The 72,089-nt window shown below is 42.7% G+C and overlaps 1 protein-coding gene across 5 annotated transcripts; it reads right to left on the bottom strand.

Annotated features, from left to right (window-relative positions):
- Nucleotides 1–271: 271 nt before the first annotated feature.
- MRAP2 (melanocortin 2 receptor accessory protein 2) lies at nucleotides 272–47,975 on the bottom strand. Of its 5 annotated transcripts, none has more exons than XM_059941721.1 (4): nucleotides 47,945–47,975; nucleotides 32,778–32,910; nucleotides 12,994–13,093; nucleotides 272–1,853 (listed from the first exon to the last, which is right to left on the bottom strand). In XM_059941721.1, the coding sequence occupies exons 2-4, from the start codon at nucleotides 32,902–32,904 to the stop codon at nucleotides 1,460–1,462; spliced, it is 621 nt and encodes a 206-aa protein (XP_059797704.1). In that variant the 5' UTR covers nucleotides 32,905–32,910; nucleotides 47,945–47,975; the 3' UTR covers nucleotides 272–1,459. The 5 variants fall into 5 exon arrangements, with proteins under 5 accessions (XP_059797704.1, XP_059797703.1, XP_059797706.1 ...); XM_059941720.1 differs by lacking the exon at nucleotides 47,945–47,975 and adding an exon at nucleotides 47,846–47,913; XM_059941723.1 differs by lacking the exon at nucleotides 47,945–47,975 and adding an exon at nucleotides 47,795–47,912.
- Nucleotides 47,976–72,089: the final 24,114 nt, after the last annotated feature.

The following is a 72,089-nucleotide window of genomic DNA, read 5'->3' on the forward strand; positions in this document are numbered from 1 at the left end:
AGTTTCTTTTTGCAAGACTGTGTGTTAACTACAAGAAATGTTCCATGCTTTGTCCTACTGTTTAGTGTTAGAGTCTTAAAGAATAATATTTTCCTCAAAAGACATTATGGGAAAGGGGTTTCTTTCGGTGGAATAATTCCTAAATGAAATCTGGTGCATGACTCAGACCACTGGGATCCTAGAGACGATAGAAACTGAGACACTATAAACATGGAATCATTTTAAAATGAAATGAAAAATTGGATGTGTGAAAACAAAGAAGCTGAGAAAATTCTGGTGCAATAAATGGATTTATTTTTCAGCTTAAGCAAGACAGGTGGTAAACAAATCCATAATGAAAATGCCACCCAGAGTTTAGCAGCTGGCCATGCATGCAACGTGACTGCAAAACCAAGTCGTTTCCAAAACAGTGTGCAGGTTTGATTCCTTCATGAAATTAACTCTGGGTTGCCCCAGGCCACCTTGAATATCTGTTGATGGGGTATTTATAACCCATTCACCATCCCAGCTCAAAGCCCACACACTAGCCGCATGACCATCACTTCCACATCTGCCAGGTAAACAGACAGCCTGGCAAATAGCACTCTCCTTGTTCACTAGCCAATGGCACAGTAGCGCGACCAGACACAGTTACACCAACACAGAGACACAGGAGGCACCTCCCCTCACCCAGCTGACAACCTTCCATACATTTCTGGGGACAGGATTGTCCTACAATGTACCATGAATTGGTACTCATCCCAGGAGAGGAGGGGCAGGGCTGTCTTCAGGTTTGAGCATGGGTGGCTGGAGGGTCTCAGAACTGCTGTTTCAGCACAAGCAATAGAAATGCTAGCCACAGTGACCATGAGAAACGAGTCTCCTGACGTCCCGGTAGATGCTCAGGCCCCTGACAAAAGCTGGGCTCGGTTAAGGGCTGAGTGGGAGTTACAGACCTGGGGGATGCTACAACAAGAGCTAAGAGGCAGCGCCCTGGTTTATTCTGCTTTGGGTATATCCAGCCTCATCCGAATGCAAAATCATAAATTCACAAAATATTAGAGCTGGAATGGATCATCTACCGCGGACTCCACACCTTACAGTTAAAGAGGCGGCAGCCCAGAGAGGCCAAGCAACTTGCTGAAGGTAGAGCGTGGTAGTGGCAGGTAGGAATGCAATATGCCAAACCCCATTCAAGAACGCTGACACTGAATACGTGGCCAAGTTTTTCAATGACAAGGAGGATGAGACAGTGTAAATACTCGGTTCCCCAAAAAGCCCCAAATGTGTTTAAAGGCATAAACACTCAGCTTAATCAGCATTCTTCTGAGGGGGCTCTCTTCTCTCTCTGTCTTTCTGTCTCTCTGTCTCTCTCTCTGTATCTCATACACAAACACACACAATCTTGGTGAATGAAGATTTCTTGCTATACAAAGACAGACCCAACATCTTCAGGAAGACACTTTACAAAACATGCCTCTCAATCCAAGTCTTTGTGTGAGGTCTGGGCAACTGGCTTATTTTCTAGAACAATAGGTGGTTCTGAAATCAGGAGATCATCTTCCCCAAAGGAGGAGTTCTGGTCCGTGTGGACGAAGTTGGGGATGTCAAATTTCATGAGCCTGTTCAGCTCTTCCTCTGGCCGTCCACTGCGTCTGATGGCTTCCTGGAGTTGAACTTCACTGTCGAGGGCTGTGGTCTGGAGACCACCTTTGGCCCTGTCCAAGTGGTCCACTTCATTGATGTAGCAGTGAAAGAGGGACCTGGATTCCTCATTGCCCTGTCGAGAAAAGACCTTATCTGGTTCCAGTGGCCTTCCAAAGTCTGACACAAAGCTGTTCATTCTGAATCTCTTCTCCGAAGACTCTGCATTGCTGTAAAGAAAAGCAAAATAAAAGACTGCTTACACTCCAGCTTAGTTACCTGCAGAAGCATGGTTTTCGGCATCTATGGAGTGCAAGTCCCTGTACACAGCATGCAGACAAACATCAGAACTGAGAGACGTCACTTCTGAACATGTACAAATAAACCCAAGGCAAAAGTCACAAGGTGAGGGCCCTTGGACCATCCTGAAAAGAGACCTTTCGCTGAGGGATCCTTGATATTCTGCATCACACACCAGTGTTTCTCAGTGGGACCCTTGGATCATCTGCATCAGAATTACTTGAAGTGCTTCTTAAAATGCAGGATTCTGGGTTACAGTCTCTCAGGATCTCCGGAGGTAGGGACGGGTAGTCTGTAGTTTCATAGAATCCCCAAGGATCTCTACTCGTGGTCAGGTTTAGAATCACTGGCCGACATCAGGCCGGCCTGAACAACAATACTATCTCACAAGGGTGAGTTTCATGTTTGTCAAAGCACTGTCATATCCATTTATCTCACCCCATTCTCAAAACTGACCCGTGCTGTCACTTAGGCCAAGAATTATTATACGTATTTCACAAAGGCATAAGCTAAGGTAAGGAGGGGTCAGATTTCCTGCTTGATTGACACAATCAGTGATAAGAGTGTGAAAAAACTCCAGTTCCTGATACCTTGTTTCATTCAGTGTGGAACAAATTAGCAATTCAATGGTAATAAATCGGTGAATGGATGAATAAAATAACTCTCAATGAGTCCCACGAGTGCCTGACAGAAAGAGCAGGGGCAAACTGAATAACTTGATAGCCCACCTACTTTAATCACCATCCTTTCCAGAGTTATAGAAAGGCGACTCCCACACAGGCAGTGACTCTGTAAGGTGAAGAATCATGTCTGAACACTTGCAAATCCAGGATAGAACCTGACAACAATTAGGCTCCGGACTGTGTAATCTCAGTGATTTCAGTTCTTAAATCTCTTCTTTCCCATCCCATCACTCAAGATACAGCACTTATGACCAAGTTCTCATGGGGCAGGGGACATGGAATCAAGTTATGGGTCTGAAAAGTCTGATCTTAAAAACTAACCTCCAAATTATCAAGAATCACCTGGATTTCAGGGCTCAGCAATTCTAGAAGCTTTGCAATCCAGGCAGCGGAGGGACTTTTATAGCAGATTTATCTCCTGCTGTGATGACCTGGGTGACATCAGATGAGGAATTCCTCTCAGAAGCCTGAGTTTTTCCTTGTAGTGATAAGCCTGATTAACCAGTCTCGCTGCCCACTCCGCAAGGTGATGTGAAGATCAATGATTGACACAGGAGTACAACATTCACTAGGTCATGTATTCAGAATTCAGAGAAAAATCATTTGAGAGAGACTGATGGAATTCTATTTTAATGCAAATTTAATAGGAATAGGTCTTATCTTATCTTTCAGTAAGTGATTTTCTTCCCCTTGTTGTCATTTCACCTAAGTTTAAAAGATGTTTGAGAACAGCGATGAGTGTGCCAGCAACCTGTGACCCAAGAAGCTAAAATGTCACCTAGGAAAAGAGGGGATTAACATGTTTGGAAAAAGCATGGTTAGGACTGCTGGGGTCACACCATCCCCCAATTCCAGGCTAAGGAGCTCTGAGTTCTAGCTTTCCAGCTTGCCTGGAGCATCAGCTGAATGTGAAGGCCGACCCAGAAACCCAGCTGTGTACAGCAGCTCTTCTATAACCCAGGCTACATGTTCTCAGGATTAAATTGAGTCCATTGACCACCATCCATGCCGCTTGCTGAAGAACGAAGGTACAGAAGACCAAGCGTGTTCTGCCCCTCCCCAGGGCAGAGCCCAGGGGATAGACACTAAGATGCCTTCCCTGTTTCACCCCCGCTCTTCTCTCTCCCCATGATCTCTGGGTGTGGTAACAGTGCAATCTGTCTGATTCTCCCTCCTTGAGAACAAGGGAAAAGCCCATCTTTGTTCTCTTAGAGTCTGGTAAACATTACTCAACAGACCATCCTGTTCTTCCTCTTTTGTTTCCCTGACTGATAAACTAAAAAACCTGTATGTGAAAAATTGTGATCACGGACACAGCTTGCTTCTATTCAGTTACTATTCATCTCATTGTTGGGCAATATTTACATACTGAAATCCATAGATCTTAAATGTAAAATTCAATGTGTTTTTATTGATATATACACCCATGTAACCACCCTCCCAATCAAGATATAGAATATTTCCTTTCTTCTGGAAAGTTTCCTTCTATTCAATTTCCAGCCCCTTCAGGTAACACTGCTCTGATTTCTATTTCCATTGATTAGCTTTGCCTGTTCTTGAACTTCCAGTCAATTTCCACCTCCCAGAGGCAATCTGTTTTGATTTTTATCACCGCAGATTAGTTTAGCCTGTTCTTGAAATTCATACAAATGGAAGCATGCAATATATAGTCTTTTGTGCCTGTATTCTTTTGCCCAGCATTATGCTTTTGATGTTCATCCATGATGTCGCATGCAGCAATAGTTTGTCCTTTTTCTTGCTCAGTAACATTCTGTTGTACAAATACACTACAATTTGTTTATGCATTCTACTGTTAAAGGGCAATTTGGGTTGTTTCCAGTTTGGGGCTGTTATGAACATTCTTGAAAAGTCTCTTTGTAGATACACGTTTTTACTGTTCTTGAGCAAATACTAAGAGTAGAATTACTGGGTCGTATAGTAGGTGTTTCTTAACTTTATAAGAAACTGCAGAGTTTTCCAGAGTGGTTGTATCATCTTACACTCTCTCCACAACGCATGAGAATTACAGCTGTTCCACATCCTTGTCAGCCCTGGGTGCTCTCCGTCTTTGTAATGTTGGTCATTCTCGTGGGAGTGACATGACACTCAGTGTGATTTTAATGAGCATTTCTCTGATGTCTAATAATACTGAGCATCTTTTCATGCCCTTATTGGCTATTGGTTTATCTTCTTTTGTGAAGAGCCTGTGTGTGAGACTTCTGCCCGTTTTAAAATTGAGGTTATCTTTTGTTATTGATCTGTAGAGGTTTTGTCATACATTCTGAATACAAGTCTTTTGGTAGATGTATGTGTTGCAAACATTTTCTCTTGACCTATGACTTGCATTTTCATTTTCTTAAAGATGTCTTTTGATAAGCAGAAGCTTTACATTTCAGTTAACTTCAAATTATTAACTCTTACCTTCTATGTTAGTGTTTTTTATATTCTCTCTAAGAAATAATTGTTGACCCCCAAATCACAAACCCTTTGCTTTCTTCTAGAACCAATACAATAGCCATGAACCACAGATGGCTATTTATTTAAATTTAAATTAAGTAAAATTTAAAATTTGGTTTCTCAGTCATATTACCCACATTTCAAGTGCTCAATGGCCACATGTGGCCAGTGGCCACCTAATTAGCAGTACAGAGAACATTTCTGTCATCATAGAAAGTTCGATTGGACAGAGCTGTTCTAGGAGCTTCTACTTTGGGTTTATGATCTATGTTGAGATAGGGGTCAAGGTTCATTTTTTCCCATATGTTTATCTTGTTGTTCCAGCACTGTTGTTTAAAAAAAAAAAAAAACAAGAAGAACTTTCTTTTCAATTGACCTTATACAAAAATCATTGTATTTCTACACACAGGTAATGAAGGATAAGAAAATGAAAAAAAAAATTCCATTCACAACAGCGTTCCTCCCTACCCAGTGGTTACCCAGACACTGAACCCGCCAGCACCTCAACCTTGGACTTCTCAGCCTCCAGAACTGTGAGAAATAAATTTCTGTTACTTACAAGCCATCTAGTAAATATCTATGGTATTTATAGGAGCCTGAACATACGAAGACAATTAGAAAATTCAGAATCACCAAGAATTTTAGTGCCTTTCATTATTTTTGTCACATTCCTACCTATTCTATATTTTGTCATCATGAAACTGAGATCTAGCTAGCGTGTTTGCGAGAAGTTCTCCTGTGTCATCCTAACTTTTGAAAAATGACAACTGTTTATTTTGATAGAACCGTAAAATCACTTGTTTTACTTATTTAAGAATCTCTATTCCTCATTTTCAGCTTGTTATAAGAAATGCAATTTGGACCTAACCTATTGATCGCGACATCCCCAAACTCCACCAGCCAGAGTAAAAAGACTGTTCAGACTGTTCCGATACTTGGTCTTTTCTTCTGCTCACTCTGCATTGTGTCATGTATTGTCTGAACCTGTGGGATTCTCTGTACCGGAACAGAGATCCTCCATCGTGAGCACCCATCCAGTCCTCTGGCATTTGCAGTGCATGTCACTTGCTTCCATGACACTCCCCTACTCACAAAACTTTCATTGATTCCCCAGACTCTTCTGCCTGATCTTTCAGACCATCCTCTCCCACATCACATGGCCTTTCCAGTGTCCGCTCCCCCCAGCCCCCTCGCCAGTCGTACCGTCCGGCCACATGGGACCTGACTGTCCCCCTCTGAGCCTTTGCTTGTGCTGTTCCTCCTACCCCTTCTCTGTCAAAATCAAATACATCCTTTTCTGTCCAACTCAAATGTCCCTGCCTCCATGGAGACTCTCTGATCTCCCAACAGGAACGAATCTGCCCCCCTCTGTGCTCCTTTCGATTTTACTGACCTCGCCTTACAGGATGCAGCCCTTCCTGTCTCATGTCAGAGCTATTTGGTATGATCTTTTCTCTCCCATATACTGCTGTGCTGTATGCTATTCATCTTTGCATCTCTCAAAGGGCCTTGCCATCATTCGACCCTCAATCAACGCACCGGACGGCTGTATCTGCAGGTGGTCCAGAGCCCTGATTCCTGTGAAAGGCACAGCCACCTCCAGTGTTTAGGGATGTGCTCCTTCCTCTGTGACCCTACGAGAAGTCAGGTCAGGAGGGCAGACTTCTCCCACCTTCGCTGGCAGAGGGAAAACACCCATAAGATTCTGGGTTATTCCCTTAGGAATTTTCCAGATTTATGATGAGTTTTTACAAATGGAGTGCCTGCTGCTGTACTGAGTCTTAGCATGCCTGACTATCCTCAGGTTCGCCCCAGTCATGAAAAGTGATGGGGAGTCCAGCCTGTGGGAACCTAGTGTTTCCAGCAGTCACTTTCAGTGGACTTTTAGAGATGCGTAAGCCAAACAAAAACCTGCTAAACTCTGTGATGAACCACCAGTGAGAAAATAATAATAACCTCTTCACAGGAGCCATAGCCTGTGCTGAGAGCCTTATCTCATGTAACAAGCCCTAACAGAGGCACCAACCAAACCCTTGTGTGTGTGTGAAAGTGCCTTTTGGTTGCTTTCATTGGTAGTTCCAACTTGCCAGGGAGATTTCAGTCTCTCTGAGGCAAGAAAGATTCTACTACCTTAGGATGACCCTCAGTACACCCATAGCTGTGTACTCAGGAAACACCTTGTAACTGATGGGGAATTAAAAAGTGACTCCTGAACAAAGGTGTATAACTTGAATCAGATACATAAAGCAGTTGGATTTTTTACCTGTTGATATATGGAGACCTTTCAGAATGGCGGGTCTTCCTTGGGAACCACTCTGCACTACATCTGCACTTAGCTGGCTTCTGTGATCTTGGTCATTATCAAAGACCTTGAGCACAGACATTCTCTCGCTATTAGCTTTTAGGTGCGTTGTACCCCTCCTTTGGTGAGGGTCATATTCAGATAAATTGCAACTCAAGGTAAAATGTAAGTTCCATTTTTACAAGGTCATGAGCAATCCTGTCCTCACCCCTAAAAGAAGACCATCCCCACCTGGACAAAGTGCACTTAGCAAAGGCTACAAAAGGAGGGTATTTGAGGTGTATGATGTCTGGGGTTTGATCGCTTTTTAAAAAAAAAGTCCAAAATATTCAACATAAAAATGTGGTCCAAGCGTTTCCCGTACTCTTTCTCTCTGGCAGATTTATGATAATGGGGTTATAATACTTTAACAAGACAGTAAAGAGAGTAAATAGCTCCTTAGCGGAAAAAGCACAGGAAAAATGGTTCTTTTATCTTCATTGTCTTTAAAGGATCCAGGTAAGAGGGTTTTTTTTCCCCACACACAACAGCAGATATTCCATGAGAAAAATAATCCCCATTAAAGCGGCTTCTTGGACCTAGAAGCTTTTACGGAAGGCGATGTCAGCTTTATAAGAGTCTTTCTCCCTCTTTGGTCTGCTTTATGAATGCTCACTCATATCTGGTTCTTCTCTCCTCCTGGGCACACAGATTACCCTGCCCAGCCTGGCGGTCAGGTGGGTGTGGCTAGTTCTGGCCAATGATCTGTGAGAGGAAGGCGTGTGTGCCACTTCCTGGCAGAAGAACAGAAGGGCAGGTGTGAGATCTCTTCATGCCCCCTTCCCTGTCCCAGGAACCCGGGAGGCTAAGCCTTTGAGATGCTGCAGCTACAGTGGAGAAGCTTCTGTCCACCCCTTGCCGACCCTCAGAAGACATGTAGCTTGAACACAATGTAAACCCATGTTGTGTTTTACTGAGATTTGGGGAGCTGTTTGATATTGTCTCATAGTCTGATTATGGCACATCCGCTCCTGAACAGAAGCCAATGAGTAGGCAGTGACTCTAGAATTGAAGTTCTTATGCTAATATGATCCCAAGTTGGAAACTTCAGGGAAGAAGCCTATCTGTCATCCTTGTATCTTACTCCTTTCAAGGGAATGCTTGTACTCTTCCCATGTGTCAGCAATGATGGATGAGCTCCTAGGGAGACGCTCAGCCTGCCCGGGGCACCTCCACGGAGGAAGAGATAGAACTGAGTGGTAGATTCAACACTAGTCCATTTTGAGCTTGCAGACCTGATTGGGGATCTTAACCAGAATGTCGGAGTCATATTCCAAAAAGATACTTACTGCCTGATATCCTACTTGAGGAAGTTCTTTGCGACCAACTGCCCAGAGAGCCTGTTATATAAAGCAGTCAGGATTCTGACATCCTTCCAAGCCATCACCAAGATTCTCTACTTAGTCTCCTTCCTAAAATCATCTTACTCTTTCACTGAGAGACACACCCAAGGTGAAGGTAGGGTAGAAGGAAGCCACACTTTGGCATGTGTAGCTCCAACGTGAATGCTTAGGGCCTGGCCTTCTCACGGGAGGATGGGTGTCCTCTCCTCCCTCCTGCTCCTTACCTGCACCCCTCAGCTCTCCCCAGGATTCCACCAGCCACGCAGGGGCGGACTGGCCTTCACTGAGAGCCGCCCGCTGTGAGCCCAGCATGTACCAGCAGCTCCACAGGCATCAGCTCACTTAACCTTTACAGTACTCCTAGGAAGCAGATACTATTTTATTTTTACAAATGAGGAATCTCAAGCAGAGAGAGGTTAAGAATCTAGTAAACTGTTCCAGTACATCTGGAAATGTTTGACTCCAGAGCCCATGCTTGATCCAATATGTGATAAAAGAAAACAAATCTGATTGCTTGCTAATATCTTTGTTGTAATAGAAGAAGGAGATTTAAAATTACTGACATGAGATAATATAATGTAGTGTTAATAACAGGAGCTTTAGAGTCAAAGAGACTTTAGTTTGAGGCCTGGCTCCAAAGGTTTTGTTTATTTTGTTTTGTTTTTTTAACCTGTGAATCGTCATATGAGTGGTTCAGCCTCATTTTTCTCATCTGTAAAGTGGGAAACTTTATAAATTGAACACTTATAGGATTTACTTCAGCTTTTTGTGAGGACTTAGTGAGATTATACATATAAAATGATCAGCAGACCCTGGCATGTGGCAAATGTTAAAAAACTGCTTTTATTATTAGTCTCTATGATTTATCATTCTTTCCTCCATGCCTAATTATCACAGGCACACTTAAAATTGATTGTTTTATATTAAAGTTGGCTGAATGGAAAAAATAATGTCTATTTTAGAAAAAATTCCTGCCAATATATGTCAATTTTACTAAGATCTAAAATCCTTTTTAATTGCTCCATTTAGGGATTTTTCCACATGTCTGTTTCTTTCAGTTTGCTTATGATATACTACAGCCAAATGCCATGTCTTACACTGCCTCAGACTCAAGAAAGCATTTAAAATGTGGTCCTGAGGGTTGATCCATTATTGTACTAAAAATAAAAAGGTTAGACTTTCTCCTTAACCTCATTAGAGGTTACATGTAGAGTTACAATGACCGCTGTTCTTTGAGATGACTCAGAATCACCATCAAGACAGAAACCATCTACTAGAAGGATGAACTGCCTATTGGAAGACTGGAAATTCAAGTCTCAGCTACCCAGGGTCAATGTGAAATGTTAAGGAAATGTATGTCAGTGTTCTCCAGAGAAACAGAACCGACAGGGTGTGTGTGTGTATGTATGTATTTCTGTATCTATCTATCTATCTATCTATCTATCTATCTATCTATCTATCCATCCATCCATCCATCCATCCGGGGTAGGGTAGGGGGACATATTTATTTTAATGAATTGGGCCATGTGATGGTGGAGGCTGGCAAGTCCAAAATCTGTACGGTAGGCTGGCAGGCTGGAGACCCAGGGAAGAGTTTGAAGGCAGGCCTCTGCCAGAATTCCTTTTTGCTCATGGGAGGTCCATCTGTTTCTAGGAGAGCCTTCCAGTGATTGGATGAGGCCCACCCACATTATGGAGGATGATCAGTTTTATTCAGAAATGGTATCTCATCTAAAAAAAACCTTCACAGAAACATCTAGAATAATGTTTGACTAAATACCTGGGTGCCATGGCCTAGACAAATTGACAAATAAAATTAATCATTACAGGAAGTCATGTTCCCTTTTGGGCTAGGGTGCTCCCATCTGTAAAATCACCTGCATCCTGCATCAAACAAATAGATCTCAATAGCCCTGCAAAAATCCATCTGTCCCTCTGAGGAGAAGGAAGATAAAGGGGGTTATTATTCCCTGGCCACTCTACAAGATGTACCCTAATCTGAGTTTGTCCTTGGCTTCTCTTAATACTGCTGTAATCCACACCATATTTTTAAATTTGCTGGACCAATAAAATGAGGCAAAGGCATGTTCAGATGTTTATGAGAACAAGGAGATAGAAAAGGGAAAGTTCATATTTTTTTAGTGGCTTTTTAGTGGCCATTATAGAGATTCTCAACCATGCATCTCCATAGGCTTCAATAAAATGATCTTTTCTTTTCACTTAACATGTGTTTACATTTTTTTCCAGACCTTAATGTCTGAAAATAGGTGCGTGATGGGCTGAACTGTTCCCTCTACCTATAACTAGTTGGTATAGTTCAAGTGCAGGCTGAAGACTGAACAGCAGACGCCGCAGACTGTGTGATGAGACACAACGATGAGAATGCCGCTGCCAGGCTGTGAGGATGAAGGGAGATACCAATGGAAATGTGAGGATTTGTGCTCCGTTTCTTCCACTTACTCTCTCAGGTCACTCTCTACCCATCCCCATCCTGCTCTGTGCCCCAGAAAACTGACCTTTGATGGAGGCTCTGGCCGCTGGTTGTGGTGGGGGCTTCACCAGTGGGGAGCAATGGTAAGAAAGGGGTAGGAGAGGGGAAGAAAGGTCTGGATATTTATTGGAGGCTCCCTCTCTGAGAGGTCACACTGGACTAACTGTGTCCCTCGACCTGGGTCACTGCTCCTCTCAGCCAGCCTCTCTGCAGGACTCCTGGTTGCCAATCAGGACCCCCTTCAGATCTAGTGCATCTACTCCTCAGTGTTCTGAGCCCTGGCATCCTGCACTATCCTGGGGGCCGCCCTCTTCCCGGGCCACAACTTGTGACTAGTCCCTTTATTAAAAGCTCTTCTATATATCCAGGCAAAACTCTAATTCAAAAAGATACATGCACCCCTATGTTCATAGCAACACTGTTCACAATAACCAAGACATGGAAACAACCTAAATGTCCACTGACAGATGAATGGATAAAGAAGATGTGGTACATATATACAATGGAATACTACTCGGCCATAAAAAGGAATGAATTAATGCCATTTGCAACAACATGGATGGACCTAAAGATTATCATATTAAGTGAAGTAAGCCAGACAGAGAAAGACAAATGCCATATGATATCACTTATATGTGGAATCTAAAGTATGACACAAATAAACCTATCTACAGAACAGAAACTGACTCACAGACATAGAGATCCGACTTGTGGTTGCCAAGAGTCGGGGAGGGATGGGCTGAGAGTTTTGGGTTAGTAGATGCAAACTATTACATATAGATTGGATAAACAACAAGGTCCACTGTATAGCACAGGGAACTATATTCAATATCCTGGGATAAACCATTACGGAAAAGAATATTAAAAAAATGGATATATGTGTATAGCTGAGTCACTTTGCTGTACAGCAGAAATTAACACAACATTGTAAATCAACTATACTTCAATAAAAAAATAAATTAAAAAAAAAGCTCTTCTAATTATCTAATTTGAGTGTGCTATCTGTTGCCTGCTGGGATTGACTGATAAGGTATCCAACATAAGTTATTATTTTTCCCTGTTTTGGAAGAGTTGGGATAAAAGAAAATCCTCTCAAACATTTCTGAGTGTTTTGCAAACCATAACTGACCAAATACATTGTGACATTACTCAGCGTTCTTTAAGCATCCATGTAATCATTTCCTCCATAAATTCAAAGCCCAACATGGATGTTCTTTACCATGCCATGAAGATTATATAATCCTTAATGTTTCCGTTTTATTTCGTTTCAAGGAAGCTTAATGCTGAATTCAGTGACTATTGTTAATAATTAATTCAGTCGTGTATCCAGTAACAACTATTTCTCTGCTCCTCAAAACGTTTTCTAAGCTAGTTTTCATCCTATTTTTGCTATTGTCTTTTTTCACTGTTTTCAGTCTGGCGAGTCATCTAAATTCTTTTGGGAACGAGGAGTAAATACATCCCAATTAATAATCCTTTCAAAATAAAAATTGAGGCTGGATCAGCAGTTAGACTACTGGAAAGGACCAAGAAACCCAGGTGCACAAGGGTTCACTTGAAAATGAGCCCCAGAGGCAAGAGGCAAAGTACCAGGAGGAAGGCAGGGCCCATGCAACAGGCACTGGGTCCAGACAGCACATCCATAACCAGGCCCATCTTTCCACCCACTGGAAGCAACCCCAGCCCCGGATCTCATTTCTGTTTCTTCTGGTCCCTGTGGAGTTTAACGGACATTTAGCAACAGCCCAAACTTACTCTTGGTGTGGGGCTCCTGTCTTGGTCAGCAGAGTCAGCACAAAAAACATGAAAATCACAAAGACCGCGAGACCAACCCAAAATCCAATCACAATGGAATCTGCAAGACAGTTAATACTGGGATTAGTATTTCATAGCAGCACAAAACTTAAATAATTGAGGAACCTTTGCTTTTTGATACATGAAATGAGAAAAGACGTCGACAATCTTCTGAGACAATCTTGACCCATCAGTCACCAGGGGACAGGAAAGATGTAGGGATGGGGGAAGAGTCTGTGCCTCCGGATTTCTGTCTCAGGTACCACTAAGATATGTCAGCCCTCCAGACTCTTGGTTTCCACATCCCACTGGAGGAATCTGAGACAGAAAATGGGCTGTCTAGGTCCTCAAGATTCCACTGAAGTGTTTTGAGTTAGAAAATCCAATTTTTAGCAGAAACTGCAATATGAAGTTTAAAATGACTTCTGATTCAAACCAACCCAATTTTGTATTTTCACACATGCTCCTGCTGGCATAACTCAGCTCTTCATTACATCTTGCAGAGAACATACAAATGGCCTCCTGAGAGCTCTTCCTGCCTTCGGCCTTTCCCTGTGCCTCATCTCTGTACAAATCTGCTTTATCATAGCTCTGATAATATTGCTCTTTTATGAAAAACCCTTCAACGAAAACAGACCTGACCTTTTTCAGATTAGAAGAGATTCTGTGTACAAAGAACTTGTACAATGTCTGGCATCTGAGAAAAAGGTAGCCCACGTTTGCAGGCTATTATTGTTCAGATGATCATATTCTCCCAGTTTACCCCTACTTTAAAACTCATGTTTCCAAGTGGACTAGGGGACATTGTATCCCTGTACTTATCTGAACTCTTAGGCACAGCTTCCTAATACCCACACCTTTTCAGGGGCCCGTACCTTCACCAGCTGGAACAACTGTCCCCAGGCTGGAGCTAATGAAAGTCTATCTATCCTTCAAAGCCCATTCCTTACACCATCTCCTTCACAAAGCCTAATCTCCCCAACTGATGTACTTGCTCCCTCCTCTGAACCCCATGACATTTTTGTCTGTGCTTCTCTACATGGGTCTCTCCTTGATCCTATCATGGGTAATAGTCACTAGCGTATGTCTCTCGGATGGGGATGAGCCCAGGCTGTCTACCAGAACCTGGTACATTCCTAATTGGGTCTTAAGTCTGGGAGAGGCAACAGAGTTGAATTATTATTATTATTATTTTTAATTATTTATTTATTTATGGCTGTGTTGGGTCTTCGTTTCTGTGCGAGGGCTTTCTCTAGTTGTGGCAAGCGGGGGCCACTCTTCATCGCGGTGCGCGGGCCTCTCACTATCGCGGCCTCTCTTGTTGTGGAGCACAGGCTCCAGACGCGCAGGCTCAGTAATTGTGGCTCACGGGCCCAGCTGCTCTGCGGCATGTGGGATCTTCCCAGACCAGGGCTCGAACCCGTGTCCCCTGCATTGGCAGGCAGACTCTCAACCACTGCACCACCAGGGAAGCCCCCAGAGTTGAATTATTTTACATTTTCTGATCTATTCTAAGAAGTTTACCTATGTGGCAATACAATGAGGATACTTAGCAATTAAAAAAAAAAAAAAGTGAACAGAACTTATACACTAAATGTGTTTAAATACAAAGCATTATTCTAACTAAATTATAAGTATATAGCACTCTAACATGAAGAAATCAGATTAGCAATTTACTTCACATAATTCATACTTTCATTCTACATATACTGTAGCCTAGAGGTTAACAACTTCTATTCAACAACATTTATTCAGCACTCTGGATGCAAAACTAATTTATCTTTCCCAGGGTTAAGAGTGCCAAAGAAACAGGAATTGTAGATTTTGCCTTACAATCTAATGGAAATGAGGCCTAAACAAGACATAAGGACAAGTACCAAAACAACGCATGTGCACAAGTGCAACATGTAACAATAGCATCTCAGTTATGGGGCCACAGACTGCGAAGCATCATTGTGCAGATAAACGACAGCTCAATACCCTACACTTCATCAACTGCCTGCATAGCAAAAGCAAATTCTACAATGACCCACCAGAATTATAAAATCCTCAGTTGAGAATTTAATCTAGTCGTGTTGATTCATTTTCAAGTCTGTTTACTAGGAAGGGGTTCTCATGAGGACAGCTTTCACACCGCCAGTGGTGGCTGGATCGCTATAAGTCCTCCAGTCCCCTATCCCAGAGTGGGCAGGGACGGAGGAGGGTGCCTTTGACCCAGCCTAGTCCCTTTTCCCCATCCTTCTAGTGACCCAGGGAGCGGATCAAAAAGCAACAGTAACGTGGGACCCGGGAGGGTCTCAGCCCTCAGCAAAGTCACGAGGGAACAGAGTGGGAATGAGGAGAGCTTTGGTTAGAATTTGAAAATCCCTGTGATCCAATGGCATTTTCAGATGTTTTCTTGATAATGTGGTATCCATGTTTCTCATCACAATATGCTTTAAGCAGCTTTGCTTATTCACATTCTTCTCCAAAGGAAATTCTGCTTCCTCAGATTATTTCCATTAATTCTCCTCCACCTCATCCTATGTCACATGGCCCAATCCCAGGGCACTTTCTCACCCTGAGCCCCCTTCAGAGAATATCAGAGATCTCCATCTCATCCCAGGAATAACCAAACTCTCTTGAAGTTTTATTTATATGCCAAGTTTCACGGACGTGAGTATTGCAGTAACAGGAGGAATGCACAGCCTCTGGTCTTCCCCAAAGCACCCTTTCTTGGAAGGAAGTCAGAAGAGAGGTTTACATAGAGTGAGTGAGGCTCCAAGGAGCCCGGTTCATTAAGGAAGCCAAGAAAGCCTTCCACAGGGGGTTCTAATAGAGCCGAACAGCTACTTCTGTCCTGTCTAGAGACTGAGCTACTTGGAGAACATTATAGTAAGAGGGTAGAGCAAATTGCCCAGAGGAATTCCAAATAGGATGTGTCATAATAAAATGACTTTCCCTTAGCCTGACCTCTAATGAATGGAATGAAACAGAGCTGAAAGCTGAAAGCTGCACGGTTTTCACTGGTATGATCTGTTTCTCCATGTTTTCCACTATAGGGGAGGACGAGAGCAACTATCCCATCCCTTTTCCCCTCCCCTCCACCCCTCACACCAGGCAGAATGGCCATCATCAAAAAGTCTACAAACAATACATACTGGAGAGGGTGTGGAGAAAAGGGAACCCTCCTACACTGTTGGTGGGAATGTAAATTAGTGCAGCCACTATGGAGAACAGTATGGAACCAAAAACAGAATCACCATATGATCCATTAATCCCACTCCCGGGCATATATCCAGAGAAAACCATGGTTCGAAAGGATACGTGCACCCCACTGTTCACTGCATCGCTTTTTACGATAGCCAAGACGTGGAAGCAACCTAAATGTCCATCGACAGAGGAATGGATAAAGAAGATGTGGTGTATATATATACAATGGACTACTACTCAGCCATAAAAAAAGAATGAAATAATGCCATTTGCAGCACCATGGATGGACCTAGAGAGAATCATATTAAGTGAAGTAAGTCAGAGAAAAACAAATATAATATGATATCACTTACATGTGGAATCTAAAGTAATGATACAAATGAACTTATTTACAAAACAGAAACAGACTCACAGACTTAGAAAACAAAATTATGGTTACCAAAGGGGAAAGGATGGGGGGAGGGATAAATTGGGAGTTTGGGATTAACATATACACACTACTATATATAAAATAGACAACCAACAAGGACCTACTGTATAGCACAGGGAACTCTGCTCAATATCTTGTAATAACCTAAATGGGACAAGATTTTGAAAAAGAACAGATATATGTATATGTATAACTGAATCAGTTTGCTGTACACCTGAAACTAACACAACATTGTAAATCAACTATAGTCCACTATAAAATAAATTTTTATTTAATTAATTATTTATTTATTATTTTTTCTAAATTTTTGGCTGCAGCATGCAGCATGTGGGATGTTAGCTCCCTGACCAGGGAATGAACCCACGTCCCCTGCATTGGAAGGTGGAGCCTTAACCACTGGACCATCAGGGAAGTCCCTAAAATAAAATTAAAAAAAAAAAAAAGAATAAATTGTGACCTTTCCATCTCGTGGTTGTATGAAAAATGAGGGTTAATGCTTAATTTGAAAGACAGGGTTCAGGACACCAGAGCCAGCACTGTCTTCACACCACTTCTGGTTCCTACAGTGTTAGGGTTAGTTCTGTGGTATGAATTCCTGGCAAGGAGCCGACAGTGGGGTTCTAGTATTTGTCTCTACTGTGCTCCCGATCACACGTCTTACTCCAAGCCTTCACTAGCTCTAGCTCTGTTTCCTATCTTGATGAGCCAGCTTCCTGCTGACTCATCCATGCATGTATGTGGCATTATCTGCAAGTTGGCACATGACAAAAGTACAGACTGTGGCCACCACTGACGACTCAGAATCAGAGGATGCTCCTTCAGTCTCATCTCCACACAGCTGCCAGAGCGGTCCTGCTAAAATGTAAACTCATCGACTCACAGGCTTTTGCTTCTGCTTTTCTAAAAAACCATGTCTCACCTAGCCAAGCCCTTCATAAATGCCCCATTTCTCTCCCTCCCTAAATTTATAACACAATTCTTGAGAGATCTGTCTGTACATACTGCCTCCAGTTCCTCTCCTCTCATTTTTTATTGAACCAATTCTAGCAGTTTTTACTCCTAACACTCCACTGAAACTGCTTTTAAGGTCATTGCCAGTAATTTCTACACTGTAAATCCAAGAGTCAAGTCTCAGCCCTCAACTTACTTGACCATAATAGCAGCATGTGACACATTCCGTGGTCTCATCTTTGAAACCCTTCCTTCACTTGGCCTCCAGGAAACCACAATCACACAATTTTCTTCTTACCTTTCTATAAATTCCATTCAGGCTCCTTTGCTGCTTTCTTCTGAACATCCCCCAATTTCTAAATGCTAGTGTGTCCCAGGGCTCAATTCTGGGATCTCTTTAGTTTTCTAATCAATATTCATTCAACCAGCCTCTTGGGTTTGAACATGTTGATGACTCTCAAATTTAAACCTTCACTGTACACCTACCTCTCCCCTCATGTCCTCTTGGAGGTCTGAAGGGGCTCAATTGAACAAGTCCAAAAGTGAGCTGATGGTGCTGTTTCTCCCAGTCTTCCCCATCTCAGTCAATGGCAATTCATCCTGCCGGTTACCCAGATCACAAGTTTCAAATCATCCTTGGCCCTTCTCTTTCTCTTGCACCCTACTGCCAATTGCTATACCCTACTGCCAATCCATTGACAAATCCTGTCAGATCTGTCTTCAAAAAGATCCAGAGTATATGTACTTCTTACCACTCCACTGCCCCCACCATGGTCCAAGTCACCTCAGCAGCTGCCTGGATTTCTGCAATAGCCCCCTGCCTGGTCTCTGCTTCCAATCTCATCCCCTTCCTTCCCCAGCTGCAGAGTGATCTTACTGAAACCCAAGCTAGGTACCACGTTTCTGCTCCAAACCCTCAAATGACTTCTCAGAGAAAATGTCATAAGTCATAAATCCTTAGCTTGACCTCTAAGGCCCCAGTGCCCTCTTCCCCATCACCTGACTTTGTCTCCTGATGTTCTGCCTCTTATTCACCCCTCTGGCACCGGGCTGACCTCCTCCTTGTTCCTTGTGTGTTCCATTTTGTTCTTGCCAAGGAGCACTTTCTGGAATGTTCTTCCCAAGGTATCTTATAGCTCAATCTCTCACTTTCTTTAGGTCTTTTATCATATTTCTCCTTCTCAGGAAGGTCTTCCAGGGCCATTCTAGCTATACTTCCACCTCGACTCTTCACATCTCCTTTCCCTACTTTATCTTTTATCACCATCTGGCATAGTTCGTCTATTTAACTTACTTATTATCTCTCTCTCCCAGTAAAATGCAAGATCCATAAGAGAAAGTGTTTTGTCTTTTCTATTCACTGTTGTATCTCCAGTGCTTAAAATAGTGCTGCACATAACAGGTACTCAACAAATACGTGCAGAATGAATGAATGAATGAATGTCCATTCTGCTGGTACCCAGTGTATGTCAGATATATGTCCACGTCTGATAGTTACAAGGTTTAATACCAGATCCAAAACTGAAGGCAAAAGGAGAATTTACAATGACCATCAGAGGTTGTTTCTCAGATGAAAGACCCTTTGGAGGTAGGAATCTTAATTTCAGCAGGCAGGAGAACTTAGTCTAACTAGAGATGTAGCTATTGCTGCTATGAAGATCCATTACAGGTAAAATAAATGAAGGTAATTGCTATGGTCATTCCTATCTTCATAAGTGCTTCCCATTGAAATGACTCGCTTTTATTCTTTTGAAACTGTACCTAACTGGCTTTGAATTTTGCTCAGCCAAACAAGGAGACACACTTGAAGGCCAGAATTACAGCATTTTAAAGTGGAAGAGACTATACCAAGGTACACAGTACACAGTTGACTTACTTTCCTGTATGTCTTGGGGTTTGTTCCTGAAGCTAAGGGCCTCTACTTTAATCAGATCTCTTAATCAAAACAGGAAGGACCCACCCAGGAATTTTTGTTTTTTCCTAATGGGAATGTTAAAACAAAAGCACTCCTTATTAATGATATAGTAAGTAAAGTAAGTATGTAGTGTATCATACTTCTCCCCACATTTTGCAGGAATTTTTTCCAGCTATAATCATTTCTAAATGTAATATGCCCCAAAGAGATTTTCAACTGTTTCTGGAAATGCACCAACCAAAACTACAGCAGCAAGCTGTTTTCTCTGCCCCTTAAACTAAGAAAAAGAGACAGGAGCAAAATGACACAAAAATAAAATCTGTGTCACCAAGCTGTAAAAGCTTAGATTACAGGGAAATATATGGCAATTTGCCCAGTCATTTTGATTTCCACTAAAATTCTTAACAGCAAGTATCCTTACCTACAGATTTCCCCAGAAAATAACAGATTAAAGAATCAAAGTAAGTTAAAGGGGGTGATTTCACACCCTGACGGCAACAGCCCTCCATCAGATAATTGATGACAGCACATCCTAATGGATTCCATGTACTTTTTAATTTTTTTTTTTTTACTTCCACAAAGAAGTACTGAGAAGACATCAATACAGGAATGAGCAAAAGCATTTAGTTATTACTATTCACTTCAGGGGTAAAGGATATGTGGTTTAGTTAATGATTTTTAAGGAACAAAAATAGAAAGCTCTTGATCCAGGAAATTAGTAACTCTGAAGCCCTTTACAGTCCCATCGCTGGAGACCAGAGGGCAGGAACTAGCCAGGGTATCACTGCTCCTGTCCCTCTAATTGTCCAGCCAGATGCTCTGCCACAGCCATCAGCAATCACTAGCATCCAGGCCCTCAGGACCTATACATGAAGCCCCGGCTCTTGTGGTCCTTCCTGCAATGAGGGAGTGGGAACAAAGGCTAAGCACTTAATTAGCTGGAATTGGGAGTTGACCACGATGGAGACTCAGGAGGCTCCTGAGCTCCTGTCCTCCCACAGACACACGGAATATACAGCTACATATGGAGCAATTCCCTCTGAAAGAGATCCAGAAACTAGCTGAGCAACTCCTACACATCTGACAAATGATTTCCTACTCGCATCCAAATGAGTAGGAAAGGTAAGAGACACAAGGGGGTGATTTCACACCCTGATGAGACACATTCTTGCCATTAACTCCACCCCCAGCACAGCAACAGAGCAATCTGAGGTAACCCCCAACTCCCACATTCTCCCTGAGGAAGGGTTTGGACCACATATCTAGAGCCCCACTGGAGGCAGTTCAAGATGGTGGTGTAGGAAGTTCCTGAATTCACCTCCTCCCACGGACACAACAAATCTACAACTACATAGGGAATACTTCCTTCTAAAAAAGACCTGAAAACTGGACAAACAGAGCCTCCACAGCAAAGGATAAAAAGACAGCACTGAGACAGTTAGGAGATGCAGAAACACAGCCTCACCAAAAAAAAAAAACTCCACCCTAGGTGCAGCGACCTACAATTGGGAGGGATCTCAAAAATACAGAACTTTTCTCTAAGGAGTGAGGGGGTTTGTGCTCTATAGCAAGCACCCCAAATCTTAGATCCTGCATAGGAGAGACAAGCCCCCAAAATGCCTGGCTTTGAAAACCAGTGGGGATTACGTCCGGGAAAAACAGATCTGTAGGGAATGGAGAACCTGCTTTTTAAAGGGCTCACAGACTCCCTTGCCCCAGAATCCAGCACAGAAACACCCGTTTGAAAAGCACATGGACCATTCATGAAGGAGACCCATTAACTAATCTTCAAGCATCTGCTGGAAAGGCAGGAACCTGCTGGGACTCTTTCTGGTGATGGACACACTGGCAGATGCCATTCTTGTGATTTCATTCTACCTTGCTAATGCCAGCACTGGTGGGTGCCATTTTGGAAGTCTCCCTCTAACCTGTTAGTGCCAGTAGGTGTGCCCCACTGAGAGCTCCACCCACCCCTGTGCCACAGATGGGTTGGGCAAGACCCCTGCCCACCCCTGCACTGCAGCAGGCTGGCACATGCAGCCCATACAGGGGATGCCCCTTGAGTGCCCAGCTCTAGTGGCCAGGGCGTCTGGGCCCCACAGGACTTCCTACACAAGGCCACTCCTTCAAGACTGGAGGAGGCAGCTTTTTGGCCCAATACACAGAAACAAACACAGAGAGTTACTCAAAATGAGGAGACAGAGGAATATGTCCCAAACGAAAGAACAAGACAAAACCTCAGAAAAAGACCTTAATGAAATGGAGATAAGCAATCTACCTGATAAAGAGTTCAAAGTAATGGTCATAAAGATGCTCACTGAACTTGGAAGAAGAATGGAGGAACACAGTAAGAGCTTAAACAAAGAAAGAGAAAATATAAGAAAGTACTAAACAGAAGTTAAAGAGCTGAAGAATATAATAACTGAACTGAAAAATAAACTAGAGGGGTTCAACAGCAGACTGGATGAAGCAGAACAGACCAGGAAGACAAAGCAATGAAACTCACTAAGACACAGGAGCAAAAACAAAAAAAGAATTTTAAAAAGTAAAGATATCTCAAGGGACCTTTGGAACAATGTCAAGCAGAATAACATTCACATTATAGGGGTCCCAAAAGGAGGAGAAAGGGCCAGAAAGCTTATCTGAAGAAATATTAGCTGAAAACTTTCCTAGTCTGAAGAAGGAAATAGACATCCAGGTCCAGTAAGTCTAGAGAGTTCCAAATAAGATGAACCCAAAGAGATCCACACCAAGACACATCATAATTAAAATGATAAAAGGCAAAGATAAAGAGAGAATCTTAAAAGTAGCTAAAACAAAACAAAAAGCAAAAAAAACCTTTACATATACAAGAGAAACCCCATAAGGCTATCAGTAAATTTTTCAGCAGAAACTTAGCAGGTGAAGGGAGTGGCATGACATATTCAAAGGGCTGAAAGGAAAAAATTCCAACCAAAAATTCTCTACCCAACAAGGTTATCATTCAGAATTGAAGAGATTAAGAGTTTTCCAGATAAGCAAAACCTAGAGGAGTTCATCACCATTAAACTGGACTTACAAAAAATGTTAAAGAGACTTCTTTAAGCTAAAAAGAAATGGCACTGATTAATAACATAAAAACATACCTGAGTGAAAATCTCACTAGAAAAGGTAAATCAATAGTAAAGGTAATAGATCAATCACTTATAAAGCAAGAATGAAGATTAAAAGACAAAAAATAGAAAAATTAACTAAAACTAAAATAATTAGTTAAAATATGCATAAAATAAAAAATGTAAAAGATGTCATCAAAAATATAAAACATGAGGGAGGGAGTAAAAAAAAAAGTAACCTTCTGGAATGTGTTCAAATTTAAGTTGTTATCAACCTAAAACAGACCATTATATGCATAGGGTGTCATATGTAAACCACGGTAGCCACAAACAAAAACTTATAGTAAATACACAAAAGAAAGAGGATTTAACCTAAACATAACACTAAAGACAGCCATGAAACCACAAGGGAAGAGAGAAAGAGAAAAAGAAACAGAGAGGAACTACAAAAACAATCAGAAAATAATTAACAAAATGGCAATACGTACATATCTATCAGTAATTACTTTAAACGTAAGTGGACTTAATTGTCCAATCAAAAGACACAGAGTGACTGAATGGATAAAAAAACAAGACCCATCTGGATGCTGCCTACAAGAGATCCACTTCAGAAGTAAGGACACACACAAATTAAAAGTGAAAGGATGGGGAAAGATAGTCCATGCAAATGGAAACTAAAAGAAAGCTGGTGTAGCTATACTCGTATCATACAAAATAGACTTTAAAACAAAGAATGTAATAAAAGACAAAGAGGATATATATAATGATAAAGGGGTCAATGCAGCAAGAAGATATAACACCTAAAAAATATATATGCACCCAATATAGGAGCTCCACAATACATAAAGCAAATATTAACAGGCCTAAGGAGGGAAATTAACAGCAACAAACTAACAGTAGGGGACTTTAACACCCCACTTACATCAATGGATACATCATTCAAACAGAAAATCAATAAAGAAACATTGGGCTTAAACGACACATTAGAGCAGACAGACTGATTTCAAAATATACTACAAAGCTATAGTATCAAAACAGTATTATATTGGCATAAAAACAGACACACAGATCAATGAAGAAAAGAGAGAGCCCAGAAACAAACCCACATATATATGGACAATTAATCTATGACAGTGGAGCCAAGGACATAGTATGGGGCAAGGACAGTCTCTTCAATAAATGGTGTTGGGAAAACTGGACAGCCACATGCAAAAGAATGAAACTAGATCACTCTTTTACACTATACACAAAAATTAACTCAAAATGGATTAAAGGCTTGAATATAAGACCTGAAACCATAAAATTTCTAGAAGAAAACATAGGTGGTAACCTTATTGACATCATTCTTAGTGATTTTTTAGAGATCTGACTCCAAAGGCAAGGGAAACAAAAGCAAAAATAAATAAATGGGACTACATCAAACTAAAAAGCTTCTGCACAGTGAAGGAAACCATCATCAAAACAAAAAGGCAGCCTACTGAATGGGAGAAATCTGTAAATCATATATGCAAAAGCAGTTAATATAAAAAATATAGAGAACACATACAACAACAAAAAACACACACAACTCTACTAAAAAATGGGCAGAGGATCTGAATAGACATCTTTCCAAAGAAGACATACAGATGGCCAAAAGGCACATGAAAAGATGTTCAATATCACTAACTATTAGAGAAATGCAAATCAAAACCACAATGAGATATCACCTTACAACTGTTAGAATGGCTCTCAAAAAGACAAGAAATAGCAAGTGTTTGAGAGGATGAGAAGAAAAGGGAACACTTGAGCTCTATTGGTAGGAATGTAAATTGGTGCAGCCACTATACAAAACAGTATGGAGATTCCTCCAAAAATTAAGAATAGAACTACCATATGATCCAACTATTCTACTTCTAGGTATTTATCTGAAGAATATGAAAACACTAATTTGCACAGATATATAAACACCTATGTTCATTGCAGCATTATTTTTTTAATTTAATTTAATTTATTTTTATACAGCAGGTTCTTATTAGTTATCCATTTTATACATATTGGTGTATATATGTCAATCCCAATCTCCCAATTCATCCCACCTTTCCCCTCCCACCCCGCCACTTTCCCCCCTTGGCTCTTTCAGATTTTTCATCATTAGTGTATAGGAATGCAAGAGATTACTGTGCATTAATTTTGTATCCTGCAACTTTACCAAATTCATTGATTAGCTCTAGTAGTTTTCTAGTGGCATCTTTAGGATTCACTATGTATACCGTCATATCATTTGCAAACAGTGACAGTTTTACTTCTTCTTTTCCAATTTGGATTCCTTTTATTTCTTTTTCTTCTCTGATTGCCGTGGCTAGGACTTCCAAAACTTTGTTGAATAATAGTGATGAGAGTGGACATGCTTGTCTTGTTCCTGATCTTAGAGGAAATGCTTTCAGTTTTTCACCATTGAGAATAATGTTTGCTGTGGGTTTGTCATATATGGCTTTTAATATGTTGAGGTACTTTCCCTCTATGCCCACTTTCTGGAGAGTTTTTGTCATAAATGGGTGTTGAATTTTGTCAAAAGCTTTTTCTGCATCTATTGAGATGATCATATGGTTTTTCTTCTTCAATTTGTTAATATGGTGTATCACATTGATTGATTTGTGTATATTGAAGAATCCTTGCATCCCTGGGATAAATCCTACTTGATCATGGTGTATGATCCTTTAATGTGTTGCTGGATTCTGTTTGCTAGTATTTTGTTGAGGACTTTTGCATCTATATTCATCAGTGATATTCTGTAATTTTCTTTTTTTGTAGTATCTTGGTCTGGTTTTGGTATCAGGGTGATGGTGGCCTCATAGAATGAGTTTGGGAGTGTTTCTTCCTCTGCAATTTTTTGGAAGAGTCTGAGAAGGATGGGTTATATCTCTTCTCTAAATGTTTGATAGAATTCACCTGTGAAGCCATCTGGTCCTGGACTTTTGTTGTATGGAAGATTTTTAATCACAGTTTCAATTTCATTACTTGTGACTGGTCTGTTCATATTTTCTACTTCTTACTGGTTCAGTCTTTGAAGGTTATACTTTTCTAAGAATTTGTCCATTTCTTCCAGGGTGTCCATTTTATTGGCATAGAGTTGCCTGTAGTAGTCTCTTAGGATGCTTTGTATTTCTGCGGTGTCTGTTGTAACTTCTCTTTTTTCATTTCTAATTTTAATGATTTGAGCCCTCTCCCTCTTTTTCTTGATGAGTCTGGCTAATGGTTTATCAATTTTGTTTATCTTCTCAAAGAACTAGCTTTAGTTTTATTGATCTTTGCTTTGTTTTGTTTCTTTTTCATTTATTTCTTCTCTGATCATTATGATTTCTTTCCTTCTACTAACTTCGGGTTTTATTTGTTCTTCTTTCTCTAGTTCTTTTAGGTGTAAGGTTAGATTGTTTATTTGAGATGTTTGTTGTTTCTTGAGGTAGGATCGTATTGCTATAAACTTCCCTCTTAGAACTGCTTTTGCCACATGCCATAGGTTTTGGATCATCGTGTTTTCATTGTCATTTGTCTCTAGGTATTTGATTTCCTCTTTGATTTCTTCAGTGATCTCTTGGTTATTTAGGAACGTATTGTTTAGCCTCCATGTGTTTGTGTTTTTTACGTTTTTTCCTCTGTAACTGATTTCTAATCTCATAGCGCTGTGGTCAGAAAAGATGCGTGATATGATTTCAATTTACTTAAATTTACTGAGGCTTGATTTGTGACCCAAGATGTGATCTATCCTGGAGAATGTTCTGTGCGCACTTGAGAAGAAAGTGTAATCTGCTATTTTTGGGTGGAATGTCCTATAAATATCAATTAAATCTATCTGGTCTATTGTGTCATTTAAAGCTTGTGTTTCCTTATTAACTTTCTGTTTGGATGGTCTGTCCATTGGTGTAAGGGAGGTGTTAAAGTCCCCCACTATTTTTGTGTTACTGTCGATTTCCTCTTTTATAGCTGTTAGCAGTTGCCTTATGTATTGAGGTGCTCCTATGTTGGGTGCATATACATTTATAATTGTTATATCTTCTTCTTGGATTGATCCCTTGATCATTATGTAGTGTCCTTCCTTGTCTCTTGTAACATTCTTTATTTTAAAGCCTATTTTATCTGATATGAGTATAGCTACTCCAGCTTTCTTTTGATTTCCATTTGCATGGAATATCTTTTTTCATCCCCTCACTTTCAGTCTGTATGTGTCCCTAGGTCTGAAGTGGGTCTCTTGTAGACAGCATATATATGGGTCTTGCTTTTGTATTCATTCAGCAAGCCTGTGTCTTTTGGTTGGAGCATTTAATCCATTCACGTTTAAGGTAATTATTGATATGTATGTTCGTATTACCATTTTCTTTAATTGTTTTGTTTGTTTTTGTAGGTCCTTTTCTTCTCTTGTGTTTCCCACTTAGAGAAGTTCCTTTAGCATTTGTTGTAGAGCTGGTTTTGTGGTGCTGAATGCTCTTAGCTTTTGCTTGTCTGTAGAGCTTTTGATTTCTCCAATGAATCTGAATGAGATCCTTGCCAGGGAGAGTTATCTTGGTTGTAGGTTCTTCCCTTTCATCACTTTAAATATGTCATGCCACTCCCTTTTGGCTTGTAGAGTTTCTGCTGAGAAATCAGGTGTTAACCTTATGGGAGTTCCCTTGTATGTTTTTTGTCATTTTTCCCTTGCTGCTTTCAATAATTTTTCTCTGTTTTTAATTTTTGCCACATTGATTACTATGTGTCTTGGCGTGTTTCTCCTTGGGTTTATCCTGTGTGGGACTCTCTGTGCTTCCTGGACTTGGGTGGCTATCTCCTTTCCCAGGTTAGGGAAGTTTTTGACTATAATCTCTTCAAATATTTTCTTGGGTCCTTTCTCTCTCTCTTCTCCTTCTGGGACCCCTATAATGCGAATGTTGTTGCATTTAATGTTGTCCCAGAGGTCTCTTAGGCTGCCTTCATTTCTTTTCATTCTTTTTTCTTTATTCTCTTCTGCAGCAGTGAATTCCACTATTCTGTCTTCCAGGTCACTTAAATGTTCTTCTGCCTCAGTTATTCTGCTATTGATTCCTTCTAGTGTAGTTTTCATTTCAGTTATTGTATTGTTCATCTCTGTTTGTTTGTTCTTTAATTCTTCTAGGTCTTTGCTAAACACTTCTTGCATCTTCTCGATCTTTGCCTCCATTCTTTTTCCGAGGTCCTGGATCATCTTCACTATCATTATTCGGAATTCTTTTTCTGGAAGGTTGCGTATCACTGCTTCATTTAGTTGTTTTTCTGGGGTTTTATCTTGTTCCTTCATCTGGTACATAGCCCTCTGTCTTTTCATCTTTTCTATCTTTCTGTGAATGTGGTTTTTGTTCCACAGGCTGCAGGATTGTAGTTCTTCTTGCTTCTGCTGTCTGCCGTCTGGTGGATTAGGCTATCTAAGAGGCTTGTGCAAGTTTCCTGATGGGAGGGACTGGTGGTGGGTAGAGCTGGCTGTTGCTCTGGTGGGCAGAGCTCAGTAAAACTTTAATCCACTTCTCTGCTGATGGGTGGGGCTGGGTTCCCTCCCTGTTGGTTGTTTGGCCTGAGGCGACCCAACACTGTTGCCTACCTGGGCTCTTTGGTGGGGCTAATGGCGGACTCTGGGAGCACTCATGCCAAGGAGTACTTCCCAGAACTTCTGCTGCCTGTGTCCTTGTCCTCATGGTGAGCCACAGCCACCCCCCGCCTCTGCAGGAGACCCCCCAAAACTAGCAGGTAGGTCTGGTTCAGTCTCTATGGGGTCACTGCTCCTTCCCCTGGGTCCCAATGCACACACTACTTTGTGTGTGCCCTCCAAGAGTGGAGTCTCTGTTTCCCCCAGTCTTGTTGAAGTCCTGCAATCAAATCCCGCTAGCCTTCAAAGTCTGATTCTCTAGGAATTCCTCCTCCCGTTGCCGGACACCCAGGTTGGGAAGACTGACATGGGGCTCAGAACCTTCACTCCAGTGGGTGGACGTCTGTGGTATAAGTGTTCTCCAGTTTGTGAGTCACCCATCCAGCAGTTATGGGATTTGATTTTATTGTGATTGCGCTCCTCCTACCATCTCATTGTGGCTTCTCCTTTGTCTTTGGATGTGGGGTATCTTTTTTGGTGAGTTCCAGCATCTTCCTGTCGATGATTGTTCAGCAGTTAGTTGTGATTCCGGTGCTCTCGCAAGATGGAATGAGAGCATGTCCTTCTACTCTGCCACCTTGAACCAATCCACAGCATTATTTATAATAGCCAAGATTTGGAAACAACCTAAGTGTCCATCAATGGATGAATGGATAAAGAAGATGGTGCACACACACAGAGAGAAAATGGAATATTACTCAGTCATAAAAAAGAATGCAATGTTGCCATTTGAGACAATATAGATAGACCTTGAGGGTATTACGTTAAGTGAAATACATAGACACAGAAAGACAAATACTGTATAATTTCACTCATATGTGGAATCTAAAACAAACAAACAAAACAAACAAAAAATTGATAGACACAGAGGACAGATCAGTGGTTATCAGAGGCGAAGAGAGTTAGGGGACAGGTGAAATGGGTAAAAGGGGTCAACTATATGGTGATGGTGGATAACTAGACCTTTGGTGATGATCAGTTTGTAGTGTACACAGATGTTAAAATATAATTTTGTACACCTGAAACTTACATAATGTTATATACCGATTTTACCTCAATTAAAAAAAAAAAAAAAAGACTCCCACTAGAGAGACAAGCCTCCTAAACATCTATTTCTGAAAGCAGACAGGGTTTGTGTCCATGAGAATCCAAGGTTACAGCAAACAAAGGAGCAGTTCTTCATGAGTGTGCACATGACTATCTCCCCAGGGCTCAGTGCAGGGGGAGCAGGCAAAAACACCCATTTCCCAGTCTTTCTCTGAAAGGGGTTTATCTGCTTACTTTAGAAGATGATGCCTGAGGGCCAGACTTCTAAATTATCAGGCATCTAGGGGCCAGCTGTGATCCTTCCCAGGGACCAGTGAAGCCAACACTGCCTTCTCCTTCTAGCCCACTCCAATAATAAAAAACCAAGTTGTCAGTATCTCCCTGGAAGGAGCTTTTATACAAGTCTGGCGCCCCAGCTTTTGCAGCTGCTGCCCAAGGGACTGCCTGATATCCTAGCTCTGATAGCCATGAGTCCCACAGGACTGTAGTTCTTAAAAAGCCTGAGAGCACCCTTCCATGGCTCTCCACCAGGCTCAGCACAGAAAGAGCAGACAAAATGCCCATTTCCCAGTTTCTCCCTGGAAAGAATTTAACTATTTACTCTGCAGTTGCTGCCTGAGGTTCTGCTTCTAATCAAACTGTATCTAGGCACTGACCACAATCCTCTCCTTCCGGACACAGACAGGTCTTGACACACCCTCAATTACTAGGAGCTACTAATACAAAGAAGTTTGCTTGAACAATCATACAAGTTTGAGAGAAAACTAAGATCTCAGGCCTGGCTGAATGACAAGGTTCATTTCCTATATAAGACCACTCTGCTAAGACTGGGAGTGGTGGCTCTTTTATCTGATGCACAGAAACCAACACAGAGAGTCAAGGAGACTGAAGAAATAGAGGAATGTGTTCCAAACAAAAGAATAAGATAAATCTCCAGAAACAGATCTTAGTGAGAATTCAAAATAACGGTCATAAACATAGGGGTAAGCGCCTTGACATCACTCTTGGTAATGATTTTTTGGATTTAATACCAAAAGCAAAGGGAACAAAGGCAAAAATAAACACGAGGGAGAAGGAAACCATCAACAAAATGAAAAGGCAAATTATGGACTTTGAGAAAACATTTGCAAATCACATATCTGGTAAGGGGTTAATATCCAAAATATACAAGGAACTCATACAACTCAATAGCAAAAAAACAATGCAATTTAAAAATGGGCAAAGGGGGACTTCCCTTGTGGTGCAGAGGTTAGGAATCTGCCTGCCAATGCAGGGGTCACGGGTTCGAGCCCTGGTCCGGGAGGATCCCGCATGCCGCAGAGCAACTAGGCCCGTGCGCCACAGCTACTGAGCCTGTGCTCTAGAGGCCACGAGCCACGACTACTGAAGCCCGTGTGCCTGGAGCCCGTGCTCCGCAACAAGAGAAGCCACTGCAATTAGGAGGCCTGCGCACCGCAGTGGCGGGTGGCCCCCGCTCGCTGCAACTAGAGAAAAGTCCATGCGCAGCATCGAAGACCCAACACAGCCAAAAGTTAAAAAAAAAAAAAAAAAAAAATGGGCAAAGGGCCTGAATAGACATTTTGCCAAAGAAGATATCCAAATGGTCAACAGGTACATGAAAATGTGCTCAACATTGCTAATCTTTAGAAAAATGCAATTCAAAACCTCAAAGAGATATCATCTCACCACTGTTAGAATGTCTGTTACCAAAAAGACAAGAGATAACAACTGTTGGTGAGGATGCGGAGAAAAGGGAGCCCTTGTGCATTGTTGGTAGGAATGTAACTGGTGCAGCCACTATGAAAAACAGCACAAAATTTCCTCAAGAAATTAAAAGTTGAACTACCATATGATCCAGCTTTCCCATTTCTGGATATATATCCAAAGGAAATGAAAGCGTTATCTTGAAGAGGATATCTATACTCCCATGTTCATTGTAGCATTATTCACAATAGCCAAGGTATGGAAACAACCTAACTGTCTATTCATGGATGAATGGATTAATTAAATGTTATAGATAGATAGATGATAGACAGATGTTTGAGTATTATTTGGCCTTTAAGAAGAAGGAAATACTGTCATTTATGACAACATTTGTGAAACTGGAGGGCATTATATGAAGTGAAATAAGCGAGAGAGAGAAAGACAAATAGCGCATGATATCACTTTTATGTAGACTCTTTAAAAAAAGAGAAGAAGTCGAACTCATAGAAACAGAGACTAGAAAAGTGGTTGCCAGGGGCTGGGGGATTGGGGAAATCAGGAGAGGTTGGTAAAAGAGTATAAACTTTCAGCTATAAGATGAATAAGATCTAAGGATCTAATGTATAACATGGAAAGTATAGTTGATAACACTGTTTTGTACAATTGAAATTTGCAAGAGAATAGAACTTAAATGTTCTCACCAACAAATAAACAATCAAACAAATACATACCTGAGGTGATGGATGTGTTAATTAACTCGATGGGGGGAATCTTTTCACAATATATAAAATATATCAAATTACCACTTTGTATACTTTAAATATATTACAATTTTATTTGTCAAGTATACCTCAATGAAGCTGAAAAAAATAAAAAGCCCACTTTGCAAGTAGGAGTGAGGAATCATGAATGCCAAGACAGCTTAGAGTGGCAGCGGCCAGGAAACACAAAAGAAGTGAAAGCATTTCCTTTGCCACATTTGCATCTTCAATTCTAGTCTCTCTTGTATTTCCTAGCATGTTCCATTAATCTGAGCCAGATAAGAACCTACGATTTTTATGGTGCTGCGGACATTCATTCCGAAACAAGCAAACATCTCTGGAATATTTATGGGGTAACCACGACAGGACCCAGTAGTGGGCAGCACTTTCTGCTTATTATGTCAACTCTGCTTAAGGAAACTGAGCTGCTTCATGCTGGCCAGTCAGCAGACACTTATGACTGGAGGTGGATGGTAACCTTTCATAGAGTTATATTTCCTTGCTCTGTGCTGGATCATTAATCACTCCAATAACACAAAGCACAATGCATGCCTATAACACAGAGCTGGGAATGACTGCGGGCTATTCTGGTCCATCACTATGAACACACACAGACAGACTGCTTTCCACAGCCCCAGAAACCCAGCGGGGCTGAAAAGACGTTGCGGACTGTTACAAGAGAAGGTTCTTCAAATTAGAATTCCAAATTCTATTTGTGTACACATTTTTGATGGTCCAAATGTTCACATGGTTTCAGAGAGCTGGCATCATTAATTTTTCTAAAATCTCAATTTGAAAGTGACATTGATTCATGTTCCCCCACTAAGGGAATCTTTCAAGTTCTTCGTCAATCATATTATACATCCCTGAGCAATGAGCCTATATTTGGAGGGGGTGTTTTCCAGGGATTTGGGGGTAGAGGACAGATTTCTATAAAAAGGATGTTCAGGAAAAGTAAACACTGGGGATTTCACAGGTTAAAGCAAACACACATCATGCTTACAATGGGGAATTGCACAAGACTTACATTTGTGAGCCTTCAGTCCTTCAAAGGAAACTGGTCCAATCTCATAATACTCATATTCCCAGGTGTAATCAGAATTAGATGCAGATTGCTGGGACGTCCTGTTAGAAACTAACCTCTGGGCAGACATCTCCACCTGCAGAAATGGAGAAAGGCAAGTGTAGAGTCTGTTAACGCATCCACATTGTCCTTGACCATGCTCAGGAGGTCAGCAGGCAACGGCCTCAGGAAGGTCCTATCCACCAGGTCAGGGACAGCCCTCTCTGGCTGCCTGCATTCCCAGTGGCCATTACTTCCTTTTATCTCTCCACGAGACTGGTACGTATTATTTGCAACCAGAGGCCATGTCTTCTTTCATGGTTGTTCCCCCAGAACTTAAACCAGTGCCTGGCACATAACCAACTTCCAATAACTGATGAAAGAAGGAAGTAAGGTGGGGGAGAGTGTATCAAAGTCTCTGAGATCACGACTTCAGCCTCATCACCTATCACCACCTATACAGAGCCTATAGAAAATAGATAAAATCAGTATCAGAAGAGAAGAAGCTCAGTAGACCTCTACTGGGCACCTACCATGCAAAAATAAAGACATGCGACCTATGTCTAATGAAATAAGGGTGAAGCAAAAAGAAGGGGTCAACAGAAGTCACATCATTGGAGAAGATCTTCAGTGGAATCCCCAATCTTGGTCACTGCTAACTCCTGAAATCTGTCCTATTTTCAGGATGTCCCAATGCCTTGTTTGTTATAATTTGAGATTTAAAAGTGCTGACTTCTTTGCGAGACGAGGTTGTACTGTGCAGCATGGATACCAACGGCAACAAGTCCACAGAGCCAATATTCAGTACTGAGCATCTGCTGTATGTGAGGCACCATACATTGTGTGCTAGGAGGAGATGTTAGACCAGGACTCCAGAGACCTCCCCTAATAATGGGGAAAGAACACTAAGTGACAACAGTAATGTAAGGGAAAATCTGAATAAAGTACCAGCCAAAACCAAGATCCACTGAGCAGTATAACCACTGGATCCCACTCCACAAGAGCTTTCTGAAGCTCCCCTTCTCCCACCCGCCATGGGTCAGTACCACCTACCACTGCCATTAGGGCACAACCCCCAGAGAAACTGAGGCAAAATCACCACCACCCCTCTGGCCCAGGGCATGAGTCTCACCTTTCCCTCTTCCGTTCTTCCCCAGGCCAGTCCTGGACCCCACAGAAACAGACTCCAAACCCTCACATTCTATTGTTCAAAAGATGGTGTGCTCTGACCCAGAGACGCGTGCCAGTATCAGAATTAGAGGGTGACTCTGAGTGCCCAGCCAGGCGAATCACTCCTCCAAAGGTAGAAGAGAATATACCAATTGTCCTTTGGGAAAGAAAGCTACACAAATTTTAAGAAAAAGCTGACCTTTGAGTAAGGATTCAGTTACCTTCCTAATACCGGCACAAAAATAACATAAAATCATTACCACCATATCTTCTTTGGCATTTCTAGTATTTGAACAAGAGTTGATTTCCCTCGACGATGAAATAGACGAGGGTCTTCATCGTTGTTCTCCCTCCATTTGCTATGTTGCCAGGGAAGACACTGCAGCTCTCCCAGCCACATTTTCCTCATCTGCAAAACCGACCATCCTGACTTCCTGTTGTTGGAAGGAAGTGGTCCTGGCTACAGTCACTAATTGACACCATCATCACTCACCTGGCCCACTTCTTGAGCCTCCTGTTTTTTCTGCTTCTACTCTTACTGATCCGTTGCAATCCATTCTCTACACATCAGCCAAAGATCTTTTAAAAAGACAAATTGCCCTTGTCACTCTTTTGCTTAGTACTTTTAAATGGCTTCCCATTGCTCCAAGGACAAAGTTCAAAATCCTTAAAATGCCTTACAAGGTCATGGCTTGAGCCCTGCTGTCTCCTCTCATCTTGCCTCCTACCCTATACCAAGCCGCACTTGGATTTCTTGCAGTTCCTCAAGTACTTCATGCTCCCTGCAACGGGCACACATACTGTGCCCTCTGGCAGGAGTATCCCTCCCACCATTTCATCCTAACCCACCCCGCCTTCTCTGCATACTCTTGTCATCTACACCGGAATCAGCAAATCCAGCCCACTACCTGTTTTTTTATAGCCTGCAAGTGAAAAATATTTTAATATATTTAACAGTTGGGGAAAAAAATCAAAAAATGATATTATTTCATGACCTGAGAGAATTATGTGAAATTCAAATATCAGAGTCCATAAATAAGGCTTTATTGGAACACAGCTACCCTCGTTTGTTTTTGTACCTTTTGTCTTCTCTAGCACTATAACAGCTGAGTAGTTGTGACAGAGATAGTAGAGCCGCAAAAACCTAAAATATTTACTTTCTGATATTTTATAGAAAAAGTTTGCTAACCCCTCCCCGCCTTGAGAGCCATGGGGAAAAAATGATCTGAGCTTCTGTTTTCCCATCAGGAGAATGAAGGTGATAACAGTACCTACATGATGGAGTTGCTGTAAAGATTAAATGTGATGTTGCATGAAATGTGCATAACCAGGACCCAGGTTGAGATCAATCAAGAGTAGCCAGCACTATTATTATAAGCTAAGAAATGCTAGTCTGGCATAGAAAAGCCTAGGTTTATTCTTTAGACAACACCAACTCCCCTGTCAGCCAGTTCCTATCAACTTCACCATGTGCTTAATTGATCTGTGTGGTCTAGACAAATGAATAAAATTACTATAATAAAAAATAAGTCAAAAGGCATTCATTTCAATGGTTTAAAAATCATAATGAGAAACGTACATCATGGGATTCATGATGTTTCATCAAGTCAAAAATATGGTAATAATTTCTCTTTTTTTAAGGAAAATAAGATGAAGTCTGGTTTGAGCATATCATTTTTATTGGAAATCAGCATTACATCTAATGTAATAAGCAGAGGGAGGCACTGGGCTTCATCTGGTGTCAAAAATAGAAAATAGAAAAATAGAAAAAAGTACATGAAACAATGGAGAAAATAAAGATGAGAGAGTGTTTTCCATGCTCTGAGCATCACTCCCCATGGCTATGCTCTTCTCCACATCCGTGCACAGTGGTTCCCCATCCGTGGCCTCCCAGGCCCATGGGACCAGAGGGTCTTCCTATTGGCTTAGGAAGAAGCATTAGCACCACCTGCACAGGCCCAGCCAGGAACTAGCAAGCAAAATATCTGTAAAAGGGTCAGATACCAAGAAGCATCAACCACTTACCTACCACAGAGAGAGTGTCTTTTCATTCCTTCTTTTTCTCTCCCTTACACCATTCCTGTTCTTCTAAGTGAACTATTTAAGGATGGAGGGAGACCACAGGTGAAAAGGTCCTGAGAGTGGAAAGCCTGCCCTTTAAGAGAGGACACCTGACAGATGCCTGGAGACAAGAGGTTCTCTGGGGAAGCAGAATAGGATGCCGGCCACCCCCCTCCCACCCAAGCAGCCACCGTTGTGGAGGACTTCAGATTAAAGGAGCGGCTTGTGTTTTCACTGGCTATTTCCTCTCAGTTCTTGAATTCCAAAGATAGATTTGGAGCATGGAACCTCTGGCTTCTGCTTTCACCTCTCACCCTTGAAAAAGTTCATGAGGTAATGTTTTCATGCAAGTCTCAGATCAACCAGCTTGGGCCAGCCATCACATGCACAAGGACAAACAACAAACAGAAGGCAGGATTTTGTATATAATGTCCATTGTCGTAGTTCAGGGTTGCCTTTCTGAGCTTTGCAGACACAGAAGCTAGCACTGTTTCACCATTTGGAAACTGCCAGCATGTCTGGGTATCAGCCTCCAGAGGGTGATATTCTCATCACAGTGAGGAATGTCTGGGCCTTAACACACACTGAGGGAGAGGCAGGGGGGTGTGCACTGAGGCTTACTCACGGGGTGCTGGAATCAGACAGCTGCTCTCTTCAGAACACAGCAAACAGGAAACGCAGGGCTCGGTGTGTGGCTGCCTTCTGCACCCACCCTGCTCCTGCACACCCCCTCCTGAGATTCTCCTAATGTCAGGTTTCTTCATAATATTAGCATCATTAAAACTAACTTCTTCCAGAGGAAGCATATCCCAAACAAGCCTCCAGGAGCTGCACGGAGAGACTAATTGATATTTTGAGCGTCTTGCCAACAACAATAATGAAACATTATGACTGCACCTCACAGCCCCACCTGAAAAGGAAGTTTACCTTTTCCAGGTGTGCACAGGGTAGTTTAGGCCAGCTTATGGGGGTGGGAGAGGGAGGGAAGACCTCAAACGCAAACAGAGAGGGCTATTAGCAGGTCCCAGACACCTCTCATGGCAGTCTAAACATCCCTCTTCTCCCACTCACATTCCCAACACTTTCATCTCTTCTTTCAATTATCCAGTCTTTCCTCCTCCAACCCAGATTCCCACACCACTCCTGGGCACCCTCTTGCCTTCTTAAAGACAGGTCAAGCAATTCTCTCCACCTCCCTGAATTTGGGAAGATGTATATGGACATGGAACCTCCCATGGAGTGACTAAAAACTCTTCATCAATAGCCTTGGTGGGTCACGTTGGGTACATGGGCCAGGGGAGCTGTTTCCTTGGAACTGGACCTTTATTTCCATGTTAAGGGGTAGACATCAGCACGTGAGTTTTCCAAGTGGCCATCAACTCAGGCACGGGACTAGCACATTAAAGAGAGAACCGAAAGATGCCTATAAACCCTAAAAAATGAGCACACGTGCACACACGCACACAAAACTGACAACACAGCCAGGAAGATACTCCAAGCAGCTGTTGGCCAGTGCCACAGACCCAAAGACCCAAGGTGATCAGCTTGCATTGAGGCAGATCTAATGACCCATTTGGATATGAGATCAAAATTCCCAATTGCAGTCATTCTATATTCTTTCTGTTCAATTCCCAAATTCCAGAAGTGGGCATGCCACCCAGAATGCCAACCTCCATTCTGACCTGGGCCATGAAGGTCTCATTAATTACTTATTCTTATCTCTTTCTTCCTTCTATTCCTAGGAACAACTATCCCCATCACAACAGAGAAGTCACACTCTTGACCCATCACCCTTTCTCTCTCCCAGCCAAGACATCCAAAAAACCAAAGGTAAAGTCTGGCCAGGCTACATTCTGGTCACTGAGGAGCCCAAGGTCAGAACTTCAGAAGCACAGCTTTAGAGGCTTAATTCTCTCATTGCACAAAGGTCTGACCAGGCACCCAATCAGAACTGACGGTGCACTCAGCTTACCTGCATCTATGTGGGGAGGACCAAACAGAGAAAATGAGAGTCTGCAAGGTTATGAGTCGGGCTCATGGTTAGACCAGAGCCAGCTGGATATTCCTAAAGCATTTCTAAAAGGCACTACATCTCAGCAAGGAATCCGTTTGACCCCTAAAATCCGAACCTCCAAGGTCCCCTCCCAGGGCAGTGCTTAACAAACGCTGACATGGTCTTCTTTCCAGAACACTGCTCTTTTTTATAGATTCCGTGCAAACCACATTCTACCTGCACTTGTCACTTTAATTCTCAAGTTTGCAGATTCCTTTTCTGTGAATCCATTTTAAGTCAGCAACTTCTTTTGAGGGTGTGGATTTTTACTTTCTTCAGTTAAAGAGGCAATGCTTCCAGGACTTTAGACTTTAGTCCTCCTCCTAACTATTATCTTTTGACTTGAGCCTGCATCTTACTTTTGAAGTCTGAGATTCTGGCCACTCACTTCAGGCTAGAGATGTTACACACACACACACACACACACACACACACACACACACACACACAGTTCCTCCTCCCTTCTCAAAAGGACATACCTCCCAAATTTCTCTACATTATCAAGGTTTATGCCTTCCTGGGTATTTCCTAGAAAACACTCAGTTACTCAGCAGACTTCAAAAACGTGGTGGCTGCAGCTGGCAGAGAAATTCTGGACGTGTCTTCCCCCCGTCTCTCCCCACTTCTCCCCTGCACAGCAGCAGCTTATTTCTAGGAACAAAACATGGAACAAAAAGTGTTTGCAAGCCTTAAGATTTCCTGTCTGAATATCAGAATCAATGCCAATAGAAGAACAACTTCTAAAACTAGAGACGAAACTTAATATTTCGTACAGCTAGATATTCAGCCAATACCTGAAATGCAGAGATGCTGAATTAACGAGCGGGCATCCTTCCTCCACCAGCTGTTGCCTCAAAGAGGATAAGAGGATAAGGGGTGGGTCCTACACCCACCTCCTCTAGTTATATTCTGGGCACCTACATAGTCGTAAATAGGCTGAAAAGTACTTTTTAAAGTTGGTGCTTCCCGGCTCTGTGGTACTCCCTGGGTCAGCCCAGCAAACGGTTATTGCATGACCTACTGGAGGCGGGGGGACACAATGGCTGTCCTTGAGCCCTTTGGAGGGGGTCTCTGGAGATGGTAACAGACCTCTGCAATACACCACAGTACAGGCTATGCTAGGAGCGCACGAACCAGTCCTCCGGCGGCACTCTCTTCCTTCTGGTCTCTTTTTCATCAGGGCAGGGGCCTCCCCTGCTTGCTCACCGCTGTATTTCCAGTAACCAATCCAAAACCTGGCTCATATCAGACATGCAATAAGTACTTACCGAGTCAGTTTCTTATGATGTGGAAAAGCCACAAAATTATCTTCTTTCACCCTTTCTCAACCCTAAACCCGAGAGCAGAGTTCTCCCATTCTAACAGAGACTTCAGCTGGACAGAGAGAAGAACATCAGGCCCACACAGGGAAAAAACACCCAAGAAAGAGGCTGTAAAGCCTCCATCTGGGAAGGATTTCCCGAGAAGTGACAAGGCACGGCTCTGAGATGCGTGTGGAGGTGGCAGGCACACTGCCCTCAGCTCTGCAGATTTAGGGAGCTGGGTTTCCACAGTCCTCCAGGGCTGAGGCGGTCACGCTGACCAAGCGAAGGAGAATGATTTATCACCAGAGCATCCATTTGTGGAATGACAATAACGAACAAAATGGCCAAGCAGATCAGAGCACGTGTTTTACACAGTCTGGGAAACAAAATTGAAGATTAGATTCACCACATTAGCTGGTGAATGTGGAATTAGGGCAAAGGACTCATGTTACATAATATACCCCATTGCACACAACACAGGATGCTCTGCTGCTTGTCCTGTATCCCAACATGGATGCCCTGTTGCAGCCACAAAGTGAGGACACTCTCACCGGTGGTGGGGTTGGTGTCCCCACCATGGAAATGTCATCTGGTTAGTGAACTCCTGCCTCTTTCTGGACGTTGCTTTTCTTGGTCTGGACTTCAAAATAGTCTAGGCATGTTGAGGACACCAGTAGAATCCCAAATTGACCACTCTCTTATAATTAGGTTTTTTGTGTTCCTATTTACTATTTATTTTTTGCTTTATTCCTGAGCCTTCCGTAAAAGTACGGCAGAAGATCTAAATAGACGTTTCTCCAAAGAAGACATACAGATGGCCAAAAAGCATGTGAAAAGATGCTCAACATCACCAAATATCAGAGAAATGCAAATCAAAACTACAATGTTGGAGAGGGTGTGGAGAAAAGGGAACCCTCCTACACTGTTGGTGGGAATCTAAATTGGTACAGCCACTATGGAGAACAGTATGGAGGTTCCTTAGAAAACTGAAAATAGAGCCACCATATGATCCTGCAATCCCACTCCTGGGCATGTATCCGGAGAAAACCATAATTCGAAAAGAGACATGTACCACAGTGTTCACTGCAGCACTACAATGAAAAAGAATGAATATATGTATATGTATAACTGAATCACTTTTAATTAATTTTTTTAAAGTACTAGAGTCAAGTCAAAGAACCAGCTATCAAAAAGCGGTGCTTCGGGGCTTCCCTGGTGGCGCAGTGGTTAAGAATCCGCCTGCCAGTGCAGGGGACACGGGTTCGAGCCCTGGTCTGGGAAGATCCCACATGCCGCGGAGCAACTAAGCCCGTGTGCCACAACTACTGAGCCTGTGCTCTAGAGCCTGCGAGCCACAACTACAGAGCCTGCGAGCCACAACTACTGAGCCTTTACGCCTACAGCCCGTGCTCCACAAGAGAAGCCACTGAAATGAGAAGCCCGTGCAACGCAACGAGAGTAGCCCCCGCTCACCACAACTAGAGAAAGCCCACCCGCAGCAACGAAGACCCAACGCAGCCAAAATTAAGTAAGTAAATAAATAAATAAATAAATAAATAATAAATTTATTAAAAAAAAAATTGGTACTTCATCATGAAATAACACTTCACACCCATTCAAATGGCTATTAACAAACAAACAAAAAAAACCCAAACCAGAAAACAGTTAAGTGTTAGCAAGGACACAGAGAAATTAGAACGCTTGTGTGTTGTTGTTAGGAAGATAAAATGGTGCGGCTGCTATGAAAGATAGCATAGTGGTTCCTCAAAAATGTAAATATGGACTACCTTATGACCCAGCATTTCCACCTCAGGGTATATACTCCAAAGAACAGAAAGCAGGGGTTCCAAGAGATATTTGTACCTCACCATTGCAGCATTATTCACAACAGCCAAAAGGAGGAAGCAATCCAAATGTACACTGCTGGATGAACGGATAAACATAATGTAGTATGTACGTGCAACGGAATATTATTCAGCCTTAGAAAAGAAGGAAATTCAGACATAGGCTACAACATGGATGAACCTTCAAAATACTATGCTAAGTGAAGTAAACCAGACACACAAGAACAAATATTGCATGATTCTACTTATATGGGGTATCTAGAGCACTCAGATTCATGGAGACAGAAAGTGGAATGGTGGTTGCCAAAGGCTGGGAGAAGGGGGGAATGGAGAGTTTTTGTTTAATGGATACAGTTTCAGTTTGGGAAGATGAAAAACTTCTAGAGACGGATGGTGGTGATGGTTGCACAACACTGTGAACGTACCTAATGCCACTGAGTTGTACGCTCAAATATGGTACATTTTATGTTATGTATATTTCACTCAAAAAAATGTTCTAAAATTTTTTAAATAGGAAAAGAATAATAATAAAAATCAACATTTCCTGACCAATGCACTAGGGCTGGGGGAGGGTAACTGAGAGCTCCCCAAAGTAAAAGCCCACCCAGAGGACAAAAGATGGTGCTGGGGCATCCAGGAACCCTCCCCGTGTGGGTCCTTCCTCCACGGCCAACCTTCAAGGATCCAGCTTTGCTCTGTTCAAGAGCCCTTGTGGCACCTTCTTGCCAAGTAAAAGGAATACTCTGTCCTGGCTGTGAGGAATCACGCTTCCCTATGCCAGGGAGAAGCTGGCAGAATATTTATGCTGTGCCAGCTGTGGTCCTCCCACTCGGACTAGTCCTGGAAATAGACTGCTTCCCAGTCTCTCCTTTCTATAAGTTTCACCTCCTATGGTCCGTGTCATTAGCCCACTGCATTTCAGCATAAGTCCACCACCAGTTATTCTTCCGAAGCTTCTGGGGCCTTCTCATGGATTACATTTAAAGTCTGTTGCTTCCCCAGGACAAAAAGGAAGTGCCTCAATCTCATAAAACCGGCTCCAGTCTCTGGGAAATGCTTCCTGGAGACCAGCTGGATTTCATGGACCCGGAAAATTGGAATGCTGACATTTATATTTTGCCAAGTAAGGAAACGTGTAAAAAACAACTATCATTAACAATTATTACTTCATAGACAAAAAGTTATTTTAAGCACCCTCCAAGTAGGAGAGATATAATCTCACAGTAAAAATAGTCAGTCCTCTGCAAGAAAGGAAAGTCGGCTGTCTGGCATCAGTATTTTCACAGCAAGCAGACAGTTCCATGCAGGTCTGCACTACATTGCCTCTGGCCACTGCACTCATGTGATAGCTACCTGGAATGGCTTAAATATTCACTCTCTCTGACAGCAAAGAGAAAGGGCTAAAAGAGCTGTAGTGAAATTCCCTTCCAGACCTATGACTCTAGAGCTTAATAAAAGACTAAGTTGCTTTCCACTTGCATCACAAACTCAATGATGTGTGTCTGTTTGTGAAAACTGTGTGTGTATGTATGTATATGTCTCTGTGTGTGTGTGTGTGTGTGTGTGTGTGTGTGTAGTACAATATGGATAAGGTCCTACTATGGGCTGAGTTGTGTTCCCCAAAATTTATATGTTGAAATCCTAGCTCCCAATACCTTTGGATGTGACTATATTTGGAAACAGAGTCTTTAAAGAGGTACTTAAGTTAAAATGAGGCTGTTGGGATGAGCCCTAATGCCATCTGACTGGTGTCCTTATAAGAAGAGGCGATTAGGACACACAGAGAGACACCAGGAGCACTCATGCACAGGGACAACCTTGTGAAGAGGCAGCAGAAAGACGGTCATCTATAAGCTAAACAGAGAGGACCAGAACAGATCCTTCCCTTATGGTCCTCAGAGGAAACCAACCCTGCTGACACCTTGATCTTGGACTTCCAGTCTCCAGAGCTGTGAGACAATGAATTTCTGTTGTTGAAGCCACTCAGATTCAGGTATTTTGTTACAGTGGTCCTAGCATACTAATACAGCTGCTGAAAGTAATTTTTTAAAACCAATGTTCTCTTTGATGAGTTACTTAGACAAACTCTCCTAGAAAAGCCATTAAAAATAACTTACTTTATACCAATCACTCCTACTCTCACCAAATAACAAATACATTTTTGGAAAGAAAACCAAATGCCATTAATCTATCCCACTATATGCCATCTTTAGCCACTACATTTATCATGGCCTCATCACCATGTCCTTCAAGGAGAAAGAACATGAACACATTAAAATTAGTATGAGTCAATTCAGCCCAACACGGATATTCTCAACACTGTGAGCTTGACTTTGAGTGATTTAGTGGCGGTTGAAAAGTCAAGGCCTGTACCCTCAAAGAATTCAGAGAATTCAGGCTTGAATTTAGAACCATGCTTTCCCCTGCTGAATTTCACCCTCTTAAACACACACAAACACACACAGGTTGAGAAGCATCAAAAAAGCCCAATGACACAAACAGATAGCAGGTGCAACACAGTCATTAAGAAAGGAAGGGCTCATTATGGCAGAGGAGCCTGGGGTGGGGGGACCCTCAGAGATGGCCCTCTGAGTCTTTGCCCACTCTGTCCCACCTGCCAGCCTGCACTGCCATCTCCCACTCTCCAGACTCCTGCCTACCTTTGAGGGTAGGGCTCAGTCACCGTTACCCCCATGGAAATCTGTCCAACTATCTCAGCCCCCGAGGACTCTTTCCCTTTTCTCAAATCCCATCACATGAATTACTTAAATCTGTCATTTTAATAACGAGACGGTATAAATCAGACTCCCTTGGTGCCTCTTATTGAACCCTCATACTGATTTATATAGATGCTAGTATAAAGCATGACAGCCAGATGAATTAACGTTTTAATGGTACTAGGGAAACAACTGCCCTTTCCATTTTAATTAGTGGAATTTTTGAAACTCCTGGCATGAGTAAGACTAAGGAGAGCGAGATTGGCCATCTCTTAAATCACTTAGAGGATGATTTGGCAAACAAGCCTACTTTGTATTTATTGCTGATGGACTCTATCTCCAAGCAGCACACACTGTTCCTTACAGCCCTGAGCTGAATCATTCCTTTGACAAACAAGCAAGAAAGGAAGGGGACCAGGTATTTCAATCTCTGTTCTACAGAAAAGGAAATTTAAACTAAAGCAGTGGTTTAAGAGCTGCAGACAGAGTAGCAGGAAAGCTACACCTTCTAATGATCATTTTCTAACGATCTAATCCCTCCTAGGTCTCCCCTCTGTTTTCCTAGGACTGAGGGTGTCAAATAGCCCCCAAATCTTGGGTCACACCTGGTTCAACCTCCTGGAGCATCAATTTTAAGAGAAAACTTGGAAGACATTTTTATATTAAAAAAGTGCAGACACATTACAAAGTAAACTGCAAATATCAAATGGAAGCTCAAGATAAACATCTACTTGCTTCTGGCAGCCTTGGCCTCTGCTTTGGACTCCCAGAAAAACGGGATAACTCTCCTCGCCTGTTGAGGTAATTTAGTGGAAATTTTAAAGAAGCTCTGGTAGGAATATATGTAGGTTTACATGATATAGTTTCTAGTAGTTTCCAGATTTTCAGATCTTCATCATAAATTTCTGATTTTTTCCTTTTTTTTTTTAACAGAAGATAAAATTATATTTTCTGGGAAAATCTACACAAAGGTTAGGAGAAAGACAGGTAATGTTTATAAGCAATACCCTCACTCATCTCCTAGTTATTTTATTTTTTCTTATTCAACCAGGCAAATTCAGAGCCAATCCTTAAGGAAGCAGCTCCCTCAGCTGCCCCACCTTTGCCTTTAATTGTTGTTTTTGCTGTTCCCAAGTATATGCATGAGGAAAACAAGCGCACCTTTAGGGAGAATAATTACTTGAGGCTTATAAATTATTTTCACTTGAAGGGTTATGAAATGTACCAATGTTCTCTAGGCAGGGGAAAATTACATAGATCTGGGTAACACAGACACTAGCAATAATTAAACTGAGACTTTTAAAAAACATCCATCATTTTAGCATCTCATAGATCCTCTATGTAATCTTGGACCAAATACTTAATCCCTCTGTGCCTTAGTTTCATCATCTGTTAAATGGGAATGGTGATAATTATATTCCCTACTTCATGGGGGTGCTACAGGATTGAGAAAAAATTACAAAACACTTATAACTCTGCCTGACACGTAATAAGCTCCATGAGAATATCTATTTTTAAAAAAGCCCTGTCCTTATCACTGCTCTCACAATCCACGTTTGCTATTGAGCAGCTACTTCACACGATGGTTCATTCGGGCCTGGTGGGCCATTAAGACCCTCAGGTTTCTTCTCTCACATGAAATGCTGCTTAACGGGGCCACCCCATCCTTTACTTTTTTCATTGATTCTTTGAACCCAAATGCAGAACAGGACCTTCAACCCTACTGTGAGCCAAAACATTCTAGTATTATTATCTCTTGTCCAGAGATAAAATGGGTCTCAGAGAGTATCCTCCCAGATCTGTAATTGCCACAGCTCTGATAAATGTCCCCTCTATGTCTCTCTCCTGATGAGTGACACCAGGAGGTGCAGACTCAGGGACGATGCCTTGTGCTGTGTCCACTCTTCCTACGTCTTATCCTTAGGGATAGTATGATATTTCGTAAAACGCCTCTGCAAAGGCAGGACACACTTTAGATCATCCATGATGGGGAGTGGGGAGGGGACTGAGAATTCCGATTGGCAAAATATCTCAACATCTGGGGGCCTAGAGAAATGGGGAGGAGGAAGTTTACACTTTCCAGAAGGTGTTGATGATATTATTTGCAAGGTAAAAGACAGCCCCCCACTGTGAGCAGATGAAGTTAGCCTGGAAGAAACAATGGGGCAGCTGGGGTTAGGTATGCACACCCATGCAGAGGCAGTACGATAAACAATGGACACACACACACACACACACACGATTCATAAAACAATACCTGCCCTTGCACAAACAATGCACTCTGATGCTTTCTCTTCCCTTCTATTGAATTTCATGTTTTAAAAAATGCTGGTGCAACTCACTACACTGATAGCATTCCACTAAAGGTCACAACCCACAGTGGATATGGCATGCCCCAATCTACAGCCCCAGTAGGTTGCTAGAAAAGAGAAAGAAGTCCGTTTGGCATAAATTGAATTTGTAAATCCTTTCCTAGGTGGTCTTGAGCTAGCTTCTCTAAGAATTTGTTCTGGAGGGCTGCCAGGATTCAGTGTTTCCTTCTTTTGAAGTCTGCTGGCTCTGCTCTCATTTCTCAAGCCTGCTCTGAGGGACTGTGAAAGCTTTCACTGCTCTAGGATGCCTGCTATTTGGGCCTTGAACAATCCAGCCTGGTTTCAGGGTTTCCAGATCCTCTTAAAGGGATTTGGGCTGCCCTTCTCACATTGAAAAGAAGGAAATCTATTGGTAGCAACTCAGCCTTCCCCTGTCACCTGTTAATATCACCTCATCTTCCATAAACACTGGATGATATTCCCGATTCGAAGAAAACTCTTTATTGTTGGGCACCCCAGCTCCTGGCAGCCTCTCCTGCGTTCCGGACCCAATTCTTACAGCCGGGGGCCTTTCCTGCCTGCGTTCTCAGTGATGCGCCCCCAAGTGATGTACCTAAGGGCCACTGGTTCACAGTCCTAGTTTCCAGACCCTTCCTCCTCAGCATTAACTGGGGGATTCAACTGGGAAAACTTACTCAATATCTCAACCTAATTTTCTTCACATGGAAACTGGAAATACGACCACTTACCTTTAGGGTTTTCATGAGAATTAATTTACACGTGGGAGTTCCCTTCTCCTCCCTGGAGTAGCAGGGACATTTCCCCCCAAGCTCGCTTTGCTTTCTGAACACCACGGAAGGTTTCGTTTTCGTCAGATGAAATCCACAGCATTATCTGGGATTGCCCGTGTCATCTAAACCGCGGCGGAAACCACAAAGCCTCCGAACAAGTTTCTAATGAGGCGACTCTTTGTCTTCCTCAATTGATTACGCAGAAAGGACGGAAACAGGGAGAAAAACGAAACCGGTATTTCCCTCTAATCAGTAAAATGACCTGCAGGCAGGCGCCCCAGCGCAAACGAAATGAATTAACCAACCGTCAAACCGGCATCATTCCCAGAGCCCGGCCCAAGGCAGGGGGTTCGCACCCGAGGGCTGCGGGCGGCGCGTTCCGCCTGGACCAGCAGATCCCCCGCGCCCGGGTCGGGGGGCTCTCTCGCTTGCCGGGCACATCGGGGCTGGCCGTTCTCCCCCCGGGCGGGAGAAGGTGTGACGGGTCAGTGAGCGGGAGCGAGAGGAGGAAGCCCACCCTAGCCCCAAGCGCCGCGCTTTCAGCCTTTTCCGACGCCCTAGCGCAGGACACGCACATCATCCCGCTGCGAAGAAGGCTTTGAACTTGGGTGCTCTCCACGGCCCCGCACTCTTGCCCTGGGCACCCTCGAGCCCCAGATCTCCCCTCCCCGCTCCCATCCTCCAACTCCGCCAAACTAAAAACCACCCCCAAACCCGAGCGAGCCCGACCGTGGGAGCCGGAGGCGCACGCCCGCGGCGCCCCGTCCCGCCGGCGGTTACCGGCTCCTGCAAGGTGCGTGAGCGCCGCCGCCGCCTCCAGCCGCCTGGCCGGCGGGTGGCTCCCGGCGCTGCGGTGCGGCGGGAACGCGCGCTCCCGACCTGCGGCGGAGGCTGCGCGGGGCGCGGGGCCGCCCCCGGCCCCACCCCACGAGCCCGAGGGCGCCGGGCCGGGAGGCGCGAGCTCGGCGGAACCCTCTGCGCCCGGGGGCGCTCGCGCACCGTCTGGATGAGAGCCTGCCGCGAGGAAGGGAAAGGGACCGGAGAGAATTGTTCTCCCTCCCGGCTGGGCAGTGCGTCCCCTTGGCCAACTTTGAGTGACAGGAGCCCAAGAGCTGAGCGAGAAGGAGTGCAGGATGCAGGATGGATGAGGGTTAGGAAAAATCCTCAGCAGTAGGGTTCAAGTTCAGTTATGCTGGGACCCTCCATCATATGCTACTTTAATTACTACCTCAAATTTATCTCCTCCTGCCTCCTGGTACTGGCGCCCACCCAGTCAAATATCCCCCAAACGGAGCCCCCAAAGGATGGGACTGGGCCGGGCGTAGTTTCAAATTAGCGACGTGGCTCACTCCTCCCTTCCAGTAAATATTTATCGAGTCCGTCTTCCATGCCGGACACTGATCTGGGCGCTGAGAAAATAGCCTCCTGGAGCCTATATTATAGTGTAGAGACAGGCAGTCAATAGAACAAATAAGTACATGTCCCATATGGATAGCGACACATGCTGTAGAGAAGAAATAACTCAGGAAGGGCACAGAAAATGTTGATGGCGGGGGGGGGGGGGTGTAGTTTTAAACCAGGTGATCGGAGACGGCCTCACCGTGGAGATGGCTTTTGAGTAAAGATCTAAACATGAGGGATCAAATTCTGCTGATATCTGGGGCGAAAGCACTTGCTGTGGACCAGCCACTGAGATGGGTTTTACTGAATGAATCATTTCTTTTCCCACGCACAGGCACCTATAAGGCAGCAATTATAACCATTTCCATGTTAAGAACGAGGAGACTGTAGCTTAGAGATGTTACATGAATTACCCAATGTCACATATTAGTGCAAGGAGGGGCTTGCCTTCAAGCTCAGGAAGCCTGGCGCCCCAGAACCGAAGTTTAACCACCACTGCACTGCAGTGGAAGAAATGCAGCAAGAGCAACACGCACGCAGGTTGGTGGCTGTGTGATTAACTCATTCTCCCGGTGCCAGAAAAGGATTCCTAGAAATGCCAGCTGATTCATCTTTTTTAAAGCTAATTTCATTACTCCATGTCAAATGAAATATTTTGCCAGCCATCTTTACAACTATATTCCTCAGCCTCGTCCAAAGGTAGTTGAATTCTAAGTGACATAATGTGACCATCTGTGATGAGATTCACTAGTCCTTCCTTAATTCTCCACATTGGTTCCAGTTGCACATTCCTGGTCACCAGGTTGCGATCCGTCACCCACACAGTAGAGCTTGTACTACAGGGCAGCAGGGTGTGGTGAAGCTGGTCAGAGAGCAGAGCCACAGAACCACTGCTGCTGAGAAGCAGTGGTGCAAGCAGGACCGTCTCTGCCTCAGCTGTCAGAGTCAGGTGGCTACTTTTGGGAAGAGTGCCAATGGCTCATGAGGCAGAGAACAAGGGCGCATCGTACTGTGTGGAAAACACTGCACACCGTCAGTTTCAGAGGCTGAAATTAGAGCATCCAATGGGAGCAGCGTCATCAACGGGATGGCAGAGCTCCCGTTTCTCACCCAGGTATCTCTGCCTCCCCATGGCTGCAATCCGTCTCCTTCTTCCCTCCCCCAATGCCAGCAGCATCTTCCTATCTTTTCTTCAAGGTCCATCTCAAATGGACTTCTTCCTGGACTACTTCTTCCAGGAAGCCTTCCTTGCTGCCCCAGCTACCAATGAACTCTTGTTCTAAAATCTTATACCTCTCTTATGGCACCTGTCATTTTAGAGTTGCACTCTAAAATAGACTCCTCCTATTCCTCCATAGGCCACTTTAAGGTATTTTTTTTTAATTTTATTTATTTATTTATGGCTGTGTTGGGTCTTCGTTTCTGTGCGAGGGCTTTCTCTAGTTGTGGCAAGTGGGGGCCACTCTTGATCGCGGTGTGTGGGCCTCTCACTGTCACGGCCTCTCTTGTTGCGGACCACAGGCTCCAGATGCGCAGGCTCAGTAATTGTGGCTCACGGGCCCAGTTGCTCCGCGGCATGTGGGATCCTCCCAGACCAGGGCTCGAACCCGTGTCCCCTGCATTGGCAGGCAGATTCTCAACCACTGCGCCACCAGGGAAGCCCATATAGGCCACTTTATATTTAATTTCTCTACAGGTCCTAGCAGAGTGCCTTGCATCCAGGGTTTTATTATTTAAATACTATTTAATGAGGGTTTTTTTGTTCATAAATTAATCCGTAAGAACCCAGCTTCATTATCCCTTTTTAAAACTGGCGAATAGTTGATGCACAAAATTATAGAAGTTACAGGTGTACAATAGTCACAATATTTAAAGGTTATACTCCGTTTATAGTTATTATAAAATATTGGCTATAGTCCCTGTGTTGTACAGTATATCCTTGTAGCTTATTTTATATATAAGAGTTTGTACCTCTTAATCACCTACCGTTGTACTGTCACTGCTCCCTTCCCTTTCCTCACTGGTAACCACTAGTTTGCTCTCTTTATCTGTGAGTTGTTTCTTTTTTGTTATATTCACTAGTTTGTTGTATTTTTTAGAGTCCACATATAAGTGACATCATACGGTATCTATCTTCCTCTGTCCACTGTCCCTTAATTTGGCCTCTTCATTCCAAAATACCTTTCAAGCTCACAGAAATTTAGTGATAGGACTCAGTTATATGTAGTCATAGTTGTTGTTTGTCAGTATAAACGGGCAGCAGTTTACTTTGAGGTAAATTCTATTTGCTGCCTTCTGAAATTGGAAAACTGAGGTTTAAGAGTAATGTCCTGAAAAAAAAAAAAAAAAAAAAAAAGAGTAATGTCCTGAAGACCACAAGACCAGTCATGGACAGAGTCAAGATTTAAACCCAGGCCTGTGTGACTCCAAAGTTCACACCCTCCTCCACAACCTCACGTATCTCCTCATTCAATTATACATTCACACGTGCATTCACCTGAGTGATCAACAAATACGTCTATTTATTGTGCTCAGCTCTGCATCAGGCATCGTGAAAATGGCAAATGATTAAAACACAGTCTTGCCCTCAAAACTGCTTGCAATCTAGTAGAAGGGACAGAGAAATTGGGAAACAATCAGACTTTAGTGTTATAAATCTTATAAAAGAGATGCATAGAGGCCCGACAGGAGCACCTTGTTTTACCTTAGGTAATGACAATAAGGATTCATGGAGATAGAATGTAATTTCAGTTTTGAAGGATATACAGTAGTCTGTTATAATGATAACGAAGAAAAGCATATGGTAGGCAGAGTAAAGAGCATATGCAAAAATAAGGAAGCATGAGAGAAAATGCATTCAGAGAAGGGCTACAGCAACTCAGGAGACCTGCAGCATGGTGAGACAGGTGTTGAGATGAGGCTGGAAAGGTAAGTAGAGCCAAACCACAGGTGGTCCACACATTAGCTTCACTGGAGTCCATTACCCCCTGAACATGTATGAAATCATGGATGTCTTTGTATGGAAACTTTTCACAGGAGAGGTTTGTTAGCTTTAGTCAAATTCTCAAAGGGGCTGACTGACCCGCAACTGGGAGGTAGGGAAGTCAATTTCCCTTGCCATGGCCTGCTGCCCAATCCACGGACCACAGGTGACCCCCAAGGGATTGCAGCATCAGCCAGGACGCTCTGGATATGTGGGCATGGGTGCAAGGCTGAGCCCTGCCACATCACCTCCAAACATGCAGTGGTGCTGCCACTCCTGGGCAAGGATGGCTGGACCGCAACCCTCCCAGCATCTGCACCCAGGTCCACTCTAAAGGCAAAAGGAGGGGGTAGCTGACTGGCATCTTTATAAGAAGAAGAGATTAGGACACAGAGAGAGACCAGGGGCATGTTCAGAGGGATAACCATGTGACGAGGCAGCAAGAGGATGGGCCTCTGCAAGTCAAGAAGAGAGACCTGGAACAGATCCTGCCCTTTCTTTTCCTCAGAGGAAACCAACCCAGCAGACATCTTGATCTTGGAATTCCAGTCTCCAGAAGTGTGAGAAAAAAAATGTCTGTTCTTTAAGCCATCCAGTCCATGGTGTTTTGTTATGGCAGCCCTAGCAAACTCATAGGTTTATAAAACACAAATTCAAAACTCAAAGATAAAATTTTTAAGAATTTCAATATGGTGACCACAGAGCATTAAATCTCAAATGAGGCCCCCCTAAGCATGGAGTCCTAGGCCTCCATGCTGGCCACATGCCCATGGTGCTAGGCCTTGGAAATACGGGAACAGCAACCTGAAGACAACTTGGGATTCATCAGTGGAGAGGTGAGGTGAGATTGCTCCCCGGGAATGTGAAGTGAAAACACGAGAGGGCTGGTGAAGGAAGGAAGGGAGGAGGGAGGGAGGGAGGGAGGGAGGGAAAGAGCAACTAGGGAAATTGGGGGTGGAAAAGAGGAGGAAGATGGAACCCAACAGAGAAATGGGCACTAGTGTCTAAGGCCCAAGGTCATGTGATTAAGAACCAAAGCCCATTGGCCTTTACATGGAGGTCACGTGATGAGAATTGAGGCCAGGTTGCTGCTGTGTCAGGAATAAGGGCTGCAGTTGCAGGCTACTTCTCTAAGGAGGCTGGGGAGGGGGGCGGGTGGGACTGCTGAGGACCTTTGTGCAGGCCTATGAAGGCCCAGGGGACCAGGAGACTGAAATCCAGCCCACACTCTGTCACCAAGGCATATCAACCTGCAGGAAGGGGGGATAGAAAGTCTTCTAACAAAGGCACCAAGTGGCCTCGCCTTGAATAACAGAGCTGCAGCTAGAGCTTTCCGTGTTTGTATATTTATCACCTGCACCCCTCACTGTCTCTATGAGAGCAGTACCTGTTCTGTCTTCATCTGGTACCAGCAGCAACACCGGCACACAGTAGGCCCAGTAACATATGTTGAATAAATGAATGGGATGCGGAGTTAAGGGAGAAGTTGCGTGTGTTTTGCCTTTATTCGTTTGTTTCCAACAAAAGAGACTTAAACCTGTTTATAGATTGACAGCAAGGGTCCAGAGGGAAGAGAGAAATTGAAGGCAGAGTTGAGAGAGGAAATCATTGATGAAATACACCAGAGAACAGAGTAAGAAAATCAATTAAGATAACAGCTGGGGACAAAAGAATAGTTATCTGGATTACCTTTGAGAAATTCAGTCATTTGTTCATTCAATGGTGAGTACCATGCTTTATGCTGAACCCTACTGGGGATGGGAAAATTTAGGGAAGGAAAGGGTGGATATATAAGGAAACATAAGAGAGATTCCCTTCCAGCTGTTCAGGATGACAGCTGGTTAAGAAATTTCTCATGGAAAAAGATAAATGACAATGAAAGACAGCAAGGGGGTTCCCAAGTGTCTGGACAACAAGGAAAGATTTGGAAGCAGAATGAACTGGGGAAAAAAACGTGGAGGCATTAGGAAAATCACTGCAGAGGTGGAGAGGGGATAGGGAAAAGGAAGGGGAGAGTAAAGAAGGGAGCGTGGGCTCGGCGTGACCCGCTGGCGATGGCTGGTGGGCAGCTTCCAGGACCTGCAGGCAGGGCTCAGTGTTGGTCCAAGACCTGGGACAGCTCCATTAATTTTCCAGTTGGCCAGGACTCATGCCAATGGGCCAGCAGGAAGCAGTAAAAATCCAGACTTGTCTCAGAGAAGGACACATCCCTAATAGCTAATGTGTCTGGGTGAGGGAAACTTGGCAATGATTCAGTGAGTCCAGTAATGAGGCGAGGATCAACTGAAGAAAAGGATGGGAACGAAAAATTGACATTGTTTTCAGATGTTAAACTGTATAGTACGACAGCATTAACCCTGTAACTCAATTGTTTTCTTCAAAGAACTGGATAATCTATCATAAAAACATTATACAGTTTCCATTTTAATCAAAAAGATGGGGTAAAATTTATAATTTGTCCTTAGCCATTATTTGTGTGCCAACTCTTCCCTTCATTGCAAAATATAAGAGAAAAAAATGTAACCCGTAGTCAAAAAAAAAAAAAAAATCAACCCAAATCCAAGGCAAAATCACACACACACACACGCATACTCCACTATGCAAAGTTATCCCGGGGAGCAGAAAGTACAACTGGCCTCTATATAGTTGCTCAATGAAGCTTCCAAAAATAAATAGGAGGGTGAGTGTTCAGAAATCTATGATGCGAGGAGCACAGGCTGCAGCTGGCCATGTTCCAGTGGACAATCTCTCCCAAGTCATCCATGGTAGGGGCTCTCCACTACTTTTCTTAGGTGATTTGAGAATTGTCACCTTTTCCTTACCCTCTGCATAACTTGAATTTCATTGCCTTGTCTTGGTTATCTTGTGGCTCTTTTCAAATTAGCACAGTTGTTCCTGAGTACATGTAAACTGCTCTCCCTCGCAAACTGTTCCCTTTTGTTGCGTGGAGCAAACGCATGCCTGGGAATGCCACCTGCACACACGTGCACACACAGACCCCCTCCTCGGGATATCCACCCCATTCCTTCACTTCCGAGACGTGAGCATTTGCTTGGAGCTCTCCCTTGCTGTTAATCCTATTGTTCCTCCAGCAGAACGGTGCAGACGTCCATCCACAGATGGGGCACCAGGCGGACAAAACACCTAATGTATTTTAGTTCATGTTTGGCGTTCAGTCAAGACGATGGAGCTGCCAGCCACTCTTTAATGTCAACTAGAATACATTTTACACCACCAGGGAGAGAGAGACAGTGGCCCAGGGAGAAACTATAGCCTTGTGGTGATAACTTGTAGCTAGAGGCTCTAACGCTTACATGTTTCTTTTCCTCCAAATCAAATTGTGAATTTTGGAGTGAATTTCTGGTGGCTGCTTGTTTACCATCACACAATAATGAAGAAAATTCAGTCTGCTGGCTCTGGGCTGATCGAGTCTGACAGCAAAGAAGAAGGAGAGATTGGCTTGTCCTGGCTACTTGCACCTTCTTTTTCCTTAAACTGTATCACAGCCAATATAAGGCATGCAGGAATTATTCCAGAGTAAAAACCTATATTCACACCAGCTCTGTTATTGGAGGCTACAGCCATGTGGGTGTCCCTTCCACGGGCACGCCTCTCTCTGTCTGCATGCTACCTACCTGCATGGGGTCCTGCAGCCCTGAATAGCTTCATCTTCCCATGGGGCCCACCTTCCTTCCACCTTTCTCTTCCTGGTAACTTTGCCTCAGGGGAATTTTGCACTCACCATCTTTTTTTTTTTTTTTTAAATTTTTATCTTTGGCTGTGTTGGGTCTTCATTGCTGCCCGCTGGCTTTCTCTAGTTGCGGCGAGCGGGGGCTACTCTTCATTGCACACACACACACAATTTCAATCCATTGCAATTTTACAGTGATCTCAGAGTAGAAGCCAGTAATACTCAGAGCACTTACTCCATGCCATGCCAAGTGTTTTGGAGACATCACATTCAATCCTCACAACAATCCTATGAAACTGCTGCTGTTGTTGTTCTTATCCCCATTTTATAGATGTGGAAACTAATGCTTAACAAGGATAGAACTATGTCCCTATGAGCTGAAAGCATTCAGCATACTTCAGCCTCTCCTCAGACTATCCCTAAAACTATGCTTCATATTTCTGGCTCCACCAAAATGCATGCCTCTATTTTGTAGAAACTTACTCAAAGTGAAGAAGATGAATAATGAGGAAGAGATGTGCGTGTGTGTGTGTGTGAGTGTGTGTGCATCTGGGTATACGTGTTTGCATATAAAGTCTCAGAAAGAAATATTTAAATAAATGTAAAAACATTTAAATTCTTATTTTTTTTTAAAGACTATTTTTAAAATAAATTTATTTATTTTATTTATTTTTGGTTGCATTGGGTCTTCGTTGCTGCACGCAGGCTTTCTCTAGTTGCGGCGAGCCGGGGCTACTCTTCATTGTGGTGCACGGGCTTCTCATTGCGGTGGCTTCTCGTGTTGCAGAGCACAGGCTCTAGGCGCACAGGCTTCAGGAGTTGTGGCTCATGGGCTCTAGAGCGCAGGCTTAGTAGCTGTGGCTCACGGGCTTAGTTGCTCCGCAGCATGTGGGATCTTCCTGGAACAGGGCTTGAACCCATGTCCCCTGCATTGGCTGGTGGATTCTTAACCACTGGGCCACCAGGGAAGTCCCCAAATTCTTATTATTTTAAAAGTAGCCCCAGCACTTTACAGAAAGATAAAAAGAAGAAAATTATATATAACTTCACTACCATAAAACTACCAATGATAGCATTTTGCCCTTACTTTTAGACTGTTGTAAAGCATGGCTGTTTACAATTATGTTTACATCATAATCACATGGTGCTCACAAACTTGTATATGTTTTTTCACTTAATCCCATTATATTGTAGGCATTTTCTATTTTTTTAAATAATCTTTATGACCATCCCATTTAATAGCTGTAAGATTTCATTGAGTAGGTGCCACAATATATCTCATTAATGATAGATTGGTGGATTCCAATTTTTTTCTACTGTAAGTTTGCTGCCATGGTATTCGTGTTTATCTTATATGATGGCAGATACGACAAAATTCACAGCAATTATTCTCTTTGTACTTGAATATTCATTTTACATTTGCGGACATTTTTCAGATGTCTGCCAAGAGGTGGTGCCATCAGCGTTCACCTTTGCAAGAGCCTGCAGTGGATAACAGCAGTCATGTACTAGTAAGAGTTTTTGTTTTGTTTAAAAATTCTAAATTTCTACTTATCTCATTAACAAGAAATATAGTTATGAAGTACCCTAAGTTTATAAATGAGAAATTACTCAATTTAGGCTGGATGTGAGAAATCTGAGGGAGAGATGATAACTTTACTAAGTGAAGGGGTAGGAGTTGGGGGGAGAATTGTTCTGTGGCCCCAGGTTGAGGTAGGTATCAGCTGAGTGAGGGGAACTTCTGCCCAGTGGCCCTGAGAGAGGCTGTGATCTGGAACAGGCTGGACAGGCCACTAAGCAAGGATTCAAAGGGAAGGGAAGTCATCCTGCAAGGTTGGGCTGGGTGCTGTGTAAGATCACTTCCAGCCCTGAGATGCGGTGACTCTAGAAGTTATATAAAATGAGTTTCTCCTTTTATAAAATAGAAAAGAATCAATTACCATAATTTGGAATAGTTTAAAGCAAAAAGCCAAGTTCTTTTATTATGGAGTGCATTCATTCAATAATATGCATCGTGCATCTATCATGATTTGGGCATTGTTTTAGATGCTAGGGATGCAAGAGTGAGCAAAACAGGAAGAAAAAAAAATGCCTTCGTGGAGGTTACAGATACCTGACACAGTCTTCAAAATGTTTTTGTGTGTTTTTTTCATATTTGACCTCACGATGATGGCGTGAGGTGAGCGGATCAGGGATTGTCCCTGCTACACACAAGAAAGCAAAGGCTTAGAGTGTCCAGTGGGTGACCCAGGAGCACACCCTGAGTCATGGGGAAGGAGGAAAATCCAGCCTCACGAGCCCCTGCCCCAGGGCTCCGTGCAAGCCACATCCTGACCTGTGGGCCTGGATTTCTGCTGTCCCAACTCAGACTTCCCGAGTGGGCAACACATCCTGAATTCCCTGAAAATTACTGCATTTTTAACATAACAAAGAGGTTAAACCTCAGAAGCAGTGCTCATTACAAGCGTAATATATTTTCTTTTCTAAGCTGTGAAGTTCTCAAAGGCTGACTGTATTTTATCCATGTTCTTAAACTCCATGCCCAGCACATAGCACGTGCTTTATCCACGTTTGTTCATGGAGAACCGTAACTCATAAATATCAAATGCTGTTCTTACATTGTGTTTCTAAAGTATGCTCTTTTCATGAAATTACAGTACCTCAGAAATGGAAACTTATGCCATTTCATATGACTTCGAAGAAACTAGAAGTGTAAGATAAGGATCTGAGTATGGATAACAAAAATGCTTGGTACAACAGAAATGCTGGTCCATGTGTAGGAGTGATGTCTGGATGAAACAGGGGTCTGACCTCATCTCCACCTTCAAGCATTGGTTATTTTGAGAATTGCATGATTATTTTTTCAGTGATTTCAGTATGCTCTGATTAATGAAATGCTGCCCTTTTGCTTTACAATAGTTTAACTGGATTGTATAATCCATTATCACCACTGGATTTTATTTACCCAGAAGTACAGTCATCTTGGGACATCACAGGCATTCTCTGCACTCGGAAATTAAGAAAAGTAAACACATCTTTCCCTGGCAGGTTTCTAGCAGGTCTCTTTTTAGAGGGAGAAGTTAATGAAAAGATGGTAGCACGCTCCCTCTTCAAGTCCTCATTACCTGAGGGCAAAGCCAGATTAGACCTAGAATAGGAGAGGAGATATGTATATATGTATGTATGTGTGTGTGTATATATAGATATATGCACACACATATGTATATATGCACATACACATATACATATGCATGTGTATCATACATAAACATAAATGTATCATATTTATAAAAATATAGACTGTATATTTATATACTACATGTAATATACTATATGTAATATATGACAAAGAGGGAATATTCAGTGGAAGGGAAAGGATGTCAGGTGAAAACAATGTGAAACTCACATCTATCTAGCAGATGGGAAACCCTGCAGAGGCTCAGTCCTGAAGAGAGCTCGAAATTCACAGTGTCTGTGCCCTGGCAAAATAATTGCTCACCCTTGTTCATTTGAGGAAAAAAAATGTTAAAAATCAATGAATGGAATAAAGTTGTTTGGTGGGATCCGAGCAGTGAAGGAGAAGAATTGCAGCAGGCAGTGAGGAGGCAGGGGCCGAGTTAGAGAGACCCAGGGTTGAATGTCTGCTCTGCCACTCACTTTTCTGTGCCTCAGTTTCCTCATCTGCAAAATGGGGATAAACATTGTCTCCAGGATTGTTGCAACTAGAAGGGGGTCACTTATGTGAAGAGCTTAGGATGGTGTCTGTCACAGGTAAATATTCATCAGGGGCAGCAGCGGTTACACCTATTTGTGCATGATGTTGGCAGTAATCACATGGCCACAGTTGCGGCCTTATGGAGAAAAGATGAGATTTTGAGTCTGAGTCCAAAAGTAAGTAATTTTGTGCTCTGGGCAAGTCAACGAATCTGTTCATGCTCCTCTTGGTGACAAGGCATCAGCCATCCAATCCTCACAAGTAACAACTAATTTTGTTTCAATTCCAGAGTCACATGAAAAGTGGAATCAAGGATGGCCTACATCAAAGCAGCCTCACCCCCAGAAAAGGGAACCCTCCTATACTGTTGGTGGGAATGTAAGTTGGTACAACCACTATAGGGAACAGTATGGAGGTTCCTTAAAAAACCAAAAATAGAACTACCATATCATCCAGCAACTCCACTCCTGGGCATATATCCGGAGAAAACTCTAATTCAAAAAGATACCTGGGACTTCCCTGGTGGTGCAGTGGTTAAGAATCCGCCTGACAATGCAGGGGACATGGGTTCGAGCCCTGGTCCGGGAAGATCCCACATGCCTCAGAGCAACTAAGCCCGCACGCCACAACTACTGAGCCTGCACTCTAGAGCCCACAAGCCACAACTACTGAAGCCCATGTGCCTAGAGCCCGTGCTCTGCAACAAGAGAAGCCACCGCAATGAGAAGCCCGCTCACCACAACAAAGAGCAGCCCCTGCTCACGGCAACTAGAGAAAGCTCGCACACAGCAATGAAGACCCAACACAGCCAAATATAAATAAATAAATAAATAAATTTATTTTTAAAAAAAAGAAAGAAAGAAAAGAAAAGAAACCTGCACCCCAATGTTCGTAACAGCACTATTTTCAATAGCCAAGATATGGAAGCAACCTGAATGTCCATCAACAGACGAATGGATAAGGAAGATGTGGTACATATATACATATAACAGAATATTACTCAGCCATAAAAAAGAATGAAATAATGCCATTTGCAGCAATATGGATGGACCCAGAGATTATCATACTAAGTGAAGTAAATCAGACAAATATCATATGATATCACTTGTATGTGGAATCTAAAAAAAAAAAAAAGATACAAATGAACTTATTTACAAAACAGAGGCAGACTCACAGACATAGAAAACAAGCTTACGGTTACCAAAGGGGAAAGTGGGGGGCAGGGGGATAAAATTAGGATTTGGGAATTAAAATATACACACAACTATATATAAAATAGATAATCAACAAGGACCTACTGTATAGCACAGAGAATTATATTGAATGTCTTGCTATATCCTGTATCTTTTCCATCATATATGTATACATGTACATATATCTATATCTGTATCACTTTGCCGTACACCCGAAGCTAACACAACATGGTAAATCAACTATGCTTCAATAAAAAAATTTTAAAAATAAAAAAACCAGCTTCACCCCAAGATCTGAGTGGGTTTTGCTTCCAGTAGGCTTTCCATGAAACTAGAACCTCTCCCAGGGAGACGATGCAGCTGCTCGCTGCACTTCATGTCCATGTTGTGGTTTTTCTCTGTGCCCAAGAACATTTTCTAGAGCTGGGTTGCTTCCTTTTCACAAGATGTGATAATGGCTTAGGGAACTCAAACTCTGGCACATAAGCAAAACATAATGAGGGGGGAAAAAATCCCCAGGCAGTAGTTTTCAAACAGAAAGGAAGGTTTTCACTATCTGCTGTTTTGGGAGACCTCAGAACATGGCTTTCCTTTGCTGAGAAAAATGGACTCTGTGACATTTGCTCTCAGCATGGATTCCACAGTGCAGGGCTCCCTCAGGCTTTCCAAGGGAGAAGGCACTTTATCTCTGGGAGGACAAAATTCAACAGCAGGTCTGCAACCCACTCTCCTCATTAAGGGGACAGAGGTGGCCCTAGGAAACAAAGAAGGTAGCTTGGTCTAATCTCCTTGTAAAGATGCTAATGACAGGTCTCCTGCCAAGCAAAGTAACTGAATTGCTGGTGGGAGAGTTCTTCCCTAAGGGAAGGTTTAGCCGTGGGTACTAGGTTGCCTAGGATTGCTTCTGGTATACAAACATGGGCTTTGTGAACTTCTGGGGCAGGGCTCCCTGTCACAGGCATTTAAGCTCTGTAACCAGCTAAATATAAAAAGGAGAGATTGCAAGACTAAAACGGTCCTCTTCTGTATGTGATATGACCTGGGCACGTCCCTTAGAGACCTCCTGTGTTCCCCTGAGCTAGAGTGGGTCCAGTACTTCAAGAAAGGGCCTGAAGACCTGTGTTGACAGTCTTAGGCTGGTCCCTGCTTACCCTGTGCCTTTTGATTAGTTGTCTCCTTGAAATTATCAGGAAAGCTTGACCCACCCTGGATAAAATCTCTGATTCCTTTGAGTCTGATTGGACAGTCTCATCTTGTGATCAGTCAGGAGTCTGGCAAAGGAAGAGGGAGGGGTTTGTTCAAGTGTCAAGTAGCAGGCATCAGTCTGCTAAGTGAGCTTCATGCCTTCTCGGGAGGGTCCATAAACCCTTCTCAAAAGGGGCAGGTGCCCATTTTGAATCACCTTTGAGATCTGCCAGAGGTAAGGACCTGGGACTTGGTCCACCAAGATAGGCTAGATGGGTATCAAAAGGAGAAAGGGATGGAACTGAGAAACCAAGGTGGAGATGTCATTCCCATCAGACCGATTTCTCTCACATTCCAAATAAAGGACTTTTCACAGGGAGATCAGCTCTGTGCTTTGCGATTAGCTAGAGATGTGGGATAGGGAGGGTGGGAGGGAGGCTCAAGAGGGAGGGGATATGGGGATATATGTATGCATATAGCTGATTCACTTTGTTGTACAATAGAAACTAACATAGTATTGTGAAGCAATTATACTCCAATAAAGAGCTATTAAAAATAAATAAATAAATAAATAAATAAATAAAGAGCTTTCATTATAAACTGCTCTTGGAATCTGAATTTAGCTAAACTCATAACATCAGAGCAGAACAGTGATACCAAACCGTGTCAAATCTAGACAGATGGATGGAATATTTGAATAAAAGCAGTCAATCAAGCAAGACAACCATGCCAAGTAGGAACAGAGGTATTTTCCAGGTAGCACGCAGATCAGTGGGTCCCTGGGCACCCATCCCTTCATCCCTCCTCCAACTCTGCCTCTTACCGACCCCACCACCTGAGTCCACCTTTGCCCCTGGACTTCCCAATTATTTTAATTTTCTACCCATTTCCTCTTTCATTTTTAGCCCTCTGGGTTCAGCCTTGGTAAGTTATTTGCCTTATAAGAAAAATCCAAAGTTCACAAAGCACTTTCTTCCTCATCATAGCGGGAAAATCAGTGCCCTTTAATCTTCCGGAGAGGATTATGCTGTATATTGCTTAAATGAATCCATAAGCAGCATGGCACCTGATTAAATTCAGACTACGAATGTGCCTGTAGTTCCTTTAGTCACCAGAAACAGTTATCCATAGAGGTTGGATGAGACACTGAGCTGTCAGTTCCCTCCCAGGACCAGGTGAAATCATTTAACTCAAAAATCTGACAAATGGGGCAAGCTCTGGCTTTAGATAGCAATTACATTGTTTGAAAACCAGTTTTTCCCTTCAGCTTCTGATGAAAACTCAGGGCTTGTACTGCTGATTAGAGAGCACAGTTTTTGCCAAACTCTAATGGATGTCCCCCCCAGATTTTGGAAGCAGAATGAACACTGAATCATCAAAGAGCAATCAACTGTGGGCTCCATTTCAGATGTCTCTTTGGGTGGGAGACGTTTAGCTCTATACAAGATGGACAGTTTAAATCAATAACTCATGCTTCCTTATTCAGCACCACCAAACCAGCTTTACAACAAATGCTAAAGGAACTTCTCTAGGCAGGAATCACAAGAGAAGGAAAACACCTACAAAAACAAACCCAAAACAATTAAGAAAATGGTAATAAGAACATACATATAAATAATTACCTTAAATGTAAATGGATTAAATACTCCAACCAAAAGACATAGACTGGCTGAATGGATACAAAAATAAGACCCGTACAATGCTGTCTACAAGAGACCCACTTCAGACCTAGGGACACATACAGACTGAAAGTGAGGGATTGGAAAAAGATATTCCATGCAAATGGAAATCAAAAGAAAGCTGGAGCAGGAATTCTAATATCAAACAAAATAGACTTTAAAATAGACTATTATAAGAGACAAAGAAGAACACTGCATAATGATCATGGAATCAATCCAAGAAGAAGATATAACAATTGTACATATTTATGCACCCAACAGAGGAGCACCTCAATACATAAGGCAGATGCTAAGAGCCATAAAAGGGGAAATCGACAGCAACACAATCATAGTAGGGGACTTTAACACCCCACTTTCACTAATGGACAGACCATCCAAAATGAAAAGAAATAAGGAAACACAAGCTCTAAATGACACATTCAACAAGATGGACTTAATTGATATTTATAGGACATTCCACCCAAAAACAACAGAATACACATTTTTCTCAAGTGCTCATGGAACATTCTCCAGGATAGATCATATCTTGGGTCACAAATCAAGCCTTGGTAAATTTAAGAAAATTGAAATTGTATCAAGTATCTTTTCCGACCACAACACTATGAAACTAGATATCAATTACAGGAAAAAAACAGTAAAAAATACAAACACATGGAGGCTAAACAATATGCTACTAAATAACCAAGAGATCACTGAAGAATCAAAGAAGAAATCAAAAACTACCTAGAAACAAATGACAATGAAAACACGACGACCCAAAACCTTGGGATGCAGCAAAAGCAGTTCTAAGAGGGAAGTTTATAGCAATACAAATCTACCTCAAGAAACAAGAAAAATCTCAAATAAACAACCTAACCTTACACCTAAAGCAATCAGAGAAAGAAGAACCAAAAAACCCCAAAGTTAGCAGAAGGAAAGAAATCATAAAGATCAGATCAGAAATAAATGAAAAAGAAATGCAGGAAACAATAGCAAAAATCAATAAAATTAAAAGTTGGTTCTTTGAGAAGATAAACAAAATTGATAAACCATTAGCCACACTCATCAAGAAAGGGAGAAGACTCAAATCAACAGATTTAGAAATGAAAAAGGAGAAGTAACAACTGACACTGCAGAAACACAAAGGATCATGAGATATTACTACAAGCAACAATATGCCAATAAAATGGACAACCTGGAAGAAATGGACAAATTATTAGAAAAGCACAACCTTCTGAGACTGAATCAGGAAGAAATAGAAAATATAAACAGACCAATCACAAGCACTGAAATTGAAACTGTGATTAAAAACCTTCCAACAAACAAAAGCCCAGGACCAGATGGCTTCACAGGTGAATTCTATCAAACATTTAGAGAAGAGCTAACACCTATCCTTCTCAAACTCTTCCAAAATATTGCAGAGGGAGGAACACTCCCAAACTCATTCTACGAGGCCACCATCACCCTGATACCAAAACCAGACAAAGATGTCACAAAGAAAGAAAACTACAGGCCAATATCACTGATGAACATAGATGCAAAAATCCTCAACAAAATACTCGCAAACAGAATCCAACAGCACATTAAAAGGATCATACACCATGATCAAGTGGGGTTTATCCCAGGAATGCAAGGATTCTTCAATATACGCAAATCAATCAATGTGATACACCATATTAACAAATTGAAGGAGAAAAACCATATGATCATCTCAGTAGATACAGAAAAAGCTTTTGACAAATTTCCACACCAATTTATGATAAAAACTCTCTGGAAAGTGGGCATAGAGGGAACCTACCTCGACATAATAAAGTCCATATTGACAAATCCATAGCCAACATCGTTCTCAATGGTGAAAAACTGAAACCATTTCCTCTAAGATCAGGAACAAAACAAGGTTGCCCACTCTCACCACTATTATTCAACATAGTTTTGGAAGTTTTAGCTACAGCAATCAGAGAAGAAAAAGAAATAAAAGGAATCCAAATCAGAAAAGAAGTAAAACTGTCACCATTTGCAGATGACATGACACTATACATAGAGAATTCTAAAGATGCTACCAGAAAACTACTAGAGCTAATCAATGAATATGCTAGAGTAGCAAGATACAAAATTAATGCACAGAAATCTGGTGCATTCCTATACACTAATGACAAAAAATCTGAAAGAGAAATTAAGGAAACACTCCCACTTACCACTGCAACAAAAAGAATAAAATACTTAGGAATAAACCTACCTAAGGAGGCAAAAGACCTGAATGCAGAAAACTATAAGACACTGATGAAAGAAATTAAACACAATACAAACAGATGGAGAGATATACCATGTTCTCGGATTGGAAGAATCAACATTGTGAAAATGACTATACTACCCAAAGCAATCTACAGATTCAATGCAATCCCTATCAAACTACCAATGGCATTTTTCACAGAACTAGAACAAAAAATTTCACAATTTGTATGGAAACATAAAAGACCCCAAATAGCCAAAGCAATCTGAGAAAGAAAAACAGAGCTGGAGGAATCAGGCTCCCAGACTTCAAAAAATACTACAAAGCTACAGTAAGCAAGATAGTATGGTATTGGCACAGAAACAGAAATATAGATCAATGGAACAGGATAGAAAGCTCAGAGATAAACCCACACACATATGGTCACCTTATCTTTGATAAAGGAGGCAAGAATATACAATGGAGAAAAGACAGCCTCTTCAATAAATGGTGCTGGGAAAACTGGACAGCTACATGTAAAAGAATGAAGTTAGAACACTTTCTAACACCATACACAAAAATAAACTCAAAATGGATTAAAGACCTAAATGTAAGGCCAGGCACTATAAAATTCTTAGAGGAAAACATAGGCAGAACACTCTATGACATAAATCACAGCAAGATCCTTTTTGACCCACCTCCTTGAGAAATGGAAAGAAAAACAAAAATAAACAAATGGGACCTAATGAAACTTAAAAGCTTTTGCACAGCAAAGGAAACCATAAACAAGATGAAAAGACAACCCTCAGAATGGGAGAAAATATTTGCAAACCAAGCAACTGACAAAGGATTAATCTCCAAAATATACAAGCAGCTCATGCAGCTCAATATCAAAAAAAAACCCAATCCCAAAATGGGCAGAAGACCTAAATAGACATTTCTTCAAAGAAGATATACAGATTGCCAACAGACACATGAAAGGATGCTCAACATCACTAATCATTAGAGAAATGCAACTCAAAACTACAATGAGGTATCCCTTCACACAGGTCAGAATGGCCAACATCAACAAATCTACAAACAATAAATGCTGGAGAGGGTGTGGAGAAAACAGAACCCTTTTGCACTGCTGGTGGAAATGTAAATTGATACAGCCACTATGGAGAACAGTATGGAGGTCCCTTAAAAAACTAAAAATAGAACTACCATATGACCCAGCAATCCCACTACTGGGCATATACCCTGAGAAAACCATAATTCAAAAAGAGTCATGTACCACGATGTTCATTGCAGCTCTATTTAAAATAGCCAGGGGGGCAGGAGAAGATGGCGGAAGAGTAAGACGCGGAGATCACCTTCCTTCCCACAGATACAGTAGAAATACATCTACACGTGGAACTGCTCCTACAGAACTCCCACTGAACGCTGGCAGAAAACGTCAGACCTCCCAAAAGGCAAGACACTCCCCCCGTACTTGGGTAGGGCAAAAGAAAAAAGAAATAACAGAGACAAAAGAATAGGGACGGCACCTGCACCAGTGGGAGGGAGCTGTGAAGGAGGAAAGATTTCCACGCACTAGGAGCCCCTTCGCGGGCAGAGACTGCGGGTGGCAGAGGGGGGAAGCTTCGGAGCCACGGAGGAGAGCGCAGCCACAGGGGTGCGGAGGGCAAAGCGGAGAGATTCCCGCACTTCCCGCACGGAGGCTCGGCGCTGATCAGCACTCACCAGCCCGAGAGGCTTGTCTGCTCAGCCGCCGGGGCGGGCGGGGCTGGGAGCTGAGGCTCGGGCTTCGGTCGGATCACAGGGAGAGGACTGGGGTTGGCGGCGTGAACACAGCCTGAAGGGGTTAGTGCACCACAGCTAGCCGGGAGGGAGTCCCGGAAAAAGTCTGCAGCTGCCGAAGAGGCAAGAGACTTTTTCTTCCCTGTTTCCTGGTGCGCGAGGAGAGGGGATTCAGAGCGCCGCCTAAACGAACTCCAGAGACGGGCGCGAGCCGCAGCTAACAGCGCGGATCCCATAGCAACAGGGGCGCAGAGGGAAAAACGGAGAGACTCCCGCACAGAGGCTCGGCGCCGAGCAGCGCTCACCAGCCCGAGAGGCTTGTCTGCTCCCCCGCCGGGGCGGGCGGGGCTGGGAGCGGAGGCTCGGGCTTCGGTCGGATCGCAGGGAGAGGACTGGGGTTGGCGGCGTGAACACAGCCTGAAGGGGTTAGCGCAACACAGCTGGCTGGGAGGGAGACCGGGAAAAAGTCTGCAGCTGCCGAAGAGGCAAGAGACTTTTTCTTGCCTCTTTGTTTCGCGGCGCGCAAGGAGAGGGGATTCAGAGCGCCGCCTAAACGAACTCCAGAAACTGGTGCGAGCCGCGGCTATCAGCGCGGACCCCAGAGACGGGCGTGAGACGCTGGGGCTGCTGCTGCCGCCTCCAAGAAGCCTGTGTGCGAGCACAGGTCACTCTCCACACCGCCCCTCCCGGGAGCCCGTGCAGCCCGCCACTGCCAGGGTCCCGTGATCCAGGGACAACACCCCCCGGGAGAACGCACTGCGCGCCTCAGGCTGCTGCAACGTCACGCCGGCCTCTGACGCCGCAGGCTTGCCCCGCCCCCTCTGTACCCCTCCCTCCCCGCGGCCTGGGTGAGCCAGAGCCCCCGAAGCAGCTGCTCCTTTAACCCCGTCCTGTCTGGGCGGGGAACAGACGCCCTCAGGCGACCTACACGCAGAGGCGGGTCCAAATCCAAAGCTGATCCCCAGGAGCTGTGCGAACAGAGAAGAGGAGGGGAAATCTGTCCCAGCAGCCTCAGAAGAAGTGGATTAAAACTCCACAAACAACTTGATGTGCCTGCATCTGTTGAATACCTGAATAGACAACGAATCATCCCAAATTCAGGAGGTGGACTTTGGGAGCAGGATATATTAATTTTTCCCCTTTTCCTTTTTTTTTTGTGAGTGTATATGTATATGCTTCTGGGGGAGATTTTGTCTGTATAGCTTTGCTTTACAATAGCTTTATTTTACTTCACTATATTATAGCTTCTTTCTTTCTTTTCTTTCTTTCTTTCTTTCTTTCTTTCTTTCTTTCTTTCTTTCCTTCCTTCCTTCCTTCCTTTCTTTCTATTTTTTCTCCCTTTTACTCTGAGCCGTGTGGACGAAAGGCTCTTGGTGCTTCAGCCAGGCATCAGGGCCGTACCTTGGAGGTGGGAGAGCCAACTTCAGGACACTGGTCCACAAGAGACCTCGCAGCTCCACGTAATACCAAACGGCAAAAATCTCTCAGAGATCTCCATCTCAACATCAAGACCCAGCATCACTCAATGACCAGCAAGCTACAGTGCTGAACACCCTATGCCAAACAACTAGCAAGACAGGAACACAGCCTCATCCATTAGCAGAGAGGCTGCCTAAAATCATAATAAGGCCACAGACACCCCAAAATACACCACCAGACGTGGACGTGCCCACCAGAAAGACAAGATCCAGCCTCATCTACCAGAGCTCAGGCACTAGTTCCCTCCACCAGGAAGCCTACACAACCCACTGAACCAACCTTAGCCACTGGGGACAGATACCAAAAACAACGGGAACTACAAACCTGCAACCTGTGATAAGGAGACCCCAAACACAGTAAGATAAGCAAAATGAGACGACAGAAAAACACACAGCAGATGAAGGAGCAGGGTCAAAACACACTAGACTTAACAAATGAAGAGGAAATAGGTAGTCTACCTGAAAAAGAATTCAGAATAATGATAGTAAGGATGATCCAAAATCTTGGAAATAGAATAGACAAAACGCAAGAAGCATTTAACAAGGACGTAGAAGAACTAAAGAGGAATCAAGCAATGATGAAAAACACAATAAATGAAATTAAAAATACTCTAGATGGGATCAATAGCAGAATAACTGAGGCAGAAGAAAGGATAAGTGACCTGGAAGAAAAAATGGTGGAAATAACTACTGCAGAGCAGGATAAAGAAAAAAGAATGAAAAGAACTGAGGACAGTCTCAGAGACCTCTGGGACAGCATTAAACGCACCAACATTCGAATTATAGGGGTCCCAGAAGAAGAAGAGAAAAAGAAAGGGACTGAGAAAATATTTGAAGAGATTATAGTTGAAAACTTCCCTAATATGGGAAAGGAAATAGTTAATCAAGCCCTGGAAGCACAGAGAGTCCCATACAGGATAAACCCAAGGAGAAACACGCCAAGACACATATTAATCAAACTGTCAAAAATTAAATATAAGGAAAACATATTAAAGGCAGCAAGGGAAAAAAAACAAATAACACACAAGGGAATCCCCATAAGGTTAACATCTGATCTTTCAGCAGAAACTCTGCAAGCCAGAAGGGAGTGGCAGGATTTACTTAAAGTGATGAAGGAGAAGAACCTACAACCAAGATTACTCTACCCAGCAAGGATCTCATTCAAATGTGATGGAGAAATTAAAACCTTTACAGACAAGCAAAAGCTGAGAGAGTTCAGCACTACCAAACCAGCTTTACAACAAATGCTAAAGGAACTTCTCTAGGCAAGAAACACAAGAGAAGGAAAACACCTACAAAAACAAACCCAAAACATTTAAGAAAATGGGAATAGGAACATACATATCGATAATTACCTTGAATGTAAATGGATTAAATGCTCCCACCAAAAGACACAGGCTGGCTGAATGGATACAAAAACAAGACCCATATATATGCTGTCTACAAGAGACCCACTTCAGACCTAGAGACACATACAGACTGAAAGTGAGGGGATGGAAAAAGATATTCCATGCAAATGGAAATCAAAAGAAAGCTGGAGTAGCAATTCTCATATCAGACAAAATAGACTTTAAAATAAAGACTATTACAAGAGACAAAGAAGGACACTATATAATGATCAAGGGATCGATCCAAGAGGAAGGTATAACAATTGTAAATATTTATGCACCCAACATAGGAGCACCTCAATACATAAGGCAAGTACTAACAGCCATAAAAGGGGAAATCGACAGCAACACAATCATAGTAGGGGACTTTAACACCCCACTTTCACCAATGGACAGATCATCCAAAATGAAAATAAATAAGGAAACACAAGCTTTAAATGATACATTAAACAAGATGGACTTAATTGATATTTATAGGACATTCCACCCAAAAACAACAGAATACACATTTTTCTCAAGTGCTCATGGAACATTCTCCAGGATAGATCATATCTTGGGTCACAAATCAAACCTTGGTAAATTTAAGAAAATTGAAATCGTATCAAGTATCTTTTCCGACCACAACGCTATGAGACTAGATATCAATTACAGGAAAAGATCTGTAAAAAATACAAACACATGGAGGCTACACAATACATTACTTAATAATGAAGTGATTACTGAAGAAATCAAAGGGGAAATCAAAAAATACCTAGAAATAAATGACAATGGAGATACGACGACCCAAAACCTATGGGACGCAGCAAAAGCAGTGCTAAGAGGGAAGTTTATAGCAATACAAGCCTACCTCAAGAAACAGGAAACATCTCGAATAAACAACCTAACCTTGCACCTAAAGCAATTAGAGAAAGAAGAACAGAAAAACCCCAAAGCCAGCAGAAGGAAAGAAATTATAAAGATCAGGTCAGAAATAAATGAAAAAGAAATGAAGGAAACAATAGCAAAAATCAATGAAACTAAAAGCTGGTTCTTTGAGAAGATAAACAAAATTGATAAACCATTAGCCAGACTCATCAAGAGAAAAAGGGAGAAGACTCAGATCAATAGAATTAGAAATGAAAAAGGAGAAATAACCACTGACACTGCAGAAATACAAAAGATCATGAGAGATTACTACAAGCAACTCTATGCCAATAAAATGGACAACCTGGAAGAAATGGACAGATTCTTAGAAATGCACAAACTGCCGAGACTGAACCAGGAAGAAATAGAAAATATGAACAGACCAATCACAAGCACTGAAATTGAAACTGTGATTAAAAACCTTCCAACAAACAAAAGCCCAGGACCAGATGGCTTCACAGGTGAATTCTATCAAACATTTAGAGAAGAGCTAACACCTATCCTTCTCAAACTCTTCCAAAATATTGCAGAGGGAGGAACACTCCCAAACTCATTCTACGAGGCCACCATCACCCTGATACCAAAACCAGACAAAGATGTCACAAAGAAAGAAAACTACAGGCCAATATCACTGATGAACATAGATGCAAAAATCCTCAACAAAATACTCGCAAACAGAATCCAACAGCACATTAAAAGGATCATACACCATGATCAAGTGGGGTTTATCCCAGGAATGCAAGGATTCTTCAATATACGCAAATCAATCAATGTGATACACCATATTAACAAATTGAAGGAGAAAAACCATATGATCATCTCAATAGATGCAGAGAAAGCTTTCGACAAAATTCAACACCCATTTATGATAAAAGCCCTGCAGAAAGTAGGCATAGAGGGAACTTTCCTCAACATAATAAAGGCTATATATGACAAACCCACAGCCAACATTGTCCTCAATGGTGAAAAACTGAAACCATTTCCACTAAGATCAGGAACAAGACAAGGTTGCCCACTCTCACCACTATTATTCAACATAGTTTTGGAAGTGTTAGCCACAGCAATCAGAGAAGACAAAGAAATAAAAGGAATCCAAATCGGAAAAGAAGAAGTAAAGCTGTCACTATTTGCAGATGACATGATACTATACATAGAGAATCCTAAAGAGGCTACCAGAAAACTCCTAGAGCTAATCAATGAATTTGGTAAAGTAGCAGGATACAAAATTAATGCACAGAAATCGCTTGCATTTCTATACACTAATGACGAAAAATCTGAAAGTGAAATTAAGAAAACACTCCCGTTTACCATTGCAACAAAAAGAATAAGATATCTAGGAATAAACCTACCTAAGGAGACAAAAGACCTGTATGCAGAAAATTATAAGACACTGATGAAAGAAATTAAAGATGATACAAATAGATGGAGAGATATACCA

Source organism: Balaenoptera ricei, chromosome 12 (genome assembly GCF_028023285.1).
Source record: "Balaenoptera ricei isolate mBalRic1 chromosome 12, mBalRic1.hap2, whole genome shotgun sequence".
In the NCBI taxonomy this organism is placed as follows: domain Eukaryota; kingdom Metazoa; phylum Chordata; class Mammalia; order Artiodactyla; family Balaenopteridae; genus Balaenoptera; species Balaenoptera ricei.

Bases quoted from the DNA above. Each gene is read 5' to 3' on its own strand.
- MRAP2 (XM_059941719.1), bottom strand. The intron at 13,094-32,777 runs GTAAGTCTTGTG...ACTGTCTTGCAG, and splicing joins AGGACTGAAGGCTCACAAAT to ATTCCATTGTGATTGGATTT. The intron at 1,854-12,993 runs GTAAGTTTGGGC...TTTTCTTTACAG, and splicing joins ACAGGAGCCCCACACCAAGA to CAATGCAGAGTCTTCGGAGA.